This window comes from Zalophus californianus, chromosome 16 (assembly GCF_009762305.2).
Source record: "Zalophus californianus isolate mZalCal1 chromosome 16, mZalCal1.pri.v2, whole genome shotgun sequence".
NCBI classification, from domain to species: domain Eukaryota; kingdom Metazoa; phylum Chordata; class Mammalia; order Carnivora; family Otariidae; genus Zalophus; species Zalophus californianus.
In genome coordinates this window covers 30,609,335-30,681,423 of record NC_045610.1, presented here as the reverse complement: position 1 = coordinate 30,681,423, position 72,089 = coordinate 30,609,335, and the positions used below count along the sequence as shown (strand labels likewise).

The 72,089-nt window shown below is 40.9% G+C and overlaps 2 pseudogenes; one reads left to right on the top strand and one right to left on the bottom strand.

The window, feature by feature from the left end:
- The first annotated feature begins 13,554 nt into the window (after positions 1 to 13,554).
- On the top strand, positions 13,555 to 15,499 carry LOC113939077 (annotated as a pseudogene).
- Positions 15,500 to 50,813: 35,314 nt separating this feature from the next.
- LOC113908264 lies at positions 50,814 to 51,748 on the bottom strand (annotated as a pseudogene).
- Between the last annotated feature and the right edge of the window lie 20,341 nt (positions 51,749 to 72,089).

Sequence of the window (72,089 nt, the reverse complement as noted above, 5' to 3'; positions counted from 1 at the left end):
AGGACCAGGGCGAAAATGGCGGCCTCCCAGTCTCAGCCCGGAGGAGCCGAGAACTCGGGGCCCCACTCCTCAGTGCGCCCCCAGAGAAAAGCAGTCACTCCCGTGTCCCCGGTCTCTGGCCGCACTCCGTGCTCACCCGGCCTGTGATCGAGCGTTGCTATCTCTGGCACCCGACCCCGCTCGGAGTCTCCAAACCCAGCAGATCCCTGCAGTGTGTTCCCGCACCGCTCCTCCCCGGGAAGGAAGGGGAGTCTCCCCGGATCTGCTGCTTGTTGGGTCCCTACTGGGGGAGCCGTGCCCCGACTGGGCCGCAGATCACAGTTTGTGGCAACCCAGAGCTGAGAGCCCGTGACTCTGCTCCGTCTCTGCAGCCGGCTTTCCTGCTCTGATACCTGGGAGCTCTGCCGCACTCAGGCACCCCCGGTCTCTCTGTGATCCCAAGGGTCCTGAGACCACACTGTCCCGGGAGGATTCCACCCCCTGCTTAGCCACTGCAGCGACGTCCCTCCGCCGAGCCAGCTTTTAAAAGGTCCGATTTTGTGCTCCGCGGCTCTAGCACTTGCCAGAAGCGGCCGGCGGAGGCTCCTCCCCCGCCGTCTATCCTCCCGAATATCGCCTCGGATTCACTTCTCCGCACGTCCTACCTTCCAGTAAGTGGTCGCTTCTCTGTTTAGAGAGTTGTTGCTACTCTCCTGTTCGATCTCCTGTTGAGTTCGTAGGTGTTCAGAATGGTTTGATCCCTATTCAGCTGAATTCCTGAGACCAGACAAAATCTAGGTCTCCTACTCCTCCACCATCTTGCTCCGCCCCCCCCGTTGGGAGATTTTTGATGACTGCTTCAATTTCCTTAGTGGTTATAGGTCTGTTCAGGTTTTCTATTTCTTCCTGGTTCAGTTTTGGTAGTTGATACATCTCTAGGAATGCACCCATTTCTTCCAGGTTATCTAATTTGCTGGCATAGAGTTGCTCATAATATGTTCTTATCATTGTTTGTATTTCTTTGGTGTTGGTGGTGATCTCTCCTCTTTCATTCATGATTTTGTTGATTTGGGTTATTTCTCTTTTCTTTTTGATCAGTCTGGCCAGGGGTTTATCAATCTTGTTAATTCTTTCAAAGAACCAGCTCCTAGTTTCGTTGATCTGTTCTACTGTTCTTTTGGCTTCTAGTTCATTGATTTCTGCTCTGATCTTTATGATTTCTCTTCTCCTGCTGGGTTTAGGCTTTATTTGCTGTTCTTTCTCTAGCTCCTTTAGGTGTAGGGTTAGGTTGTGTATTTGAGACCTTTCTTGTTCCTTGAGAAAGGCTTGTATTGCTATATACTCTCCTCTCAGGACGGCCTTTGCTGTAGCCGAAAGATTTTGAACAGTTGTGTTTTCATTTTCATTGGTTTCCATGAATGTTTTTAATTCTTCTTTAATTTTCTGGTTGACCCATTCATTCTTTAGTAGGATGCTCTTTAGCCTCCATGTATTTGAGTTCTTTCGGACTTTCCTCTTGTGATTGAGTTCTAGTTTCAAAGCACTGTGGTCTGAAAATATGCAGGGAATGATCCCAATCTTTTGGTACTGGTTGAGACCTGATTTGTGACCTAGGATGTGATCCATTCTGGATAATGTTCCACGGGCACTAGAGAAGAATGTGTATTCCGTTGCTTTGGGATGGAATGTTCTGAATATTTCTGTGAAGTCCATTTGGTCCAGTGTGTCATTTAAAGTCTTTATTTCCTTGTTGATCTTTTGCTTAGATGATCTGTCCATTTCAGTCAGGGGGGTGTTAAATTCCCCCACTATTATAGTATTGTTGTCAATGTGTTTCTTTGTTTTTGTTATTAATTGCCTTATATAATTGGCTGCTCCCGTGTTAGGGGCATAGATATTTACAATTGTTAGACCTTCGTGTTGGATAGACCCTTTAAGTAGGATAAAGTGTCCTTCCTCATCTCTTATGACAGTCTTTGCTTTAAAATCTAATTTTAATGGGTGGCAATTCTTATATCAGACAAACTAGATTTTAAAAGAAAGACTGGAATAAGAGATGAGGAAGGACACTATATCCTACTTAAAGGGTCTATCCAACAAGAATATCTAACAATTGTAAATATCTATGCCCCGAACATGGGAGCAGCCATTTATATAAGGCAATTAATAACAAAAGCAAAGAAACACATTGACAACAATACAATAATAGTGGGGGACTTTAACATCCCCCTGACTGAAATGGACAGGTCATCTAAGCAAAAGATCAACAAGGAAACAGAGACTTTAAATGACACACTGGACCAAATGGACTTCACAGAAATATTCAGAACATTCCATCCCAAAGCAACAGAATACACATTCTTCTCTAGTGCCCATGGAACATTCTCCAGAATGGATCACATCCTAGGTCACAAATCAGGTCTCAACCGGTACCAAAAGATTGGGATCATTCCCGGCATATTTTCAGACCACAGTGCTTTGAAACTAGAACTCAATCACAAGAGGAAAGTCGGAAAGAACTCAAATACATGAGGCTAAAAAGCATCCTACTAAAGAATGAATGGGTCAACCAGAAAATTAAAGAAGAATTAAAAACATTCATGGAAACCAATGAAAATGAAAACACAACTGTTCAAAATCTTTCGGCTACCGCAAAGGCCGTCCTGAGAGGAAAGGATATAGCAATACAAGTCTTTCTCATGGAACAAGAAAGGTCTCAAATACACAACCTAACCCTATACCTAAAGGAGCTAGAGAAAGAACAGCAAATAAAGCCTAAACCCAGCAGGAGAAGAGAAATCATAAAGATCAGAGCAGAAACCAATGAACTAGAAGCAAAAAGAACAGTAGAACAGATCAACGAAACTAGGAGCTGGTTCTTTGAAAGAATTCACAAGATTGATAAACCCCTGGCCAGACTGATCAAAAAGAAAAGAGAAATGACCCAAATCAACAAAATCATGAATGAAAGAGGAGAGATCACAAGCAACACCAAAGAAATACAAACAATTATAAGAACATATTATGAGCAACTCTATGCCAGCAAATTAGATAACCTGGAAGAAATGGGTGCATTCCTAGAGATGTATCAACTACCAAAATTGAACCAGGAAGAAATAGAAAACCTGAACAGACCTATAACCACTAAGGAAATTGAAGCAGTCATCAAAAATCTCCCAACAAACAAAAGCCCAGGGCCAGATGGCTTCCCAGGGGAATTCTATCAGACATTTAAAGAAGTATTAATACCTATTCTCCTGAAGCTGTTCCAAAAAATAGAAATGGATGGAAAACTTCCAAACTCACTTTATGAGGCCACCATTACCTTCATCCCCAAACCAGACAAAGACCCCATCCAAAAGGAGAATTACAGACCAATATCCTTGATGAACATGGATGCAAAAATTCTCACCAAAATACTAGCCAATAGGATCCAACTGTACATTAAAAGGATTATTCACCATGATCAAGTGGGATTTATCCCTGGGCTGCAAGGTTGGTTCAACATCCGCAAATCAATCAACGTGATACAATACATTAACAAAAGAAAGAACAAGAATCATATGATCCTCTCAATAGATGCAGAAAAAGCATTTGACAAAGTACAGCATCCTTTCTTGATCAAAACTCTTCAGAGTATAGGGATAGAGTGTACATACCTCAATATCATAAAAGTCATCTATGAAAAACCTACAGCGAATATCATTCTCAATGGGGAAAAGCTGAGAGCTTTTCCCCTAAGGTCAGGAACGCGGTAGGGATGTCCCTTCTCACCACTGCTGTTCAACAGAGTGTTAGAAGTCTTAGCCACAGCAATCAGACAACAAAAAGAAATCAAAGGCATCCAAATCGGCAAAGAAGAAGTCAAACTCTCACTCTTTGCAGATGATATGATACTGTATGTGGAAAACCCAAAAGACTCCACCCCCAAACTGCTAGAACTCATACAGGAATTCAGTTAGGTAGCAGGCTATAATATCAATGCACAGAAATCAGTGGCATTCCTATACACCAACAAGACAGAAGAGAGACAAATCAAGGAGTCGATCCCATTTACAATTGCACCCAAAACATAAGCTACCTAGGAATAAATATAACCAAAGAGGCAAAGGGGATCTGTACTCAGAAAACTATAAAATACTCAGGAAAGAAATTGAAGAAGACACAAAGAAATGGAGAAACATTCCATGCTCATGGTTTGGAAGAACCAACATTGTGAAGATGTCAATGCTACCTAGAGCAATCTACACATTCAATGCAATCCCCATCAAAATACCATCCACTTTTTTCAAAGAAATGGAACAAATAATCCTAAAATTTGTATGGAACCAGAAGAGACCCCGAATAGCCAGAGGAATCTTGAAAAAGAAAAGCAAAGCTGGCGGCATCACAATTCCAGACTTCCAGCTGTATTACAAAGCTGTCATCCTCATGGCAGTATGGTACTGGCACAAAAACAGACACATAGATCAATGGAACAGAATCGAGAGCCCAGAAATGGACCCTCAACTCTATGGTCAACTCATCTTTGACAAAGCAGGAAAGAATGTCCAATGGCAAAAAGACAGTCTCTTCAACACACAGCGTTGGGAAAATTGGACAGCCACATGCAGAAGAATCAAACTGGACCCTTTCCTTACACCACACACAAAAATAGACTCCAAATGGTTGAAAGACCTAAACGTGAGACAGGAGTCCATCCAAATCCCAAAGGAGAACACAGGTAGCAACCTCTTCGAGCTCAGCCTCAACAATTTCTTCCTAGAAACATCGCCAAAGGCAAGGGAAGCCAGGGCAAAAATGAACTATTGGGATTTCATCAAGATAAAAAGCTTTTGCGCAGCAAAAGAAACAGTGCACAAAACCAAAAGAGAACTGACAGAATGGGAGAAAATATTTGCAAATGACATATCATATAAAGGGCTAGTATCCAAAATCTATAAAGAACTTAATCAAACTCAACACCCAAAAACAAATAATCCAATCAAGAAATGGGCAGAAGACATGAACAGACATTTTTCCAAAGAAGACATCCAAATGGCCAACAGACACATGAAAAAGTGCTCAACATCACTGGGCATCAGGGAAATCCAAATCAAAACCTCAATGAGATACCACCTCACACCCGTCAGAATGGCTAGAATGAACAAGGTAGGAAACGACAGATGTTGGCAGGGATGCGGAGAAAGGGGAACCCTCCTACACTGTTGGTGGGAATGTAAGCTGGTGCAACCACTCTGGAAAACAGTATGGAGGTTCCTCAAACAGTTGAAAATAGAGCTACCCTAGGATCCAGCAATTGCACTCCTGGGTATTTACCCCAAAGATACATATGTAGGGATCCAAAGGGGTATGTGCACCCCAATGTTTATAGCAGCAATGTCCACAATAGCCAAACTGTGGAAAGAGCCAAGATGTCCATCAACTGATGAATGGATAAAGAAGAGGTGGTATATATACACAATGGAATATTATGCATCCATCAAAAGGAATGAGATCTTGCCATTTGCAATGACATGGATGGAACTGGAGGATGGTATGTTGAGTGAAATAAGTCAATCAGGGAAAGCCATGTATCATATGACCTCACTGAGATGAGGATTTTTTAACCTCAGGAAACAAACTGAGGGTTGCTGGAGTGGTGGGGTGGTGGGAGGGATGGGGTGGCTGGGTGACAGACATTGGGAAGGGTATGTGCTTTGGTGAGTGCTGTGAATTTTGCAAGACTGTTGAATCACAGATCAGTACTTCTGAAACAAATAATGGAATATATGTTAAGAAAAAGAAAAGAAGAAGAAGATAGCAGGAGGGGAAGAATGAAGGGGAGTAAGTCGGAGGGGGCGAAGAACCATGAGAGACGATGGACTGTGAAAAACAAACTGTAGTTTCTAGAGGGGAGGGGGTTGGGGGATGGGTTAGCCTGGTGATGGGTATTAAAGAGGACATATTCTGCGTGGAGCACTGGGTGTTATGCACAAACAATGAATCATGGAACACTACATCAAAAACTAATGATGTATGGTGATTAGCATAACAATAACAAATTAAAAAAATAAAGGATAAAAAAACTCTTAGAAAAAAAAAAAAACTAGTTTCTCGAGGGGCACCTGGCTGGCTCAGTCGGTAGAGCATGCAACTCTTGATCTTAGGATTGTGAATTCGAGCCCACATTGAATGTAGAGATTACTCAAAAAAATTTGTTTTAAATCTTATAAAAAAAACTAATTTCTTGAGATAGATTCTTAGTTAATTGATTTTCACCTTTTAGTCTTTTCTAATACATGTATTTAATGCTATGCATTTCCCTCTTATATAAATTTATTTTCATCACATACATTCTTATGTCATATTTTCATTAGTATTCATTTCAAAATACTTTCAAATACCCATTGTGATTTGTACTATGATCTACTGATTATTTAGAAATGAATTGTTTAATTTACAAACATGGTGATTTTGTTACATATTGGTAACTTAATTTGATATTCAGAGAACATACTCCAAAAGATTATTCCAATCTTTTGAAAGTTTTTGAGACTTACTTGATAAACCAGCATGTGGCAATTTTTGTCAAATCTCCAGTGTCATTTTGGCTTTGTGGATATTGTATGTAAGTCTTGCCAATTTTAGCTTTGTATATGTTGAGGCTAAATAATTAGGTACATATAGATCAAGGACTTATATCTTCCTGTTGAATTGAACCGTTTATCATTAAGAAATGCCATCTTTGGGGCTCCTGGTGGCTCAGTCTGCCTTCGGCTCAGGTCATGGTCCCAGGGTCCTGGGATCGAGCCCCGCATCAGGCTCCCTGCTCGGAGGGAAGCCTGCTTCTCCCTCTCCCACTCCCCCTGCTTGTGTTCCCTCTCTCGCTGTGTCTCTCTCTGTCAAATAAATAAATAAAATCTTAAAAAAAAAAAAAAGAAATGCCATCTTTATCTCTAATAGTTCTTCAGTCTATTAAGGCCCTGCTAATACAATCACAGTAGCTTTCTTTGAATTAATGTTTGTATGGTTTATCTCTTCCTATTCCTGTAATTTCAATATGAGCATGTTCTTACTTGTCTTCTGTAAATAGCATATATTTGTACTATTTTGTTTACCTACTGGAAAAGTCTTTTAATTGGACTATTTAATCCAATTGATGTAATTATTAATGATTTGGATCTGTTTTTACCATCAAAGCTTTTATTTCAGTTTATCCCACTTTTTAGGACTTTTTTTTTTTTTAAGATTTTGTTTATTTATTTGAGAGAGAGAGACATAGCAAGAGAGGGAACACAGACAGGGGGAGTGTGAAAGGGAGAAGCAGGTTGCCCACTGAGCAGGGAGCCCGATGCGGGGCTCGATCCCAGGACCCCGGGATCATGACCTGAGCCGAAGGCAGAAGCTTAACGACTAAGCCACCCAGGGGCCCCTTAAAAAAAAAAAAAGAAATGCCATCTTTATCTCTAATAGTTCTTCAGTCTATTAAGGCGCTGCTAATACAATCACAGTAGCTTTCTTTCAGTTAATGTTTGCATGGTTTATCTCTTCCTATTCTTGTATTTTTAATATGAGCATGTTCTTACTTGTCTTCTGTAAATAGCATATATTTGTACTATTTTGTTTACCTACCGGAACAGTCTATCTTTTAATTGGACTATTTAATCCAATTGATGTAATTATTAATGATTTGGATCTGTTTTTACCATCAAAGCTTTTATTTCATTTTATCCCAATTTTTAAATTTGTTTTTAGTCCCTTCTTTTTCTTTGAATTACTATCACTGCATAACCCCATTTTGACAAGATGTTAGCCTATTCTTATATGATTATTCTCTATCTCCTGCTCTCCTGTTATATTGATAATACCCAGACCAATTATTCAAATATTTTGGTTTCAGAAATTCTTTATACTCTGAAAAAATATTTGGAACTCCGAAGACTTTTTGTTTATGGAAGTAATATCTATTAAAATCTTTCATTTTAAAAATTAAAACTGAGAACTTTTTAAAAAAAAGATTTTATTTATTTATTAGAGAGCGAGAGAACAAGCAGGGTAGTGGGAGAGGGAGAAGCAGGCTCCCCACTGAGCAGGGAGCCTGATGCGGAACTCGATCCCAGGACCCCGGGATCATGCCCTGAGCTGAAGGCAGTCGCTTAATCAACTGAGCCACCCAGGTGCCCAAAACTGAGAACTTTTAATATATTTATTAATTCACTGAAAAATATAATAGCAAACCCATTACATGATAACATAAAGAACATATTTTTATGAAAAATACCTGCATTTTGCAAATGAAATAGTAGCATTGTTTCACATTTTAGCTGATCTCTTTTTGTCTGCCTTAGAGAAGATAGCTAGATTCTCTTATTTGCTACAACATTAATTAAAAAAAAATTTATAAGTCATATAGCCTCTGGAAAACTCCTGTATACACCCATGAGAGGGAGTGACAAGGCAAATAACATTTTAGTAGTATGATGGAAATTGTTTTGCCCTTGTGGATCCCCTGAAAGAATCTCAGGGATTTTCAGGGGTCCATAAGCCATATTTTGAGACCAGTGATCTTAAGACTTTAACAACGCATCCAAATCATGGGGAGGCTGGTTAACTCACAGATTGCTGGGCTCCATACCCAGAGTTTCTGATTCAGCATGTCTAGGATGGGGTCTGATAATTCGTATTTCTAACAAATTCTCAGGTGATGCTGCTGCTGCTGGTCTACTTTGAGAATCACCGATCTGGACTTTTAATTCTATATTATTATGGATATAATTTCTCTTTGTCTTTACTTGTAACTACTTTTAAAACAACATCAAAGTCTACTAAGATATTTCATCACTGTCACCTCACATACATCTTACACTATCTCCTGGAATTTCTTCTTCTCTAATTGAAGTACTTAATATAACACTGACTTCAGTATGAGTGTTTTTGTGACAGTCAGAGGGTTTTGATGCTTGAGAATATTTTTAGCATTACTTCACATTTAAATAACAATTTGAGTGAATATCAGTTTCTTGGTTTTATGGTTCTAGATATTTTTTTCCCAATACATTGAAAACATTAATATTTTTCATTCATTTTTTTTTATGGCTGTTTCTCATGTTCTATTGAAACATCTGAAATAACTTAATCCATGCTTGTTAATGCAGGATCTGTCCTTTTTCTCTAGGAGTGTTCACAATTTCCTCCTTGCTTTTGATGCTCACATGTTCTTATTAGATATCTAATGTGGGGTTTCTCCTTGTATTTCCTCTTTGGGAGTCTCTGGCCCTTTCAGTCTGAAGCCTTCTCCTTCTTCATGTTTCTCTTCTCTTTCATTCAGGGAAACTCATCTTCATTATTTCTTCAAATATTTCCTCTTCATTATTGCTCCCTCTTTCAGGGATTTCTGTTATCCCAAAGTTATCACTTCCACTTCTATTCCTTCTACCCCATCACTTCTTAGATTTTTAAAAGTATTTTATGTGGGTTTCTTTTTCTTTTTTTTTTTTTTTTTTTTGGTTTTATTCTTCCCTCTGGGAATTTTTTCTCAGTGCAGTCTTTCCATTGCTAACCCATTCCTTTAGCTAATTCTTTCTGCTGTCTCTTTCATATATATTCTTTACTTCAACTACTTGCCCTTTTCTAAATTTTTTTATTGTTATGTTAATCACCATACATTACATCATTAGTTTTTGATGTATTGACTTTTTATATCTAATATTTCTTCATGGTCCTTTTTAATGTTTTCTTCTGATTTTGCATCATTTTGAATAATTTCTATTATTTCTTTTAAATTTTTCCTTAGGCAAACAAATTTTTGGTGCCAATATGTTGCTTTTGGTGGAATATATAACCTACTATTTTCATTTGAAATAGGCATGCTCCTCAAATGTCTTATTATTTTGGCTTGTGAGGTCCTTTTCCCCTGAGATATTCACTGTTTTGTCAGGCAACCATAGACCTTGGTTTGCAACAGCCCTAATTAGCTCAGGTTAGGGAACTAAGCCCTGTGAAAGAGAAGGCTGGGCATGGAAAACCAACCAGTCACTTCTGGCCTTTAGGTGAGGGCCTCATTCTTTGCCTACCAGAAGGAAGCATCCTTAGATTGTATAACTAATCAGCCCTGGCAGTTTGGAAGGGAAGAAGTGGAGAACTCCTGCTCAAAGTTTGTCTCCACTTAACTACTTCTTAGCACCTCGAAAGCACATGTCTTGGGAGCTGCCTCATTTGTGTTGCCTAGAACACCTGGATGGGAGCTGAGAGCCATGTGTGATGGCAGAAATTGTTTGCTCAAGACAATAACATAGGAGAGCAAGAGCAGAACACCAGGAGTTCCTATCTTATTGTACCCTCCCAAAGCGTGCAGTTATGCTTCCTATTAAAGGCCAGAGCCTTATCTATACACCAGTTCAAAATATATAACTCCAGGTCTCCCAGAAATTTTTTGGCATTTTTCTCTTTTAGTTCTTTGGGGAAGGCAGTCAGCCTTCATGCTTGGTTCAGTGTCTTGGAGAATCTTGATCCTAATCCATTTCTAATTTTTCCAAAAGTGTGATCTTGGACAAGTTACTTTATTTCTCCTTAGTTTTCTTATCCATGAAATGGGACTAATATATAATATCAATAGCAATGTAAAAATTAAAAATAATATATACACATATATTATATATTTTATATATTAATATACAATACATGTATATATATATACATATTACATGTTTTAATATATTAAAAGTGGTTAATATTATTGTTGGCATGAAGTAGACACTGCTCTATAGTTGCTATTATAATTGTTGTGGTTGTTACATGTGGTTGTTATAATTGAGGGCTAGAGCCTGACTTTCTATTCTGCAATGGAATGTTCTGGACAATGAAGTGCAATACTGCTGTACCTGTAAGAGTTGTTTTTATTGTGTTTAAAATACATTACTGACATTATATTTACTTTTCCTGTGGGGTCATATATGTACAGTTATTCAGAGGATTTGGGGCCTGGCCTCCAAGAAAGGGAAATATGGCCCACAGAAGTCTCGCTGAGCAGAAGTAACCGACCCAGGGGGAGGGGATGGATGACCATTGTGGATAATGGGAATAGCCATATCCATGATCTAGCACTTACTTTACTTTTTGCATATTGCAGTTTTCTTCTGTTAGAGCCCAATGCCTTCAATAATGTGATATTACACATGGCAGAGTGGTCTTGCTCATGCTTGGGTAATTAAGGGATTGAAATTAAGGAATAGAAATTAAGGGATAGAAACAGTTCTTGAGGCTAGAAGTTTGAAATCAAGGAGTCAGAAAGGCCATGCTCCTTCTAGAGAAGGACCCTTCCTTGCCTATTCCTAGCTTCAGTGGCCCCTGACATTCATTGGATTGTGGCCATATCACTCCAATCTCTGCCTACCTGCCTTCATGTGGTCTTCTCTCTGTCTCTGTGACTCTCTTCTTATAAGGATTGTTGTCATTAGGGATAGAATGGATGCATACATCCCATTCTTGGGATGATGAGTCTTGAGAAGCTGATCACGAAATATTAAGAAGAGTCTTCTACAAAAACCTGATCCAGTCTCAGATGGTTGACTGAGGTGAAAAGGGACAAACAGGTTGGACCTGTGGGACACCCCAATATGCCACAGGGATTCTCAGAAATATCTGAGGCAAGGAATCTTGTAAAACAGTAGGCTTCCTACAACAGCAGGATAGGGGATAGACAAGTTATGGTTTGCCATTAAAGGCAATTGTGACTCTATAGGATGGAGAGCCATAACTGTGGCATTGCACTGTTAGTTCTGAATGCTATCTGTTAATATTACCACACTCCAACACTTGGTATGCACACTAATGACAGATGTCTTTTGCCTCATCTCCAGCTTGGATGGCTCCTGGGGGCAGATCTCTTGATCTTAAGCCACTTGATTTATTAGCCTCCTGCCATGGGCACTTGGCTACCCTTCATTCAGCAGCACTGACTTTTGAAGTGGACTCAGTGACATCATAGTCAGCCACACCTACTGTAAGTTCTCATCAACATGCATCCTTAATTTCTCTCTTCTCAGGATGGATATGGGATGGGAAGCAAAGAAAATATATATGCTGATTTCTTAAACTCACACATATTTATTCTTAAAATATATCTTTCTTTTCTCCCTTGGGGGCCAATGAAACCTGCTTGAACTTTCATTTCCACAACTAAAATGATGTGGCTCATTTCTTATCCTCATCCGAGGAATAGCCAATTGCTGGTAGGTCAGTGAACTCCCAGAGGGGATAAAATGGAAGCTGATGCTATTTTAAAAATGCCAGGAAATCTTCCACTATGCCTAAATATGGGTACAGGAGACCTAGGTTCTTTAACTGCATCTCCCAACTTCAGTAACTACTTTGAGAAGCTTCTTGGATGAAGGATATCTGAATAATTCTCATGGAGTCAAGGATATCTGAACAACTCAGAGGGGCTTTGACTGCCTCCTGGGCCACTTGCATAAACTTCACTCTGTGGAGCTCATAAATTCCAAGGCTGGACAAGGCTGGACAAAGCAAGGTCCCTCCTTCCTTGGGGACAGAGTCTGTTTCCTTCTACCCTGAGCAGTAACACTCACAGCCTTTGTTATGGCCTCCTTAGAACTCTGTACATAGCAACCAGGGCAGAAGGTGAGCTGGTCTCTTCCTATTAAATATGATGCCACCAAGCTGTTACTGTCAGTTACTGCCATTAAAATGAGAGCTGTTGGTTAGCCCTTAGTGGAAAGAAACAATCTTCTCTCTACTCTTGTTTCTCAGTCAGAACAGACTTTTCATTCTATCCCAAAATGTGCATACTGACCCAAAGAGGGTTACTCTGAGAATTTCCCAGGCATCATCTACCCAGGAGGCTCAGCATTATGAGCTTAAGGCAGAGCCAGGATCTCAGTGGAGATCAGTGGCTTGGCTTTGAGCCTTCACTGTTCCCACCCTCCCTAGCCACCCCCTAAGCTCTCCCAATGGTTGGGCCCTGAGCTAAGGACAGTTTTCTTCTTTCAAAGATGTAAAATCCATTAGGAACTACTCTCCCTCCCCAACCTAAGTCGGGGAGTTGTCATGGTGGAAAGAGAGATGTGTGTGCTCGTGCGTGCGCATGTGTGTGTGTGTGTGTGTGTGTGTGTGTGAGCATGCACACCTGTTCCCACATGTGCCTGTGCATGGGGTTCTTACATGTGTATTTAATGGGCATATGTGAATTTTTGTGTGCATGTTTATATCGTGTGTAGTGTGTTGACAGAGAACTTCAATCTTCTTTCCTCTCATTTCCCCATCCACAGCTGGTGCAATTTTTTTTTATGGCCAGGTAACCTCTTATAATTTATTTGCTTTATTTTTTCTGTCTTCATGTGTATGTATGCAGCAAAAAAAAAATGATCAGAATTTTGACAAAGAGTATTGTTTGCAGATATGAACAGTTCCTCTTGGTTTGGTGGAGGTCTTTTTCCTAGAACCCAGTGTTCGGGGCCCATGTAGAGTAGAAGCACACTCTCCCCTTTTTATGTCATAGCCTCGTCCCTCCTCCCCACCTACCCATCCTTGATTAGGAGGCTGTGTACTAGGCCAAGGTGGCTGCGAGCTGGGAGGATGGTGGAGACCAGGTCTGGGAGGCCGCAGGCCACGATCCAAGCTGCATTGGCTGAAAGCTCCCAGCAGAAGATTTCTGCTAAAAGAATTCACACACATCCAAAAGTCAGGAAGGAATGTCTGCCTGTTGACCCAACTACTGCTGAATCACAAACCACTAGGAAACAAAGTCCAGTCTCTAGAACTCCTAAAACCAGAAAGAGGAAGAGCAGAACTACAGTCTCATTATCCAAAATGAACAAACCATCTACTGATGGAGAGACCTCTGATGCAGAATCAAATTGTTCTTCTGTGTCTGAGCTCCAGGATCCCGTTTTAAGGGTGACTAGGAGATGGCAGATCTTAGTTGCATGCACTCCAGTGTCCAGTGTTTGGAAAAGGCTGAAAATAACTCCAATAAATCAGTCTCATATTGAAGAAGACAACGACAATGACTCTGAAGCTGAATCTCATGTCTCAGGTATTTCTAGAATTGTGCTGCACAATAATAACTACAAGGACCAGAAGAAGTAAGGCTAAACCTGTAAGAGATCCAAGCCAAGAATTACATTCAGAAGGTATTTCTGATGCTGAGTCATCATACTCAGACATTTCTTCATTTTCCAGAGTTGCAACTATGAGAACAAGAAGTATGCAGAAGTTACACACACAAACTGAGGAGAAAGATATTAACATTGTACCAGAAAATGAAAAGCAGATCATAAATGTGCCTATGAATTCAGAGGATTCAGATACCAGACAAACAACTTGTTTACTGGTAAGATCTCTTCCTCAGATAAATAAGCCAAATTTCTATAATGAAATTCATAATGACTCCGATGATGATTCCTTCCACAGAAATTCAGAAAAAAAAAAAACGAACAGTGCAAAAATGCCAACGTTTTAATGAGAGCAGAAAAAGGCCAATGTTGCACCTTGCAAAGAAATAACAAAGCAGAATAGTAGGAATTTAGATGAAGAAACCAAGGGAATAGTAGATGAGGAAAAAGAAATAAATAAGAAAAATTCTCAGCTGGAGAGCCTTTCTGAACCTCAGGACACTGGCATTCAGCAGTTAGTTTCTCAAAAGCGTTCAACCCCCCAAAATAATGAGACTACATCAGAGCCCTCACATCTGAACTGTGAGACTATAATGAAATCATTAGCTCAATCATTTGCAGTGATAGAAGTGGACAGATGGAATGAAGAGAGAAAGGGCACCATAAAAACAAGTGACTTGACAGAATTTGGTGATAGTGGTAGTGATGACGAAGAGTGCACTGTTACAGGTATCAGTGAAGATAGGGATGAAGGAAGGGATGTAGATTTTGAGTGTGAAACCAAACTATTCAAGTCTGAGCTCCACACATCCCTGGACAAAGGTGATTCTGTTTTATTAGTTCTCAGCAGTGATGAAAGCCAGCAGTCTGAAAATAATGAGAATGAAGAGGACACTCTGTGTTTTGTTGAAAAGAATAGTCAAAGGGAATCATTAAATGGAGAATGATAAAATATGTCATGTGACAATGCATTGTTTGTAATTGACACAACTCCTGGGTTGAGTACTGATAAACATTTTTACTTGGATGAGGGAGACAAGGCAAGTGAGGTTGCCATTGAGGAGGAAGAAGAGGTGGAAGAGGATGAAAGAAGTGAAGAACCATCAGACCATGACAGAAACAAAGATAGTGAGTTTAGTGATGAAGACGACTTACTAAATAGCACAAAGTCTAAACTTCTGAAGTTGACAAGCAGCAGCACAGACCCTTGTATGAGTATCAAGCAGTTGGGTGGTTTGTATATTAATTTCAATGCAGACAAACTACAGTCAAACAAGAGAACCCTAACACAGATCAAGGAGAAAAAGAAAAAGAAAAACGAGCTTTTGCAGAAAGGGGGCTGTGTACTTTGGGTGAGAAAGAATGACCTGAGGCAGCTTGTTAGCCAACTCTTGACATCTTTTTAAAGTAAGCTGAGTGCCTGTGTTTGTTCCAAAGCTTTTTGTTTAACAACATGTTCTGAAAACATCTCTTGGATTCAATGTCTCATGATCCTTCTTCAGGGACTCACTGATACAATCATATTAACCCTATCTCTGCCTCCTTCATATGTCTGGAAGTATAACATGAGATTGGGAGTCAGACAGGCTCAAATATTGAATTGGGTTACTGCTCATGTAACCTTGAGTTAATTAATGAATTCTTACTTCATCCAGAAAAAAGGGATAATAACAATAGTGATCTATTTGGGCTATTGTACAAATTAAACGACACTCACCTTGTGAAAGTCTTAATGCGATACTTCACAAACAGTAAGTGCTCTGTTAGCTATTTTTATTTCCCCTGCCTGCTCCCAGCTATTGCTGAAGCCAACTTTCTCACACCTATCACTCCTTCTTGCTTCCCTTCTCTGTTGATTTCCTAGTGCTGCCATAGCATAGGACCACAAAGTGGGTAGTTTAACACAACAGAAACTCTCTTTCACAGTTTTGAGGCTAGAAGTTTGAAATCAAGGAGTCAGAAAGGCCATGCTCCTTCTGGAGAAGGACCCTTCCTTGCCTATTCCTAGCTTCTGGGGGCCCCCGACATTCATTGGCTTGTGGCCACATCACTCCAGTCTCTGCCTATCTCTGTCTTCAAGTGGCCTTCTCTCTATCTCTGTGACCTCTCTTCTTGTTGTAAGGATTATTATCGTTAGATTTAGGGCCCACCCAAAGTTCATTATGATGTCATCTTGGGATCCTTAACTAATAACATCTGCAAAAACCCTATTTCCAAATGAGGTAACATTCTGAGGTTCTGGGTGGACTTGAATTTGTGGGAGTGGGGGAGGAACATGAGAAAACATACTATATATACCATCCTAGGCTCCTCTCTCTCTTTTTTTCAAATCATCTCAAGATTTGTAACTATCAAATTCCCTTCCCTTATTCTATTTGTATTTTGCTCCCTTTTCTCCATACTCCCTGCTGTGGTCTATTGCAGCTTTCACTTGTGGACTCTTCTACCCTGTGAATTGATCTTGCTTCTCTAGCCTCACTCATATCCATTCTCCACATTGCTTCGAGGGTGGTCTTGTACAAGTACAGACAGATCTGATTCTTTCTTCTCAAAAACCTTTAAAAGCTCCCAGTGTCATTAGGATAAAATGCAACATCTTAGCATTCAAGGCTCTTCACAAGCTGGTCACAAACTGTTTTCCTAATATTGCACTGCACTCTGTACTAATCACTTTCAGCTGTCCAAGCCCACACTAACCTAGGTCTAAGGAGCAACCTTACTGTTGCTGCAGCCTTGACAGATTTATTCCAGGGTGCAGTCTCGGAGATCAGGCTCATTTAAGTAGAAGGTTTGTTGGGGAGTTCCTCAGAGCAGGTGTTAACTTGGGGCATGGGTGTGAGGAGGGAAGTTGGAGGCTAGTTCTAGAGAACGAAGTTTGAAGGGTGAGTTTGGTTCCACAGAGATGGGAGCTTTGGAGCCAAGGAAGTCAGGATCAACTTTGGAAAGGGAGGACAGTTGGTGACATAATGCCTGAACTGAATGAGTGTGATGCATTCATTCACCTGTTAGGGGCCAGCCAGGGGCCTAGGCTGGGCTGGCTTAACATCACCATGGCAGGATGGAAAGTGCATTCTGTGGTCAGTCTCTGCACATCTTTCTGGTCATCAGGGAGGGATGCATGGACCACAGAGCCCAGTGACCTAATCCTTGTGACTCTCTGTTCTCTTTCTTCCTTGTTTATTCTGTGGGATCTAAGGCACTGACAACCCCAGGTCATAACTTGTATTTGTGGATGTTTGCTGTTGTGATTTCTTAAAACAGCTGGGCAAATGGAAGAACTGAGCTTTCACTGTTTTTGAGACTATCAGGCCCTGTTTGTTTTGACTTTTGTTCTTTTGCACATTTAGTTTCTAAGTTAGTTTGGACCTAGGATGAGCATGAATCAGGAGACTGAGCTTGACTTGATGGTGCCTAAGGAGTTCCCTCTCTGACACTTTATGTCTCTGAATCCAGCAGATTAGCTGAATGAAATGGCATTTTCTCTCCGTTCTTGATTTGGCCAGTAAGCTCAATGCATGACCGCTGCTGAGTAGCTGACATCCCGTAATCCTCTGGCATTAGCTGCAGCATAAAGAAGCAGTGAGGGACTTAAGCTGCTTCAGAAGTGATTTACAAGGCTAACGAGATACAACCACTTCTCAAACCCATGTTGCAATTTATTACAAAAACTTCTTTCTTCCTCCTCCTCCTCCTCCTCCTCCTCTTCTTCTTCTTCTTCTTCTTCTTCTTCTTCTTCTTCTTCTTCTTCTTCCTCCTCTTCCTCTTCTTCTTCTTCTCCTCCTCCTCCTCCTCCTCCTCCCTCTTCCTCCTCTTTCTTCTAATGCTTTCCTTGACCATAAGTCATTACAGGGAATTAACAGAGGGTTTCATGTTGGGTTAGGCCTTGGGAATGACTATTTCTGGCGTAGTCAGTTCAGGCTGCTAGAATGAAAATACTGTGGATGGTGGCTTAAACAACATTTATTTCTCACAGTTCTGAAGGTTGGGAAGTACAAGATCAAGGTGTCAGCAAATCAGGTGTGTGTGGAGGACCTCCTCCCTGGCTTATAGATGGCCACCTTCTTGCTGTGTTCTCACACTGCTGAGAGAGATTATCTCTTTTGTGTCTCTTCTAATAGGGGCACTAATCCCATTCATGAAGGCTCCACCCTTATGACCTAATCATCTCCCAAAAGCCCTACCTCCAATTACCTATCACATTGGGGATTAAGCTTTGACATGTGATTTGGGGGGATACAAATATTCAGCTCATAGCAGGGTCTAGCATCTTTATTTAACAGAGGGGAGAACTGAGGTGCAGCACTGATAGGACTCTTGCAAGATTCCCTAAGACAATGAGCAACAGGTTGTCTGGTTTCCAGTGCAGGGCTTTTTCCTCTTTTTTTTTTTCTTTTAAGATTTTATTTATTTATTTGAGAGAGAGAGGGAGTGAGAGAACATGAGCAGGGTGGGGAGGGGCAGAGGGAGAGAGAGAAGCAGACTCCCCAATGAGCAGGGAGCCCGATGCAGGACTCGACCCCAGGACCCTGGGATCATGACCTGAGCCGAAGGCAGATGCTTAACTGACTGAGCCACCCAGGCGCCCAAGGGCTTTTCCCTCTTATATCACGATCATGATTCTTTCTGCTTATTTAAATGACATGATTTTATCTCAGTCCTGCTTTGACTATTTTTTTCTTTTCTTTCACTTAAAAATAGAAGACAGTTTGTAAGAACACAGAAGAGCAAGGATTCTGGGAAGATAACCACCTAATTGTAGCTCTCTTTTCCTTGACCCCCAACTCCTTCTTCTCTCGGGCTAGATGGGAGGGATATGAGGCTGAGTTGAGGAGGGAAGACTAGACAGAGGGCTTTCTTCCTCAAGAAGCAGAGTTAGAGCTGGAAAGGAGACTGCCCTGTGATAAGGAAAAGACAGTCTGGAGAATCCTGAGAAAATTCTGGTTCTGAGATATATGGTCCTGGAGGAAAGGGTGACAGCAGCCTTGAAGGTATCTGGTTTCTCTGGTCCCTATGAGGCCAAGCAGGAGCTAGATCTGGGGGCTGCATCCTCTCTGACCCTGAGGTGGCAGAATATGAAAACCTATTTTAGCTAGAATGTGGAGGCACCCTCTGGGTGCCTTCACAGGTGACTGACAATCTCCTGGGAGTAGAAAATATTTCCCCCACACTATTGTGTGGCTGACACCAGTTAGAAGACTCCAACAACCAGACCTGAACATAAATGAGCAGACAAAATGGAAAGAAAACTCAGTGACGTGGTCCTGGCAGCTAGAAGAGGAAAGAAGTCAGAACCTATAGAGCCCCATCCGTGAATATGACTTGTTAGAGTGTAACAAGTGACCGTCTAAACCCAAACAAAGACATTGAAAGAGACTCAAGTGCACCACAAACATGGAGCCAAACCACATGATTTCCCAGTTCAATATCTCAGCAGACTGACTGAAGGAGAGAATAGTCACTGGAGGCAAGTGGAAGATGTATCTCAAAGCCCAGAGCAAAGATAAAGGTAGATGCTATGGGGAGAAAGAAGTTTGGGGAGAGGCATCCCAAAGATGTGACATGTGAAGAACAGAAGTTCAAAAAAGAATTGGGAAAATAATTAATTAAAAAATAGTAGGGAGAGAAGGTATCCTGAGTTGAAGACAGATCTGAATCTAAAGGAGTTCATCAAGTTCAAGGCAGGATTGATGACAAGTAACATTCACAGGCATTATTCTAGTAAAATTTCTGAATTCCTACGACAATGTGAATATATTACAATCTTCCAGGAAGAAAGAACAAGTTACCTACAATGGAAAAATTGTGAGAAAAATATTGGGCTTCTCATCTATAACATTAAAAGATAATGAAACAGCATTTGCAGGCTATGTAGGAATACTGTATAAACTGATATGAACTTTATTGCTTGCTAAGGCACAATACAAATATTTGCTGATATTCAAGTCCAGGAGGTAGCATTCATCAATTCCCCTCATATTCCACTGGTTAAAACTCAGACATGTGGCTCCAACTATGCAAGGGGATGGGACAGCCTGGGGATCATGAGCAGGCTGGCTTATGCCATAAAACAAGACAATACAAAAGAGAGAATAGAGGTGAAGGCCTTGTAATTCTTTCCTTACTTGGGATTTTCTGACTTTTACCTAATTCTTGTGATAAAATAAATTGGATCCATGATTCTATCTATTAAATCTATGGTGCCTCATTCTGTGTGGAGCACTGGATGTTATGCACAAACAATGAATCATGGAACACTACATCAAAAACTAATGATGTAATGTATGGTGATTAACATAACAATAAAAAATTAAAAAAATCTATGGTGCCTTTCATGCATTCAGTAGATAGTCCTTCTGAGTTTACTCTGCCAGGACCTGATATGCAGCAGAGAGTAAGGCCAAGAAAAATCCTGGCCTTCATGGATCTAGTGGGTGTCCTGATGCATATAACAATTATGAAGAATTGGAGGCCAGCATCCAGTATTGTACAGCAGTCTTGGAACCAGACAGATCCCAATTTAAATTAAAATCCTGGCCATGACAGAGTCACTTTGAGGACCTTGAGAGAGTTATTTAACCTCTTCAAAGTACAATTTCCTCATATATAAAGTGGGTATTGTAATATCCCACAGTGTTGTCTTTATGATAATTAAATAATCAATCAATAATGCAAGGAGCACAAACATCCTAGATCTTAGAAGCCTGACACTCCAAGAAAATAAGGTCTCATATATTTATTAGGAAAAATAGCTTCTTAAAATTAAAAAAATCATGATCACTATTAAGATCTATATAGTAGTACAGAAGTGTATAAGGTGAGAGCTAGAAGTGCTCACCCTTTGCTTCTAGACCTACCCTCCTTAGGTAATCATATTTCCCCATTCCTGCTTATCCTTTCAGAGATTTTCTATGTGTCAGCAAGCGTCTGCACATCCATGTGTATACTTTAAGAATTACAGATGGACTTATGCTACTCAGTGTTGTGTACCTTGCTTGCTCTGTCACATAATATACCTTGGACATTTTCCCACGTCACTGTATATAGACCTCTCTTACTCTTTTTAATAGCTCAGTAATGCTTCATGGGACGTGTGTATATCATGGTCTACATGTTCTCTACTGATGGACATTTGACTTATTTTCCAACTTTTGCTGTTGGCTGCAGTGCTGCTGCAAATGCCTGTATATACGTGTATTTAGACACAGAAGAGGGTGTACCTGTTGGGTGAATTTCTAGAAATTAAGTAATGGACACAAAGGATTGTACATTTTATATTTTGATAAAGCTTGCCCAGTTACCTTCCACATGGTTGGTACCAATTTCTATTCCTATCAAGCATTTTATGAGAGTGCTTCCCACCCCGTGCCATAGTCATCACTAAATTACTTTTGAGATGAAAATGGTATCCCGTTGTTGGTCAGTATGCATTTCATTAATGACTAGTGAGGTTGGGCATCTTTTCCTGTTTGTCACCATTTTAGTGTCTCTTTTTTCCCCTCGGATCTGTCCTTTGCCATCTTTAATATTTTCTCTCGTTTGTTTGTTTATTTTAGAGAGGGAGAGAGAGAGAATGTGCACAAGTGGAGGGGGGGGCAGAGGGAGAGGGAGAGAATCTCAAGCAGACTCTATAAGGAGCCAAAGCCCCTGTGGGGCTCAATCCCACAACCCCAAGATCTCTACCTTAGCTGAAACCAAGAGCTAGTCGCTCAATTGACTGAGCCACCCAGGCACCCCTGTATTTTCTCTTTTTAATAAATGCTTCCAAAGAGTTCTCATTATAAGGATATTATCATTTTGGTATCAAATGCATTATAAATATTTTCCAATGTGCTATTATTTTAAATTTTTGTTCACAGTATTTTTGCTATTCCAGAGGCATATTTACTATTCTTTTAAATGTGTGGTCTCTGGGTTTTATACTATATTATTATTTTATTTTATTTTAAAGATTTTATTTATTTATTTGACAGACAGAGACACAGCGAGAGAAGGAACACAGCAGAGGGAAGGGGAAACGGAGAAGCAGGCCTGCTGCGGAGCAGGGAGGCTGATTTGGGGCTCGATCCCAGGACCCTAGGATCACGACCTGAGCCAAAGGCAGACGCTTAGCGATTGAGCCAGCCAGGTGCCCCTAGAATTTATTTTTGAAAAAGGATCAGGGTAGGTGTCTAGATTTATTTTTTTCTGAATAAGTTGGTAGTTATACTAATATCATATGATGAATATTTGATGTATTTTTCCACTATACTCATTTATATATGTTTCTCACTAGATATCCCTAGGTGTTTTGGTATTTTTGGTGTCTCTGTACTAGTCCATTGATTTATCTGTCTTTTCATCATTAACATTAGTTTAATGTAGCTTTATAATTTAAAAATAACATCTGGGGCTCCTGGGTGGCTCAGTTGCCACTGCCTTCGGCTCAGGTCATGATCCTGGAGTCCCGGGATCGTGTCCCATGTCGGGCTCCCTGCTCAGCAGGGAGTCTGCTTCTCCCTCTGACCCTCTTCCCTCCCGTGCTCTCTATCTCTCATTCTCTCTCTCTCAAATAAATAAATAAAATCTTTAAAAATAAAAAAATAAAAAAATAAAAATAACATCTGACTAATGCTAGCTCATTGTTCTTTCAGAATCTCCCTGACTATTCCCACATTTTTATGTCTTGAGATAAATCATTTTTGTGAACTGATTGGATTTGATCAGATTACAATGAATTTATAGATTACATTAGGGAAATTGATTTCTTTTTAACATGGGGTCTTCCAGTCCTCTTTGTTCCTTAGACGAACTCTAACATTTTTAAATAAATGTCCTGGACGTTTCTTATTAAGTGTTCCTATTTTAATCTTTAATTTACTAGATTTTAAAAAGTGCATTATGTTTTCTAATGAATTTTTTGTTATCAATCACTTACTCTACCACTTACTCTTACCTACTACTTCTTCTTATTTTTAAAAAATATTTTCAATCAATTCTCCCAAACTTCCCAAGTATAAATCACATTATTTATAAATAATGATAATTTTTCCTTCTCTAATCTTTTTTTTAACTTCTATTTTTTGTGTCAGACTACATTGAAAAGTATTTCCAGGGGTGCCTAGGTGGCTCAGTTGTTTAAATGTCTGACTCTTGGTTTCAGCTCAAGTCAGGATCTCAGAGTCCTGGGATTAAGCTCTGTGCTGGGCTCCGCACTGGGCACGATGTCTACTTGAGATTTTCTCCCTCTCCCTTTGCCCCTCCTCCTGCTCGTGCAAGTGTGCGTGCTTTCTCTCTCTCTCTCTCACGCAAATAAATAAAATCTTCAGAAAAAAATAAAATCTTTTTAAAAAAGTATTTCCAGAAAGAAGTAACATAAAGTAGTGATAATTTTTGTGAATATTTTGCCTATATTAATGTTAAATATGTTAATATTTTGTTTTTTTGTGATAATTTGCTTTCTTTTTCTATTAACAGGATTATTTGTGACAATTTTCCATTAAGCAGGTAGCATATGGGGTGCCTGGGTGGCTCAGTCATTAAGCATCTGCCTTCTGCTCAGGTCAGGATCCCAGGGTCCTGGGATCGAGCCCCGCATCGGGCTCCCTGCTCAGCGGGGAACCTGCTTCTCCCTCTCACGCTCCCCCTGCTTGTGTTCCCTCTCTCGCTGTGTCTCTCTCTGTAAATAAATAAAATCTTTAAAAAAAAAAAGAAAAAAGCAGGTAGCATAGTTTGAGATACTATTTTTTTTTTCATTTTAAAGAAGTATCTATTATGACTTTTCAGCATCTATAGAAATGAGTGTATGCTTTCTGGCCCTTTCACTTATTAATGGGTGATTTGTAAGAACATATTTCATTTTTTTTATTTTTAAAAAAATTTTTAATTTTTTCCATTCTTTTGTTTTTTAATTTTTTATTTTTATGTTAATCACCATACATTACATCATTAGTTTTTGATGTAGTGTTCCATGATTCATTGTCTGTGCATAACACCCAGTGCTCCACGCAGAATGTGCCCTCTTTAATACCCATCACCAGGCTAACCCATCCCCCCAACCCCCTCCCCTCTAGAACCCTCAGTTTGTTTTTCAGAGTCCATCGTCTCTCATGGTTTGTCTCCCCCTCCGATTTACTCCCCTTCATTCTTCCCCTCCTGCTATCTTCTTCTTTTTTTTTTTCTTAATATATGTTGCATTATTTGTTTCAGAAGTACAGATTTGTGATCCAACAGTCTTGCACAATTCCAGGGCTCACCATAGAACATACCCTCCCCAATGTCTATCACCCAGCCACCCCATCCCTCCGACCCCCACCACTCCAACAACACTAAGTTTGTTTCCTGAGATTAAGAATTCCTCATATCAGTGAGGTCATATGATACATGTCTTTCTCTGATTGACTTATTTCACTCAGCATAACACCCTCCAGTTCCATCCACGTCGTTGCAAATGGCAAGATCTCATTCCTTTTGATGGCTGCATAATATTCCATTGTGTATATATACCACATCTTCTTTAGCCATTCATCTGTCGATGGACATCTTGGCTCTTTCCACAGTTTGGCTATTGTGGACATTGCTGCTATAAACATGGGGGTGCACGTACCCCTTCAGATCCCTACATTTGTATCTCAGGGGTAAATACCCAGTAGTGCAATTGCTGGATCGTATGGTAGCTCTATTTTCAACTGTTTGAGGAACCTCCATACTGTTTTCCAGAGGGATTGCACCAGCTTGCCTTCCCACCAACAGTGTAGGAGGGTTCCCCTTTCTCCGCATCCCCGCCAACATCTGTCGTTTCCTCATTTGTTAATTGTAGCCATTCTGACTGGTGTGAGGTGGTATCTCATTGAGGTGTTGATTTGGATTCCCCTGATGCCGAGCGATGTTGAGCACTTTTTCATGTGTCTGTTGGCCAATTGGATGTCTTCTTTGGAAAAATGTCTGTTCATGTCTTCTACCCATTTCTTCATTGGATTATTTGTTTTTGGGTGTTGAGTTTCATAAGTTCTTTATAGATTTTGGATACTAGCCCTTTATCTGATATGTCATTTGCAAATATTTTTTCCCATTCTGTCAGTTGTCTTTTGGTTTTGTGGACTGTTTCTTTTGCTGTGCAAAAGCTTTTTATCTTGATGAAATCCCAATAGTTCATTTTTGCCCTGGCTTCCCCTGCCTTTGGCGATGTTTCTAGGAAGAAATTGTTGAGGCTGAGGTCGAAGAGGTTGCTGCCTGTGTTCTCCTTTAGGATTTTCATGGACGCCTGTCTCACATTTAGGTCTTTCAACCATTTGGAGTCTATTTTTGTGTGTGGTGTAAGGAAATGGTCCAGTTTTATTCTTTTGCATGTGGCTTTCCAATTGTCCCAACACCATTTGTTGAAGAGACTGTCTTTTTGCCATTGGACATTCTTTCCTGCTTTGTCAAAGATGAGTTGACCATAGAGTTGAGGGTCCATTTTTGGGCTCTCTATTCTGTTCCATTGATCTATGTGTCTGTTTTTGTGCCAGTACCATACTGTCTTGATGATGACAGCTTTGTAATAGAGCTGGAAGTCCGGAATTGTGATGCCGCCAGCTTTGCTTTTCTTTCTCAACATTCCTCTGGCTATTCGGGGTCTCTTCTGGTTCCCTACAAATTTTAGGATTATTTGTTCCATTTCTTTGAAAAAAGTGGTTGGTATTTTGATGGGGATTGCACTGAATGTGTAGATTGCTCTAGGTAGCATTGACATCTTCACAGTGTTCTTCGAGTCCATGAGCATGGAACATTTTTCCATTTCTTTGTGTCTTCCTCAATTTCTTTCATGAGTATTTTATAGTTTTCTGAGTAGAGATCCTTTGCCTCTTTGGTTAAATTTATTCCTAGGTATCTTATGGTTTTGGGTGCCATTGTAAATGGGATCAACTCCTTAATTTGTCTCTCCTGTCTTGTTGTTGCTGTATAGGAATGCCACTGATTTCTGTGCATTGATTTTATATCCTGCCACTTAACTGAATTCCTGTATGAGTTCTAGCAGTTTTGGGGTGGAGTCTTCTGGGTTTTTGACATAAAGTGTCATATCATCTGCAAAGAGTGAGAGTTTGACTTCCTCTTTGCCGATTTGGATGCCTTTGATTTTTTTTGTTGTCTGATTGCTGTGGCTAGGACTTCTAATACTATGTTGAATAGCAGTAGTGATAGTGGACATCCCTGCCGCGTTCCTGACCTTTATTATTTCTCTTCTCCTGCTGGGTTTAGGCTTTATTTGATGTTTTTTCTCTAGCTCCTTTAGGTGTAGGGTTAGGTTGTGTATTTAAGACCTTTCTTGTTTTTTGAGAAAGGCTTGTATTGCTATATTCTTTCCTCTTAGGACTGCCTTTGCTGTATCCCAAAGATTTTGAACAGTTGTGTTTTCATTTTCATTGGTTTCCATGAATTTTTTAAATTCTTTTTTAATTTCCTGGTTGACCCATTCATTCTTTAGTAGGATGCTCTTTAGCCTCCATGTATTTGAGTTCTTTCCGACTTTCCTCTTGTGACTGATTTCTAGTTTCAAAGCATTGTGGTCTGAAAATATGCAGGGAATAATCCCAATCTTTTGGTAGCAGTTGAGATCTGATTTGTGACCTAGGATGTGATCAATTCTGGAGAATGTTCCATGGGCACTAGAGAAGAATGTGTATTACATTGCTTTGGGATGGAATGTTCTGAATATGTCTGTGAAGTCCATTTGGTCCAGTGTTTCATTTAAAGTCTTTATTTCCTTGTTGATCTTTTGCTTAGATGATCTGTCCATTTCAGTCAGGGGGGTGTTAAAGTCCCCCACTATTATTGTATTGCTGTCAATGTGTTTCTTCACTTTTGTTATTAATTGCCTTATGTAATTGGGTGCTCCCATGTTCGGGGCATAGATATTTACAATTGTTAGATCTTCTTGTTGGATAGACCCTTTAAGTAGGATAGAGTGTCCTTCCTCATCTTTTATTACAGTCTTTGTTTTAAAATCTAACTTGTCTGATCTAAGGATTGCCACCCCAACTTTCTTTTGGTGTCCATTAGCATGGTAAATGGTTTTCCACCCCTTCACTTTCAATGTGGGGGTGTCTTTGTGTCTAAAATGAGTCTCTTGCAGACAGCATATGTATGGGTCTTGTTTTTTAATCCAATCTGATAACCTGTGTCTTTGGATTGCTGATTTAGCCCATTTACATTCAGGGTAACTTTTGAAAGATATGAATTTAGTGCCATTGTATTGCCCTACGTAAGGTGACTGTTACTGTATATTGTCGGTGTTCCTTTCTGGTCTGTGCTGCGCTTAGGCTCTCTCTTTGCTTAGGGGACCCCTTTCAATATTTCTTGGAGGGCTGGTTTCGTGTTTACAAATTCCTTTAGTTTTTGTTTGTCCTGGAACCTTTTTTTCTCTCCTTCTATTTTCAATGACAGCCTAGCTGGATATAGTATTCTTGGCTGCATATTTTTCTCATTTAGTGCTCTAAAGATATCATGCCAGTCCTTTCTGGCCTGCCAGGTCTCTGTGGATAGGTCTGTTACCAATCTAATGTTTCTACCTTTATAGGTTACATTATCTCTTCTCCCAAGCTGCTTTGAAGATTTTCTCTTTGTCTCTGAGACTCGTAAGTTTTACTATTAGATGTTGGGGTGTTGACCTATTTTTATTGATTTTGAGAGGGGTTCTCTGTTCCTCCTGGATTTTGATGCCTGTTTCCTTCCCCACATTAGGGAAGGTCTCCGCTATAATTTGATCCAATATACCTTCTGCCCCTCTCTCTTTCTTCTTCTTCTGGGATCCCAATTATTCTAATGTTGTTTCGTCTTATCGTATCACTTATCTCTCGAATTCTGCCCTCGTGATCCTGTAGTTGTTTCTCTCTCTTTTTCTCAGCTTCTTTATTTTCCATCATTTGGTCTTCTATATCGCTGATTCTCTCTTCTGCCTCATTTATCCTAGCAGTTAATGCCCCCATTTTTTATTGCACCTCATTAGTAGCCTTTTTGATTTTGACTTGGTTAGATTTTAGTTCTTTTATTTCTCCAGGAAGGGTGTCTCTAATAACTTCCATGCTTATTTCAAGCCCAGGTAGTATCTTTAAAGTCATGATTCTGAACTCTAGGTCCGACATCGTACTAATGTCCGTATTGAGTAGGTCCCTGGCAGAGGGTACTACCTCTTGTTGGTTTTGCTGAGGTGATTTTTTTCGTCTTGTCATTTTGTCCAGAGAATAGATGAATGAGACAACAAAATGCTAACAGGTTAACTGCGTCCCCAGGAAAAATACTCTAAACAAATCCAAAAAGACCTGAAACCAGGGGAAAAGAAAGGGAAAGAAAGAAAAAAGAAAGAGGAAAAAAAGAAAAAGAAAAGGATAAAAACAAACAAAAACAGAACAAAACAAAAAAAAAGCAGAATATGATCAAATATGATCAGGGTAGTGCACAGATCAGTGCCACACACTAGATTTTGGGTGTATTTTGGTCTGTTAGAAGATTGTGCCTTCTAAAATTGTAAGGAAAGGAAGAGTTATATATGTATAAATTAAGGGTTGATACAATGAATGGATGGAAGATGACTGTAAAGATGAAAAGTATAAAAGATTTTATAAAAGGAATTGATAAGAAGTTGTTTTAAAAAAGAAAGAAGATTAAAAAAAAAGGGAGAGAATGTGATCAGGCAGGAGACTAGAACAAAGCCATACACTAGAGATATAGGGTATATTTTGATCTGTTAGAAGAAACTGTATCTCAAAATTTTAAAGAGAGAACAACTTATATATATATGCCAAAAATAAGGGTAACTACTATGAAAGGATAGAATATGACTCTACAAATGAAAAATTAAAAAAAATTTTTTTAAAAGGGATTGATAAGATGTTGGTTGAAAAAGGGGAAAAAGAAAAATTAAAAAAAAAACATTTAAAAGAAATTAACTTTGGAAACACTAATGAATCATGGTAAAAAAGCCATGAATTCTATGTGCAGTATTCCCCTAGCGCTGGAGTTCTCCCGTTCTCCTTGATCGGTAAACTTGGTCTTGGCTTGCTGGCTGTTCGTGCTGCTCTTCTGGGGGAGGGGCCTGTTGCCATGGTTCCCAAATGTCTTTGCCGGAGGCGGAATTGCCCCGCCCTTGTCGGTCTGGGCTAAGCAATCTGCTGGGGTTTGCTCTCTGGAGCTTTTGTTCCCTGCAAGCTCTTGGTACAGCTTTGGAGGACGAGAGTGAAAATGGTGGCCTCCCAATCTCCCCGGAGGAGCGGAGAACTCGGGGCCCCGCTCCTCAGTGCGCCCCCAGAGAAAAGCAGTCAGTCACTCCCATCTCCCCAGTCTCTGGCCGCACTCCGTGCTCACCTGGCCTGTGACCGAGCATTTCTATCTTTGGCACCCGTCTCGGTGTGGCATCTCCAAACCCAGCAGATCCCTGCGGTGCGCTCCCACGCCGCTCCTCCCGGGGAGGAAGGGGAGTCTCCCCAGCTCTGCTGCTTGTTGGGTCCCTGCTGGAGGAGCAGTGGCCCAACTGTGCCGCGGATCACAGTTTATGGCAACCCGGAGCTGAGACCCCGCACCTTGGCTCCGTCTCTGCAGCCGGCTTCCCTGCTCCGATACCTGGGAGCTCTGCCACACTCAGGCACCCCCGGTCTTTCTGTGACCCCTAGGGTCCTGAGACCACACTGTCCTGCGAGGGTTCCACCCCCCACTTAGCCAATGGAGCGACGTCCCTCAGCGGAGCCGACTTCTAAAAGTTCTGATTTTGTGCTCCTCGGCTCTATCACTTGCCAGAAGCGGCCGACGGAGGCCCCCTCCCCCGCCGTCTATCCTCCTGAATATCGCCTCAGATTCACTTCTCTGCACGTCCTACCTTCCAGTAAATGCTGGCTTTTCTGTTCAGAGTTGTTGCTGTTCTTTTCTTCGATCTCCTGTTGAGTTCGTAGGTGTTCAGAATGGTTTGATCCCCATTCAGCTAATTCCTGAGACCAGACGAAATCCAGGTCTCCTACTCCTCCGCCATCTTGCTCCGCCTCCCACTTAGGATTTTTTTGTTATTCTTTCACTCCTCTGTAGAAAGCATTTTGTCAAATGCCTAATTAATTAATGTGTTTATTTGTTAACATATACACTTATTAATTTTGATTAATTTCGTTCTAAATACAATTTCATTTAGGTCATACAGATTTTTTGTTTTTTTGTATTTGTATTTTTAAAATGTATCAAACTTATGCATTTATATTATTTATAGGTTCAAATAGTGTCAAATAGTAATGCAGAGCTTTATTATTGACCCAGGAACTCCCTGGTCTTGGATTTTAGTTGCAGGTAGATATGGAAATAGTAAGATCAACTCTAATCCTTACATTCATTTATGCTTTAATCCACGTATTGCCTATTTGATCTGCCATATGCTATGGAGTTGTCTGAAGAAGGGGCACCAGGGGATCCTCAGGGGACCTTTGTTTGAGGAAGGAGCTCTAATCCTGCCTCAGCCATGATGATTCCTTTTATTTCTTTTATATATAGTGCTTTATTTGGAGAGTTTATAAGAAGACAAATTTCAACAGCGTATAGTGTTTTAACTTACACACATGTACAGTGTTTATATGGCAACCCACTTGTGAAAGCTCAATACATTATTGGACCCCAAGAAGCCACTGATAACAAAATACATTATTATTTAATGTGACATTAAGAAAAAAGAGATATGGCTCATTAGATTATGACACATAATCTTATTTTTAGAGAGAGACATAGAGGTGCTAAAATATGAAAAAGTATCATTGTAGACTAAATATGGCATATGCTTTTTATTTTTTTAAGATTTTATCTATTTATTTGTCAGAGATAGAGACAGAGACAGAACACAAGCAGGGGGAGGAGCAGGTGGGGGGAGAAGCAGGCTCCCTGCTGAACACGGAGCCCGACGCTGGGCTCGATCCCAGGACCCTGGATCATGACCTGAGCTGAAGGCTGACATTTAACCGACTGAGCCACGCAGGCGTCCCGGCATATGCTTTTTAGATGTGAATTAGAATTAAAGTCTTAGGTTGGCTTGACAATTTCGTGACTTTGTTCAAAGATTAAGTGACCAATGAAATCTGAATTGAGGAGGAGTTTCAGCAGAAGACCATTTGCTAACTGGGCCTCTGAATTCAGCTTAAAAAGTAACATATCACACTTTCCTTCTCTCTGTTCCCATTCCAGATAATCCAGACACCATCAGCTCTGTTCAGTCTCCTTGGCAAGACTGCACGTCCCTGAGCCAGAGTCTGCTGCTTAGTCAGGAGGGGGATATGTCCTATGTTCAGGGTTTGGAAATATCTTCTTGGACATTTTTAAGCCACTAAGTGCTCAGATGAGCTCCCGCTGTTTTGCGCTCCCTCCCCGGACCATGTGTAGCACAGCTGGAGCCTCTTCTGCAGCAGTCCCACAGTCTGGAGGATGATGTGTCATCGGCCTCCCTCTTAATCTTGGCATGCATCTGCTGCTTTCTTGACAGTAGTCCAGAGCTTCTCAAATGTTTCCATACGGTGGCTCTGATGACTCCAGAGCATGAGAGTATCAAACCTGGAAGCCTGGAGGTCCAGTCCAAAGCAGCTGGCTCGAAATCTGAAAATGTTTTATGACTCCCTTCCTCTGAAACATTTTTACAAATTAAGTATTTAATTTTGTGGTTTTTGACAATGAATATAGTATTTTTCCCAAAATCTTTAAATAATATGACCCCAGGAAAACATGCCATATGTGTACCTTTTTGCTTTGTGTAACCCACACACCACTGAACTGTGAGATTATGCATCCTCCGCTTGGAGAAGCATGGGTGAAGGAACCAGGGGGAATCTGAGTTCAGGTCCTGGTTTTGTCATTTAGGAAATAGGTGATCTTGGAAAGTTAATTAAACTCTCCAATTTTCAGTTTCTCCATCTGTAAAAGGGGGATTAAAGACACCAAACTCACACGATTCCCTTGGAGACAACTGTGTTTTTAGATTGCCTGTCGTAGTCCTGTGGATGTGGTGAGTGTTCAACTTGCTTTTCACTCTGTTTCCTCCTTTTCTGAAGAAATTAATCTTCCCACCTCTCCAGCCTCAAGCCTAGAGAGAGGACCAGATGGTCCATCTAGTTCATGCCCCTGCCTCTGCCAAGTCTGCAATTTCCAAGCACCCTAAAAGGAGAGCTGTCTCACCTTATCCTAAAATTCCTCAGACAAGCAAACTGCAATCAATTGGCAACTCATTTCAGCTCACAGAATTGTTCTTTTGCTAATTCATCTATTCACAATACACATACATTGGACCTATCTACACATTTGACATAATTCCCCTCCTTAAGATGCTCATAATGTAGTAAGGAAAATCTGAAAATAAGTAATTGCAAAGCCAAGTAATTAGTGCTATGATAAAAATATTCATAGACTTATAAAACGCATAGGATGGGGATCTTTTAGGAGCTGGGAGCAGATGGATGGCACAGGATTGTTGGAAATGCTTCCCAAAGGAGGGGACACCTGAACTAAGATCTGAGAAGCAAAGGTGAGAAGGGGTTTTGAAGGTCCATTTCAGGCAAAAAGTCTCAGAGATAGCATGATTCAGGAAAGTGAAAGTTGTTCAATGAGACACAGCGTAGCTATCATGAGGAATGATAAAGAGAGTGAGGTGGTAGAAACGATAAAGAGAGTGAGGTGGTAGAAAACACACATATTCAACTTTGCTCTTGTGAAAATGGACTATATAAATCTGAAGACAGGTAGAAGGGAAAGATTACTGTAGTAATCCAGGTGAGCTATGTTGAAAGTCTAACCTAATGGCTGAGGCAGAATTAGAAGATGTCAGGATTAAGAGTCTTGAAGGAGGTAGAAACTTGGTATAAAATAGTATAACTTTCTGGGTCCCATAGAATTTGTCTCTATCATTCTTAATTTCCATTTCCCACATGGTGTTCAGGGCACTTGGTATCATATCACTCTAGAGTGGTTGCTAAAAGTGGAGGTAATAGAAACATTGGTTGAGAAATTTAATATTTTAAATCTGACGATGGTAAGAAACAATCACATTATTTGTTTTTTTAGTGTATAAAGAATATGGTATCTATTGAACTAACAATAAAAATAAATATTTCCAATCATTTTATTTTTTCAATTGCTAATTAATTCTATGAAGTCAATATGATATCTTCACAAAGATGGGAGAAATATGCATAATAACCATAATAATGTGTGTTAAAATTCATTATAAACTATTGAGTGCTTTTACATATATTTGCTCATTTGATTCTCCTAATGGCCCTAGGAGATAAATATTTATCCTCATTTTACAGGCAAGGAAACTGAGGCACAGATTTACTTGAGGCCACTCAATTGCTAAGGCAGGAATTGGTCTCAGATTGCGTGATTCCAAAGCCATGCTACCTCCCTCTGTGATGCAAGTAGTGGGATCACGTTTCCTTCTCTTCTTGGGAAGCATTTTGGGATTCTGGGTTATAGCAGAAACCTGTAGGAGGAGACGAGAATGCATCTTAGTTTACGTAACTCTCTCCCTGACCTCCTGTAGACAAATCACTTGGCATGCTATTGGAGGGGTGGGGGTTTATTTAGTTTTTCTGGATGTTTCTTTAAGGATGTTAAGAGGAACAGGCCAATAGTAATCTCAAACAGGATATCCTTTAGGGAAAACACTCCACACTAAATACAAACAAGAGATTTCAGACTGAAGAATCGCAGACACCGAAGAATCCCTTTAATTTAGTTTTTTGTGTGTGTGCGTGAGTGCATGCATGCGTGTGTGTGTGTGTGTGTGTGTGTGTGTAGCTAGTTAGTTTCAGAGTATCTCTTAGACTTTTTAGTGGACCACCTGCTAGGAATATGTGTGAGTCCTTTGGTACCCTGCAAACTTTGGCAAATGTTTTTCAGGATTCTTCCTCCTACATATGTTTGTGCACATGTTTTTTTCTGTATAGTTCTTTATGTGCTGATATCTTTCTTTTCTTTTCTTTCTTTCTTTCTTTCTTTCTTTCTTTCTTTCTTTCTTTCTTTCTTTCTTTCTTTCTTTCTTTCTTTTCTTGCTTGCTTTCTTTTCTTTTTCTTTCTTTCTTTCTTTCTTTCTTTCTTTCTTTCTTTCTTTCTTTCTTTCTTTCTTTCTTTCTTTCTTTCTTTCTTTCTTTCTTTCTTCTTTCTTTCTTTCTTTCTTTTTCTTTCTTTCCTCTTCTCTCTCTCTCTTTCTTTCTGCCAACAGCCTTGCTCCTAGAGTAGTTAAGTCCATTAAGACACTTAAAAACAAGCATCAGTGAGCTCATTCACCCCAAGTTCAGCCAGGACCACCCACAGTGAATCATGTGGACCAGTATTATTTTCACTGGGGACAAATCTTCAGATTTTGCTGTCCCCTGGCTTTAGTATTTGGTCTCCACCATCTCTTGGGTCACCAAAAGAGGAGTCTACTTGTGTAGTCTTCTGACTGAAGTTCAATCAATGATTAGTGTCCCTGGAAGAGGAGGGAGTGACAAATCAGTCCTCTAAACCTCTGTTGCATTTGTGTTTGAACATCCCTTTCCTGCCTACCAAGTGTTCTTCTGAATACCCCATTGTTATAGTCATACTCACCACCCTTTGGAGGGATTTAATGGCTAAATCAGACCTTTTTTTTCATGGCACGTCTCAAGGCGGACCCCAACCCTTATCTCAGCAACTGATCTTTCCCACTGCAAATCTGGTGCCAGTGTGTCCCAGAACCCTCTCGGCTCCTGAGAGAGCACTTCAGAGTAAACAAATTGAAATACCAAGAGGATATTTACAGCTCCTGACCAAGCTCCCAATTTCCTTGGCTGGCCCTGTAGACAATGTACTCTTGCATTAGCCTTCAATTGTACTGTCAGAAATTGATACAGGACCAAGATTGAGAAAATATTATGCTAAGCCAGTCAATAGGCAAACAAAACATTGTCTACCATTTCTTTAGAGGATCTTGGGCTAAATGTTTGTTTGCTTTCCAGTGATATCTCAGTCACCACAAATTCTGGGTACTCTCTTGCTTAAACTTCCTGATCTATTTCCCAGGGACACAAGGGAACCTGGCTTTGGAGCAGGGAGTGTGCCATGGCACCTAACAGCTTATGCTTTCCTGGTGTTAAGGGACAAATCTCTCCTCAGCAGACTTCTGCCCACTCAGCCCCACTATGCAAACTCATAAAACTCACATTAAAGCAATTCTGAATGGAAGCATCTCTATGCCCATCTAAAGCAAGTATCCCAAGCCCCATTATGGGCTAATATGTCAACCAACTGATGCTTACAAATTGAAGCCTCTAGATTTGTTTTGAGTCTCTGGAGAGAAAGGCAATCAACTGTAGAATGTTCTTAAATTCACTTTTTGTGCTCTAATTCTTTTTCAAGAATCTAACCATGTATTAAGAATCTAACCCAATATTTTGGAATCTGTGATCTGCAATAAGGTCTTTTTAAATTCTGTGTTTCCTCTCCTTCATACAGTTATGTTGATTTCCCCTAACTTCATACACCTGCCTCTGTTCCTTTGCATTTGTTTATTGAACCTAGAATCCCATTCTTTTCTCTGCCTTGCAAAAGTCTACTCATCTATTCAGATTTGATTTAAAGGTCTCATGTTCAATCTATCTATTAGGAGGTGAAATACACAGCTCGGAGCCCCCTCCCCTCTGTCTACATTTCCTTATCATTTCTACCATTTGCTCTTTCTACCACCACCTGTATGGTGTCAAGTGCTGTCCCCTAGAGCTGGGACTACGGTGAGGCAAGTGAGGTATCAAGGACACAAAATGTTAGGAGGCACTCACTTTCTGGGCTGTGCACTTAAATTATGAGCCCTATATACCTCACTGTCTCCCCTGGTCTGGCTCCTGCTCTCCCTGCACAAATCCTCTCTCAGGAAAGACTGGTGCATGTCAAATAGGCTTAAGTGTAACTGTGTTGTCTTATATTTAAATAATTGCTTAGGCTGTTTTCTCTTGATTTTTCAATTCAAGATACTAGCTAACACTTTCTTACCATGGCAGAAGATGATTCAGCTCTCTTAAATGGCCACCCACCCCCTCTCCTGACACATGCTTTCCTTCCCCCATCCTTAGAGTATAATCCCATCACACTTTCACAAGGTTGAGTTAATAACCTGTGTTTACATTAGTATGACCATGTCAACATTATCATAGCTGAGTCTGCAGAATACAGTGTTTGCATTTCTTTTCTCCATAACTTTTTGTTTTTCTTAGAATTGATTGTTTCTTTCACACTTCATTTTTGCATAATTCTTCATTTACTTTATCACTCACGAAAGCCTAAACCATTTCCAGAACTACAAACTCCTTTCAATATGGTCAAAACACCAGGGAACTTACTGATACCATCTCCCTCTATCCCCCTGGAGTCCTCCATTCTCCAAGCTGGGTTGGGTTGCTCAGCTGGTACAAGGGGATTGTCCTTCACCTTCCTCTTGGGAATTCCTTCACTTTGCTATGTGGAATCCCTAAGTCCTGGAGCCCAGGATGTGGTTATTCTTGGCTTTCTCTCATTTAGCAGAATAAATCTTTGACAACTTGCATGTAAAAAAAAAAAAAATATGTCTTTATTTGGCCTCACACCTGATTCATAATTTGACTGAGAATAGAATTCTGGGTTTAAAACATTTTTCCCCCCAGTGGCTTTGAAGCGTAGCTTCATTGTCTTCTAACTTCCTACTGTGAAGAGCAGTGATTCCTGATATTTTTATGTGCTTTGCCTTTACCCCCTTTTCCTTGTCTTTGGAAATCTTTAGGATTTTCTCTTTATCCCTAGTGTTGTGAAATTTTATGATGATGCACCTCGGAATAGGTATTTTTTAATGCATTTTGTTGGTCACTCAGTATTTTGTTTCTTTTAGTTTAGATCTAGAGACTCAGGAGCGCCTGCGTGGCTCAGTCGTTTGGCATCTGCCTTCGGCTCAGGTCATGGTCCCAGGGTCCTGGGATCGAGCCCCGCATCGGGCTCCCTGCTCAGCGGAAAGCCTGCTTCTCCCTGTGCCTCTCCCTCTTTATCTGCTTGTGTTCCCTCTCTCGCTGTGTGTCTCTCTCTGTCAAATAAACAAATAAAATCTTAAAAAACAAATAAATCTAGAGACTCAGTTCTGGGAATTTCCCTTGTATTATTATTTTGAAAGTTTCTTTCCTTTTATTATTTTCTTTTTTTCTTCATCTCTCTTTTTAAAATTCTTATTGGTCAAATGTTGGCCCTTGTTCCAGTTATCTGTTGATATATAATAAACCATCGAAAAACCAAGCAGCTTAAAACAACAGTAATCATTTATTTTGCTTGCAAATCTGTAATTTGGGCAGGACTTGGTGGAGGATAGCTTCATCTCTGCTTTATGTGGCATCACAGGACATCTCTAATGAGACTACCGTAACTACCTGCCAAGATGGCTCAATCACAGGGCCAGCAAGTTGGTGGTGGTTGATGTGTGGTTGTTGGTATCTTTCCACATGGCACTCCCCACAGGGCTGCTTGAGCTTCCTCAGAGCATGTGGCTGGGTTCTGGAGTAGTATTACAGGAAGGCTGGAAAGAAGTTGCAAGGCTTCTTGTGACCTAGGCTTGGAAGTCCCAGAACATCATGTCTACCACATTCTATTGGTCAAGCAAGTCACCAAGACCAGCTCTATTTAAGAGGAGGGGATTTAGACTCTACCTTTCAATGGGAGAATAGTAAAGAATTTTAGCCATCTTTAATTTGCTATTACTCTAATTTTCATGTATTTCTTTTATTTTTCCATTTTTGACTTTTTCTCCTAGATTTTTGAAGATAGCCTTAACTTTACATTCCAGCCCTTCAGTTGACCTTTAGCAAAAATAATTTTTATTTTTAATCATATTGGTCTATTTCCATGGACACTTCTCTAAATTCACCCATTCTTGTTCTGTGGATAATGATATTTTTTTATCTTCTTATCTTTTATCCTATATTATTGTTTGTTTCAATTTTCTTTTCTGTGCAAGTTCCCCCTTTCCCCTATTCTTCATCAGTTTATTGGTCTTGATCTCTGCCTTTCATGTTAGGGACTTTCCTTAAACATCTGGCATTTTTTAACTAAGTAAAGCACTTAGACACTGACAGGGAACTCTGGGTGCAGAGAGAGTGTGTTGAACACTAAGCATCATTATAGGGTGATCAGGACCGAGCCAGCTTTTTCATCAGATGAAATAACAGTATCTGTAGGTGTTTTTTTCTGGGGCCAGCCCACTTCTATGGAGAAGAAATATTCAAATCCTTCCCAGGGAGTATAAGACCACCTGACAGAGGTCTGGGAACCACGCAGTAGAAGGTAGCTAAGGGTCTTACCATTCAGAATATAAACATTTTAATGGCCTTGTTTTCAGTATGATAAGTCACCCTGCTTCTGTCTGTGCCTGGTGTCCCCAGTTCAAAGCCTTCGTGATTCACTTCCAAGAGATCAAGTCTCCCATGTACAGTCTGAGTTGGGGTGGTCAGGGTGGGGAGGACTCCCCTATTTGCTCAGAAGGAAGGAGTTGGGGAACCGATTGCTCCTTCCATATACAGACCATCAACCTATCCTGTTTTTAGTCTTATTCCTCAACTCTGCTCTCAGAGGTATCTGGTATCTCAAATTCCTGAGGCTCTTTGGAACTCCATGACCCTGAATCTGCTTGTTCCATTTTGACTTCCCTCAGTGGTCTTTGGTTTCAGTATTTCCTCTCCAGTAAGTCTGTAACCATGCAATTATCCTTTTTAACCTTCAGAAATATTAATGTTTTAAATCTATTATCTTCTTATCTATTTTCTTTGTCTTTGTGAATTTCCATTTTTTCCCCCTTTACTATCATTTCATTAGAGTTTTGAGTGGAGTGAAAATATGCATTGAGTATGCCATGTTTAACCAGAAATCCACCTGAATTTTTCTTCCCATTGGGGAACAGTTAAATGTTTCTTTTAAGATAAGAACAAATTCCTTCCAGATGACCCAGAGGAAATCCACAGGATCGACCAAAGACTCTCTCATTTCTGACCTGCAAGACCAAAGCATGCTTACTGGGGCTAATCCAGACAGTGAGGGAGTAGCTAGCCTCCAGGCTGCCACTGAGCCCTTACAGGCTCATATCACATAGAGACAGGCAGAGCCAACTACAGTTGTGCCTGCCTCCACATTCAGGGACCAAAGAAAAGCCACATTTGTTGGATTTGTCAGTCACTAGGCTAGGCCCTTAATGTGATATATATCTCATTTAATTCTTATAACAAACTTAGGAGATATGCATTATTATCACTTCCATTTTAGAGGCAAAGCATCTGAACCACAGAGTTTTAACATCTTTCCAAGACCACACAGATGATACATGGCAGAGTGAATCCAGATCTGCTTTTGAGAATGTCTTCCTACTCCACTTTGTCTCCTAATTATATATGACCTATGTGATTACACTTTTTTGCCTGGAGACCATCGCATCTGGACCAGGGGTTTTTGGCTCTGGCCTGAGTACTGATAGGAGGAGAGACTCTAATCAAACCTGGTTGTCTCTTTAAGGGAAGATTTCATTGTTTAAAAAAAATATCTACAATAGAAATCTTTTATCACATGGTTCGGTGTGTATCATGCCTTAGAAAGGTCTAACAGGTAAACTTAATCTCATCAGGCTTCTATTAAATGTTGGCATTAGCTATAGATCTTGGGCAGATGACTTCACCTCACATCCTTGGATGGAGGTAACAACACTTCAACACAGAGATAACAAACAGAAGACACCCTGCACTATGGCACATGCACAGTATATTTCAGAAAACGGCAAATATACAACAGCCCTATGGTCCGGCTATCTGGGCTGAAAAACATATCTACCTTAAATGAACTCCTGGAGGAAAGATCCAAGCCTCTCCTGTATACCATATAACTCAGTACTCTGTGGCTCTGACCACCGGTCTTTGGGTACAGAAGGAAATGAGTAATGGGAACCAGTGTGCAGAATTGTTTTAACCCATACAGACATGGTCTTCTTTATAATCTACTCAGTTCTAAGGAGATGTACCTTCTCTCCTCTCCAGAGTTCTCTCCCTGTAGGGATTATGCCACGTACTGGTTTTCAGTATCTGCTTAAGATCTGGCTGCTGATGAGTCAGGGGAGAGGGAAGGGACTCCAGGGTCTGAGATATCACAGGGTTCCTGGGGCTGGAGTGAAGGAAGAGTTAAGAAGATTCTTGGCCTATGTCTGGTTAGAGGTGGAGGCTGGATGCCTCCTCATGTGAGGATGAGAAAAGTTTTGGCAGCCCAGCTTCCAGTCTGTGTAGAGCAGTGAGACTTAGAGCAGAACTTCTCAGTCTTCAGCATGCATATGAGTCTCCTGGGGGATGCGGTCGCATTAAAAGCAGATTCTGATTTTTAAGGTCTGTAGTGCGACCTAAGACTCAGCCATTCTAATAAGCTTCCAGGGGCTGCATGCTGCTGGTCCTTGGACCACACTCTGAGCAGAGAGGGTTCAGGAAAGGTCAGAAGATGTGGCCTGAATTTCTTAGGGTGTCACTTATGTCTATAATCCTCATACTCCTTATCTTTAAAATGGGGAAACAGCACCAAAGCAGAAATGTTTAAAGGTGTATATTGCTTTAAATATTTGTAAAGGTATTTAGGAAACTTTAATGCATTTTAAATTTAAGTGGCCATTCCTATTGTACTTGTTTAATAAACAACTTATTCTGAATGCAACAAACTCAACATATGGCTTATAATACAGTTCAGATTTCTAAGTTAGTTTTACAGGAACATGTGAATATAAAATGGGTTAATTTCATTTTGTTTAGAGCAAGAGCACTCTCTATCTTTTCCTATTTGAGAAATTTATAAAATTATTGTGGTCTGTGAGGGCTTGTTCCTCTTAATTAAAAATTCTTCTGATTTGACATAATGGAAGTTATTTAATCAGAATCCCTTGAAATTGACATTGGCAAAACCTATATCCACCTCTAATAGGACTCAAATGGCTTCAATTTATGGTGACTTGAAGATGGAGATGAAGAAAAGCTATGAGCAGGATTTAAGAAACACCTACAATGATTACCAAATGTTACAAGATAGAAAACAAACAAGAATAAAACAAAAAAATACACCCTTCATTGAAAAGAGATAATGCCTTTTTTTTTTTTAAGATTTTATTTATTTACTTGACAGAGAGAGACACAGCGAGAGAGGGAACACAAGCAGGGGGAGTGGGAGAGGGAGAAGCAGGCTTCCCGCGGAGCAGGGAGCCCGATGCGGGGACTCGATCCCAGGACCCTGGGATCATGACCTGAGCCGAAGGCAGACGCTTAACGACCGAGCCACCCAGGCGCCCCGAAGATAATGATTTTTTAAGAAGAGCTTTGTATATTCTGAAGCACTATAAATGTCTTTTTATAGACATTTCAAGATAATTAATAAAATTCAGAGAAATATCTAGGGTCAGAACTCCGTATGTTATTGATATTGGTCAATTAGCATAATTCTTTCCACTTGGAACTTTCAGTTAATGTAATGTAATAGTAACAATAGTAATATTATAGAGTAACTTACAGCTAATTCAATTTATATACCCCACTTCTTACTGAAAGCAGTTGTAGGACTTCTTGCTAAAATACCTCTCCTCTAACTTTCTGGGAAGGCTTCAGAAAGTGGGGAGTCTTTCCATTGCAGGCCCTCCTATCCCATGGGTGAAAAAAGTATTGGTCCTCTTATACCAGAGGCTTTGGCTACAAGGCTCTGGATTGCTTTGGACATCTAATTACTCTTGTACCTGTAAACGCAGCTTTGTTTAGTTTTTCCAGCTTCCCAGCTTCTCAGAATAATAAAGTCAAAGATGAGGGTGACTTTGCATCTAGGGGAACAAGTTGTGACAATCTAGCAGTCCTCCTTCTCACTGTCTTGGAGAGAGGTAAAGACTTTTTGTGCTTTGCTGAAACTAAATTGATGCAGACCATGTGGTACATTAAGGTTCGAGGGCTATGAGCTGCAATCAGCTGGGACCAGTCAAGAAGCCCCAGGCCAGTGGTTCTCAAAGTGTGGTCCCTGGATGAACAACATCAGCATCACCCAGGATCTTGTTAGAAATGCAAATTTTCAAGCCCTAACCCAGGTCTGCTGGATCAGGAATGCTGGAGGGGGCACGCAGTACTGTCCAGTTTAACTTGCCCCTTGCCCCTGCCAGGTGCTCCTGATGCGCAATAAAACCAGAGAATCACTACCCTGCTACTCCAGTCCAAAGTCTTCCAGTAGAACCAGAGCCATCTTGGCAACTTCTTTCCTCAGTACAACCCAAAGTCAAGAGAAAAAGAGAACGAGGTTAAGGGAAGTGGGAGTGTAGCCTGATGTTTCAGCCTCTGTTCAGATAGATAAGGGAATTGCAATACTCGGCACGGAAGCATCACATTTTATACTTCGATAAACTCATTTCTAGTAGTGGTCTGGGGCTGGGGAGGAAGGCCTGATTTTTAGCATTTGCTGATTTTCATGGTGTAAATGCTCCCACCACGTCTGATTTTGAGCTAACAGTGGGTGTGTTACTGAATACAAGGCTAGGAAGAGATGCTGCCAGTTGTCTCTCATAGGCTGGTTTGAGTCACTGTCACTCCTTATACCAAAGGAAAAAGAAACCCTTTCTCTCTAGCTCTCTCATCTACTGTCTGAAAGTCTCACCTTTGCTTAGCCAAACATACTCTCAGGAGAAAGTAAGAAAGTTTTTTTAAGTGCATGTAGACTATTTTTACTTGTTATGTACTACTAGTATACTCTTTGTTTGGACCTTTTTTATGGACTTTCTTTTCCCTAGAGAATGAAGTATGCTATAGTGTATAGTGGGGTGGGAAAGGGGCAATCTGGACTTGGTGTTAACTCATGTAGAGTCTAGCCTAGATTCTGCTATTAATTAGCCGTGATTCCTTGATCAAATCACTTCTACTTTCTGGCCTCAGTCTTCTCATCAGTAAAATGAAGGGCTGGCTGAATTATGATTAAAGAATGTTCTATATCACCATGAACTCAAAAGCCTCTTTTTTACTGATGATCAGTGGGATTTGGTTATGCACCTTGAAAGACAGGTCCAACCTGATGATGATGGAATTCCTTTGCTGAACCTAAATAGCTGCCTTGTAGGCTAAAACTCTCATAAGCCAATCCCTTGGGAAAAAGGGACTCAAGTCTTTGCCACAGTCTTCAAATTGAAACAGTAGAGTAATTGAAAGTGCACTGGGTTTGGAACATGGCAGATCTGGTTTTCAATTTGGTCCCAGCCACTTACTACCGTGTGACTAAGGAAAATCACTCAGCCTCTGGGAACCTTAGTTCCCTTATTTATAGGATGGGGTAATAATACCTGCTTTAGGCTTGTGTGGCTATTAGATGAATAGTGTGCAAAGATATAGGAAGCTTCCAGTAAACAATAAAAGTTACCATTTGTTAAAGCATGATTAATATCAACTAAAGCAAATTAGAAAAGAGAAATTGAAAATAATAAGAGACTCAGAGCCTTGTAGTTTAGAAAAGACTCAAGATAGGCATGTTATGGGTCATCAAGTGTTTGAAGGAATTAATATTATTTTATTTGGGCACCTGGGGAAGAATTAGGAGCTGTAGGTAGACTTCCAAAAAGACCAGTTTGTGCTCTATATCATGGAGAATGGTCTCTCAATCATGGCTATTTGGAGGTAAAATGGGCTGCATTCAAAGGTTATGAGTACCCAGTCACTGTGCACACTTATTCTTAGGTCAGTGCTTCTCCAACTTTAATGTACCTGTGAACCTCCTGGGGAGTCTTGTTATAATGCACAGTATAATTCAGCTGGTCTGGGGTAGGGCCTTAGATTCTGCATTTCTAAGAAGCACCCAGGTGATGTTGATGCTGCTGATGGATCCATTGATAGAGAGGGATGGTTGATCGTACTTAGAGTAGCAAAGTCTCACATGTATTCTTCACAGGGGAGATATCTTCTCCAAGGGGGTGAACATTGGTTGGGGAGAGGGGGCAAAATAAATCTTACTTTTTGCATGTGTAAAGTATGGGTACACGTATAGTACTTAAACAGATATACAGTATTTCTGTGGTTTTAGAATTTCGTGGGGAAAAGTGATTAGGAGAAAATGTCTAATGGAGCTCCTGGGAGGAGAAGGGCTAAGAAAAAAGTTTGAGGATCACTGTGTTGTGCAGATGAATTAGCAGAGCCAGCCAGGGTTGGTGGGGGGGGTGGGGGAGGGCGGTGCATGGTGGGGTGGGTAGGTAAAAATGCTCTCTCTCCACTGAGCCATACACTTCCCAACCACAAACAGTACAGAGAACACCTAGATTATGGGGTTGCAAGGGTTCTTTTTTTTTTTTAAAGATTTTATTTTATTTATTTGAGAGAGAGAGAGTGAAAGAGAGAGCACAAGAGGGGGTAGGGTCAGAGGGAGAAGCAGACTCCCCGCCGAGCAGGGAACCCAATGCGGAACTCGATCCTGGGACTCTGGGATCATGACCTTAGCCAAAGGCAGTCGCTTAACCAACTGAGCCACCCAGGCGCCCGGGATTGCAAGGGTTCTATGATTAAAAACCTAATATAAACCATGATTAAAAACTTAATGGGAAGACAGTGGTTTTTAGTGCCTCCCTACCTGCGTTCTGTGTTATGAAGAACCCCACCCAATAATCAGTGAAGATGCCAACAATTCCACAAGACTGATGGATTTATCAGGATTATACATGATTTATCACAAGGCCTCGGGGGCCCAGACATCCTCTGTGGTTTCCAGACTCAAAAGAAGCACAAATGTACAAATAAGGACTGAAACCTCCAGAGCTACTATCTCAGCAAACAATGAACCATTGGAGGCTTTTTACCTTGCACCTGCTGGGGGAGTCAGGAAATGGCTGTTCTAGTACAGATGAGGCACTCAGGGACTCTTTCTGCTCTCTTCCACCCTGCTGGCCCTGGTGGGGTATGTGGAATCTGAGATTTACTCACAGTTCCCACCCTGAGCAAAGGAAACCAACCTGACGCTTTTCATCAGTCCTGACACTGACCACTTGGGCAAGTTTTCTGAGCCTCTGTCTCCTCATCTGCAAAACAATAATACCTAATTGTAGGATTGTCTGTAAGGGTTAAATGAGATAACAAGGCACTTAGCCATATGTTAATTGCTGCTGTTTTATTGCTGGTCTTGCTGCCATTGCCAAAGTGACGGGTACCTTCCACAAATATCTGTTGACCTCCTGGCAGCTAGGAGTGGTCCCTTTACTACTATCTCTCTCTCTCGTATTTACGTAGTCCTTCTCTAAAGTTTGCATGGGTTTCCTTAGAATGGAGCCATAGACCACACAGTCATGAAGGGGAATCACCTTGAACATCCCTGAACTCCAATTTCATCCCGGCATTTCTGGAGCTGCAGATGCACATTTCAGCTGCCTGTCTGGTCACGCTTGCTTGATTGATCTACAAAGTTGGTCATGACTCATTTGAGCAATTCTTCTCTTGATCAGAGCATGATCTATTTTCTCATTTCCTTCCTTTGGCACATTCATGATTTCCTATGAAGACTGAGGAGTCACTTACCTTCTGTCTTCTCTGGCATTTTCTTGCCTAATGCACGTGTGTCCTGTTATTCTAACCAGACATGGCAGCAGGATACATATAAACTGCTTCCAGTGAGTATATCCTGGGGTTGGCGAAGTTTTCTTAAAGAGCCAGATGGTATTTTAGACTTGCCGCCCATGCAGCTAGCAAACTCTGTGTAATAGTATAAGAGCAGCTATAGGCAATGGGCACTATTGTGCTCCAATAAAATTTTATTTTCAAAAATCATATGGTGGGCTGTACTTGGCATGTAAGTCATAGTTTGCCAACTCTTGTTATATACTATCATCTGATTTTCAATTTTCTTTTTTTCCCCTAATTTTCAATTTCTAAAAAAATTTTCCTTTTTAAAGTCCATTCTTGGGTCACCTGGGTGGCTCAGTCGTTTGAGCGTCTGACTCTTGGTTTTGCTTCAGGTCATGATCTCATGGTCCTGGGATTGAGCCCCTGCATCGTCAGGCTCCATGCTCAGTGGGGAGTCTGCTTGAGATTCTCTCCCTCTGCTCCTCCTCTTTCTCTCTCTCAAATAAATAAATAAAATCTTAAAAAAGTAAAGTCCATTCTTAACCCTCCCTTATTTTGTCAAGTTGGTCACGTCTCCATTTTTCCCATGTCCCCAAAAATCAAATAGTTTCCTTGGGAGTCTCATGGTGCTTACAATAAGGTCATAGGTCATGACAACTACACATTGGCTCCCTTCTCCTGGTGATTTATTTATTTTTTTAAAGATTTTATTTATTTATTTGTCAGGGAGAGAGAGAGAAAAAAAAAAAGAGTGAGTGAGCACAAGCAGGGGGAGCGGCAGACAGAGGGAGAAGCAGGCTCCCCGCTGAGCAAGAAGCCCAGTGCAGGACTCGATCCCAGGACCCTGGGATCATGACCTGAGCTGAAGGCAGATGCTTAACCAACTGAGCCATCCAGGCGTCCCTCTTCTCCTGGTTAATAAGTTGGTTGTATTCTTCAACGTGGTAGATGAACAACTGCCCAAACCAGCATCACTCTATCCTTGCCCCAGTCACAGGGATTCAATTTTGGCATAAACTGTGTTCCTCCATTGGTATTCAGATTAGTGTAGAAACATCGGTGCATGAATCTTTAGGCAGACTTCTGAGATTCAAGATCCAGTTGTGGTACTTACTAGCCATGTGACCTTGGCAAATTATTGAATACCTGAGCCTCAGTCCTGCCATGAAATGAGATTGTTAAAAACTAGGGTTGTTGAGCAATAAAATGAGGTAATACATGTGAAGTCTCCAGTATTTAGTACGCACTCAATTTATATTAACTACTTCTGTGCAGAAATGTTCAGGCATATAGATGACTTGGTGGGACAGGCTTTCTCAAGAGGTCTGTTTTTATGAATTAATTCAGGGGGGAAAGGTTTGTGTGGGATCCTGGGGGCAGAGAATGGTGGAGTGGGGAAGGAGTGGACAGTATAGAGCCTTCTGGCCCTCAGAATGTGGCCCATGGACCCTGCTCTGGTTTATTCACTTTGTTTTTTATTTCTTCCCCAAATCTTATAATTAACTTTATTCAAAAGTTTTCAAAATTTTACTCCTGATAAGAGTCCATGCAGAAGTTCAAATCTGCCAGATACTCACATTGGCTGTAGGTGAACTCAATCTTACATTTAGTAGGCAAAGCCCAGGGTCAACTGTGAGGACTTGACATGCATTCTTGAGTCTTTACCACAGTCCTCTTCACTGCGATTCAACAAATACGCCTGACTTTGTGAAGCTTACATTCTAGCAGGAAACAGACAATAGGTACACAAGTGAATAAATAATCTAGTTTGTCTTAAACCTCTTTAACAGTGACCATGAGCACTGAGCTTACTCACTTTAAAAACATTTAGTTTTCATTATTAATTTCTGCAGCTGAGACCACAAAATAAAAGTCTAGAACAAAGAGAGTTGCTTTTAAGTAACACACAAAAAAAGATGGTTGTCTTTTTTTACCGTAGTCCCTTGCCTGGGGGTTGGGAAGAGGCTCTATGTTCATTTCAGCAATGCTGTCATCGATCAGAATACAGTGGGATGTAATTTTGGCAAATGCCCTCAGTGTAAGTTTGTGTCAGTCAAGAAAATTAGTCTCACTGGGTCTTATTTTTGAGAACTCTGTATTTCTTAGTTTGACCACCATCATGGTTTTACTATATGTCTATAAATTTGGCATTTCTCCCTTTAAAGGTGATCTCCAGACACCTATCTAATGAATACAATTTGGCAGAAGTGATGCTCTGTAACTCCTGAAGATAGGTCATAAAAAAGGATAGCTTCTGCCTGGCTTTGTCTGTACCTTAACTCACTCCTGGGAGAGCCAGATACTTGGTCCTAGGGGCAGTCCTAGGGAGAGGCCTGTGCAGGGAGGAACTGAGCCATCACCAATGTGCTACTCAGTGAATGAGTCCCTTTGGAAATGGATTCTCCAGTTCAGTCAAGCCTTTAAATGGCTCAGCCCCTGCTGACATCATGACCACAACCTCATGAGAGCTCCTGAGTCAGAACTAACCAGTTAAGCTGTTTGCAGATTCCTGGCCACCAGAATTTTGAGAGAAAGTTTCTTGATTGTTCCCACCCACCAAGTTTTTGAGTAATTTGTTATGCAGTTGTAGATAACCAAAACAGAACGGATACTTGGAAATAGGGTGTTACCAAAACAAAGAGCTAAAACATCAGAGTGGCAAATGGAAGCCGGAAGGAACTTACAAAGTGTTTGGGGGAAAGCCTCATGAGCTCTGAAGAGACTGTTAACAGAAGCCCGATGGTCCTCAAGGGCGCTGGCTGGAGGAAGGGAAAGAAAAATGAAGAAATGCTATTGGAGGCTGGAGGAAAGGGGTGCATGTTCTTTAGTGGCCGAAGGTTTAGCAACACTGTCACTTGTGTTAATGTGAAAAGTAGGGAACATAATTTATGAACTGGGGGATCCAGCTAAGGAGGTTACAGGCCGCATGTTGAAGGTGCTGCCTGGATTCTCTTTGCTGCTTTTGGTAAAAGGCTATAAAGAGCTATTATAATATTTATTAATTTCTTGAAAAATAATTGACATAGATCACAGTATAAGTTTAAGGCACACAGCATGATGGTTCAATTTTTATATATTGTGGTTACTACAGTGGGTTCAGCTAACATCTGTCTTCTCCTATAGATACGATAAAAAGGAGAGAAGGGAGAAAAGAAAAAATTTCCTCTTGTGATGAAAACTCTTAGGATTTACTCTCTTAAATTTCCTATATATATATATACAGCAGTGCTAATTATAGTCATCATGTTGTACATCACATCCCTACTACTTAATTATCTCAGAATTCAAGGTTTGCCCCTTTTGACCACCTTTCTCCATTCCCCCCTGCCCCTACACTCCACTTCTGGTAACCACAATTCTGATCTCTTTTTATGTACGTTTTGAGATTCCACATAAAAAGACAAAAAGCATTTCTTTTTGTCTGATCTATTTCACTTAGTGTAACACGTTTAAGTTCCATCCAAATTGTTGGAAATGGTAGAATTTCCTCATTTTTTTGTGGCTGAATAATATCCCATTGTGTATATATACCACAACTTCTTTATCCATTCATCCATCGATGGACACTTAGGTTGTTTCCATGTCTTGGTTATTGTAAATAATGCTCAAGCAACCTTTTGAAGAAGCTTTTGTGTGGAGGAACTGAGACCTGTCACTGACACCCAGCACCAATTTGCCAGCTGTGCAGGCAAGCCTCCTTGAAAGTGAACCCTCCAGTTTCATTTAAGCTTGGTAGTGACTGAAGCCTTGCCCAATCATAACATCACTGGAGTATAGTTTATATATCAGAAAAGTGAACCAGCTCAGGTGTATAGTTCATTGATTTTTAGTAACTTAGTGATGTAACCATCAACATTTATAAATTTAGGAGCGTTCTTATCTCCCCAAGAACATCCCTCATGATCATTTACAATTAATCCTCCTTCCTACTTCCAGTTCTGGACAACTATTAATCTACTTCCTGCCTCCAATTAATTTGCCTTTTCTGGACATTTCATAGAAATGGACTCTTAATATGTGGTACCTTGTGTCTGGTTTTTCATTTAGCATGTTTTTGAGGTTCATCCATGTTGTAGCGTGAATTCATAGTTTGTTCCTTTTCTTTGCTGAATAACATTCTGTTATATGGATGCATCACATTTTGTTTTATTAGTTGGTGGATGTTTGGGTCATTTCCAGTTTGGGGCTGTTATGAATACAGCTGCTATGAATATTCACATGCAAGTCTTTGTGCATACATATGTTTTCGGTTCTCTTGGTTATACAATTAGCTGTGGAATTAAGTATGATTACTCTGTGTTTATCTTTTTGAAGAACTGCCAAACTTTTCCACAGCGGCTGTACCATTTCACAATGCCACCAGCAAGATGTGTGTTCCTGTTCCTCCACGTATTTTAGTCGGTGTGAAATGGCATCCTATCATGGCTTTAGTTTGCATTTCTCTAATGACTAATGTTGAGCATCTTTTCCTGTGCGTATTGGCCATTTGTGTATCTTCTTTTGTGAAATGTCTGTTCATATCTTTTTTAAAAAAGATTTTATTTACTTGAGAGAGAGAGAGAGAGAGAGAGAGTGCGTGTGTGCGTGCACAAGCGGGGGGTGGGGAGGCGAAGAGGGAGAGGGAGAAACGGACTCCCCGCTGAGCAGGGAGCCTGACATGGGGTTCGATCCCAGGACCCCAAGATCATGACCTGAGCCCAAGACAGACGCTTCACTGACTGAGCCACCCAGGTGTCCCCACAGAAGGAAAATTGATCAACTGGTTAATTTTGTCTTCCCTGTACCTTAACCATTCAGTCTTTACCCACCTCTGTGTGATACATATTCTTCTGAATGTCTTATTACAAGTGTAGTTTCTTTCATCAATGGCTAATTTCATTTATGTTCAGAAAGCATTCCGTTCTGCACGCTAAAGGAAAGCCAAAAGGCAGCTCAGGTACCTGCTAAGCCAGCGTTCAGGGTGACCTGCCCAAGTGTTTTGAGGCTGTTGCCCTTCACCTAAAGAGCTTGGCCCAGCTACAGTATTCAAGCTGCCAAGAAAATAAGCCAGGACTCTTCAGTACTTTATGTGCTGGAGTCACATTTACAAATCTGGTTTGAAATGGGCTCTTAACAAAGGTGGCTCCTCCCTGGGCTCCTACTCTTCTGGCTCGGTTCAATGCAAGAGGGCCACCAGTAGCTTCTGGAAGTCCCCAGAGGTGTCTGAGTGAACCATGTCAGAGAGAGACTTCTGATACTTCTCTTAGAACTTTTATCCCCTGAAGGTCCACCTCAGCCCTGGTCACGATGATGTGAATGAGCGTCTCCTCATCGGTGCCTGCACCCTTCATAGACGGTCAGTGAGATAGCCTTCCTGGTCTCAGGTGCACCTCACGAGAGTTAAGTAGGCCTTCTGCAGATCTCCTGACGTTTCTGCTTCAATGACCTCTTCAGTGGCTTTGTCGATGAGGATTTGGTAGGCTTGAAAGGTGGCACATAATTGCTTGCGGCTTCTCTTGCCAGGACTTCACTGAAGGCGAGCTTGTCTGTGCCTCAGCGGCCTTCCCCTGCATCATAGAGATCTTTGGCATCCTGACCAGCTAGATCTTTGTCCAAGTCATCTCCTTCATCATAATTAGCCTGTAGCAGGGACACCAGGATTTTTTTTAGGTTTCCACTGGTATCAGCTTTGACATCTGATTCAAGGCTCCTGTCAAATAACCTTTGGTAGACTGCCTTAATGGCAATAATCTCCTTATTGGTTCTTGTGCATGGGACCTCGTTGAGCACTGCCTCATCTGTGTCCAGACCTTTCATGGCCTTCTGCAGCTGCCAGGCATCGTACTCGCTGGGGCGGTCCAGGAGGGCCAAGGCTGTCTTCTCAAAGTTCCCACTCAGTTCACTCTTGAACACCTCCTCCAGGTCCTTGCCATACATTGCCTTGTACTTTTGCTTGATTTGTTGCCTCTCATCCAATGTCCTGCTTGATAACATCTCAATGATGGCTGCTTCATCAGTTCCCATTCCTTTGCAGGCTTTGTTCAGCTTTTTGGCATCCTGATCTACATCAAAACCCTGATGACTTCTCGCTTTGGCATGACGATTGCCCATTTTTGTTTTTCTAAGACAGTTGTTCTGTATTTCATTCTGTTCATATCTTTTAATTAATTTTATTATTGGGTTGTTTGTCTTACTGAATTCTAAGTGTTCTTTTTAAATTCTTAATGCTCTTTTAAAATTCGTAAGTCCTTTATCAGATGAGTACTTTGCAAATATTTTCCCTCAGGCTGTTGCTTGGCTTTTCATTTTCATTGTCTTTCGAAGGCCAAAGTTTGGGCCATTTTGATGAAGTATAATTTATCCTTCTCCCCTGTTTGAGAATCATACTTTAAGTGTCACATCTATAAAAATCTTTGCTTAACTTGAGGTCTTGAGGATTTTCCCTACATTTTCCTCTAAATGTTTTGTTGTTTTAGCTCTTAAGTTCAAGTGTATGATCTATTTTGAGTTAATGTTTGTGTATTGTGTGAGGTGAGGGTCTGAGTTCAATTTTCTTAACATCATTTGCTGAATAAACCTGCCTTTTCCTCAGTGAATTGCCCTGCATCTTTGTTAAGGATCAATTGACTATAAATCTCAGTACTTATTTCTGGCATGGTACCACACTGATCCTGATAACTGTAGCTTTATACTATGCTTTGAAATTGGGACAGGAAGTTCCTACACCTTGCTTTTTTTTTTTTTTTCAAATTGTTTTGTCTAGTCTAGATGTTTTGCATTTTCACATAAATTTTAGGATCTGTCAAGCTGCTCAGTATTTTGACAGCGTCTCCTGGGAGACTCTGAGCCAGAACTACCCAGCCAATGACCCATCCCTGACCCACAGGGTTGATAATGATGAATGTTTGTTCTTAAGTCACAAATTTTTGGGTAGTTTGCTTCAGAGCAATAGATAACTAATAAACTAATAAAACCACCCAGTTTTATTTAGCATGCCTATGCATGAAATACGGCATCCCTAAACATCCTGTTTTTCTCAGAATTGAAGATTTGCTGCTATTGAGGAAAATGAAAGGTATGTCAGGTGGCAGAAGTAAGAGAACTAGGGATAGGAGGGAAGGGTAAGGCATGGAGTAGAGAGAGGTCCGGAGCAGCAGTGAGCAAAGTGTGGCCTGAGGGCCAAACAGCCCGGAGCCAGTTTAAGAATGCCTTTTATATTTTTATGTTAAAAAAAAAAAAGAAAGAAATGACTGTGTGATAAAGAATTTATGTGACCTTTTATGAAAAAGTTTGCTGACCCCTGGTTTAGAACACTGGAGATGGATCTGTAATGAAGATAAAGGTTTTGGTTGTTGTTGATGATGTTGTTTTTGTGAAGTACAATTAATATACTGTGTTATATTAATTTCCGGTGTACAATATAATGGTATCACCATACATCTGTCAGGATGGCAGGAATCAAAAAGACAAGAAATAACAAATGTTGGCAAGGATGTGCCCTGTTGGTGGGAATGCAATGCGTGGTACAGCCACTGCAGAAAACAGTATGGAGGTTCCTCAAAAAATTAAAAATAGAAATAGCATGTGATACAGTAATTCCACTACTGGGTACTTGCCCAAGGAAAACAAAAACACTAAACTGAAAAGATATATGTAAACCTATGTTTATTGAAGCATTACTTACAACAGCCAAGATATGGATCAACCCAAGTGTCCATCAGTAGATGCATGGATAAAGAAGATGTGGTATACATATACAGTATGGAATATTCTCAGCCATAAAAAAGAATGAGATTTTGCATTTGCTACAACATGGTTGGACATAGAGGGTTTATTGCTGCTCAGACAGAGAAAGACAGATACCATATGATTTCACTTATGTGGAAAACGAGAAACAAAACAAATGAACAAACAAAAGAAACAAAAAAACCCCCAGTCTCTTAAATACAGAGAACAAATGGAAGATAAAGGTTTTGGAGTCATGAGCATCTAGGTAATATTTGAAGTTATGGGAAGAGATGGTTTGATATTGGGATCTAGGGCTTGGTTCCCAGATATGTTATCACTGGGGAAGAGATAAGTTTTAGGCTTCCCCAGGCAAAGTACTGGAGATACAAGTGCTCATTTGGGTCTGTCCTTACCCAGCCCAGAGACAAGGGGGACTCATTACTGCCTATACTCCCTCCCCGTAGGCTGAGAGTCCTGCCACCACCCGGTCCCCTCCAGGCCTTGGCTCTCAGGTGTAGGAATGGGACTTGGGCTCTCATAGGGCAAGTTCCTCAAGGTGTAGAGGCCTGTACCTAACGAACCTGTGCCTAAGTAAAGACTTGTAGGTGATGTATCTTCCCAGCTGGCTATCAGCTCTGCCTCTGTTCCCCCTTCTCTTATAAGAAATAGGTATTAGGCATGCATCCTCTGAGGAGACTGGGAATGAGGTCCTGTCATCATTTTTTTTCTTTTTTAGATTTTATTTATTTATTTGAGAGAGAGCGAGCGCGTGCACGCACACGCACTAGCATGAACAGGGGGAGGGGCAGAGGGAGAAGGAGAGGGAGAATCTCAAGCAGACTGCCTGCTGAGTGCAGTCTGACCCAGGGCTCGATCCCAGGACCCTTAGATCATGGCCTGAGCAGAAACTAAGAGTCTGACACTCAACCAACTGAGCCACCCAGGTGTCCCAGAGGTCCTGTCATTCTTAAAGGTATTTGGATTTACCACTCCAGAGCCCAAGAGCAAGAGAGGACACGCATTTGGTTCTCTACCCACTCAAGTGGCTACCTGTTCTGCACCAGAATCACTCTAATAATTGAAAGAACCTAAATTGCCCCTGCCAATGTCTGTGGAAGTAACTATATAAGTCCTCCAGATCTGAAAAGCAAATGTGTTCCATTCTGTGAGATGTCTCATTCTATGGATTCAATTGCTATCCATCCCTCAAAGCACCATGCACTCAGCACTCTGAGTATGCACAGACCTCTCTGCTTTATGGTTTGCAAATCCCTGCAGCTGTAAAACAAATCAGTGTTTTCTCTTTCTGCTCTCAGTTTAATGGAGATCAGCTCTTCAATCTATGTTTAATTATGAGGGGAAGGGATGGAGTCCCACTTTGTTTAGCAAAAATAACAAATGGCAATAATACCAACTTCATTCATTGCTTGTGTTCCCAGGGAAATGGAAGGCAGGATTGTATACCTTTTCGCAGATTTCTCTGCTATGGTGGAAAACACTCCAGATTTGGGATACAAAGAACTGGATAAAAGTCCTAGCTTTGAGTGACCTCGAATAGTCATTTAACCTGATTGAGCCCCAGGTTACTTGTTATCATGGGCATCATGGTGAGGATTACATATGATGGAATTTCAAAAGGCACTTGTACCCTGTAAATTTCTACACCTAAGGAAAGGGATGTTTTTATTTTATTTTCAAAGGTGGAGAAATAGTTCAAATCTTTGTCCATTGTCAATGTAGAGTTTCTGTTTATCATAATTCATATCACAGATTACATAAATGAACAGAGAGTTCCAAGTTGAGGTTACTGTGTTTCTCAAGAGAATCCAATTACATCTAGTTAACAAACTCTTTTCATAAACAGATGTCTCTCTGGAACTGATGATAGATGGGGGGTGAACTTGCTATGCTATTGCCACTTAAAATGAGTGAATTTTATGACTCTTGGCTAAAGCAGAGGTGGATCAGCCCCAAAGAAATACTATAGTGTTCAGGGTCTTCTTCCCACATACTCTTTTTCCTCTGAAATTGGTTTGCCCTTTTTATTGGTTGTTTTTATTTTTGAAGAATTAGCCCCTTGGGAAGAAAATTCAATCTATACCAATGTTTTCAATAGAATAAATTTCAACCACCCCAGTTCAAATGCGGTCAGAAAGTGGGATTGACCTTGCTCATGAAACAAACATATTTGTTCCTTCATTTCATCATTCCCCTTAAGAAACTCACAGTCGCATTGGAAAGCTTTTAAATTGGCAGGACCCAATACCTATTGAATTTCTTTCATGGCACAAGGGGTAGGTAAGCCACCTATGGTCTTGGCTGGGATTCCAGGAGGCAGGTCTGGAGTAAGGAGAGGTAGAAAGATCTGGCATGTACTCTCATGGGTCCCTGCCATTTTTATCTGCAAACCTGAGGTTCCTTTTTTCACCTCATCCTGTTTGGACTGGTGTCTAAATTTAAGGTGATCTATTTGTTTCTGACTTGAGTCTCTCTTTGCACAGTGCATCTGAGAACTGCCTTTTTGGGGTCCTTATGCCACACCCATGGGCAAGAGATACTATTCCCCTTTTCTGGCCCATGTTTGTGAGTACTTTCAAAGACACTTATTGGTATTTATTTATTTATTTATTTATTTATTTAAATATTTTATTTATTTATTTGACAGAGAGAGACAGCGAGAGAGGGAACACAAGCAGGGGGAGTGGGAGAGGGAGAAGCAGGCTCCCCACCGAGCAGGGAGCCCGACGTGGGGCTTGATCCCAGGACCCCAGGATCATGACCTGAGCCGAAGGCAGACGCTCAACGACTGAGCCACCCAGGCGCCCCAGCCACTTCTTGGTATTTAAAAATTACTTCCTTTACACATAATAAGATCTAAAGCACCTGGTATAGAGTATGCCTTAAGTAAGGGGCAGTTTTCTTCCACTTTCTCTCCTTCAGTTACAGTATGAGACCATGGCACTGTTCACCAATGAGTCCATCCCTTTCCTCCGTTCCTTCCCAGGCTTTAGGTCCAGCCTTTAGCCTGCTGAAACATAGAGTCTGCCCTTATAAGTTAAAAATCTTGGGTTGGAACCCAGATCTATAGGCAATTAGCTCAGTGGTGTGAGGCTTAGACAATAAATGGGACGTAAAGGAGTTTCCTTGGAATCACTTGCACTGACTACCTTTCCTTTGCAGTTCTGCTATTGTTTCCAGACAGAATGGCTAAAGGTTATTTCTGATCCCTTGAGAACTCTATCAGGATTTGTATCAGTAATTAAAAGCATGCTGCGTGAGGTGGCTGAATGTATCCAACAGTACAAATTTAGGCAGGAAATGGTGAGTTACTCCCATTCACTCCCAAGCCACTATGGCACTTATTTGAACACTTTATCTTGGTCCAGCTGCCAGAAAACTTTTCATTCTCTTCCCTTACACACAGGGAGCCGCCTTTCCTTGGCTATCTGAACTCGGAAACATTTAACATTCTCCCAGGAAATAACTCCATTCAAAGCCATTGTTTTTAAGTGCTGGAGTGATTGACTTGAAAGTAACTTGCGTAAATCAGTGCTGTTGATTACTAAACACAATGGTAATTACTAGGGAGGATAATAAAAACACAACATAGTCGTATGAAAAATATGTCACAATTGAAAGTAGAACGTATAATGGCCTTTTAACTGCAGTATATGCTATTAAAAGAACAGGGTTGGCAAGAAGGTGGCTTGCATGCTTATGCTGATTTTGCTGTTCCCCCACATGGCAAGTATGGTTAAGTGAGCATACTTTTCCCCCTTCTGCACCTGGAGGCCTCAGGAATCCTTCTCAACTAGTACCTAAGGTGGCCATTGTCCACCGATTAGATTTGCACAAAGATGCAAATGATTTTCTATGCTAATGATGGAGTATGTGAGTTATTTGAGGATGGGATTCTTTTATTCACCTCTGTATTCCTAACACCTAGACTCAGTGCTTGACATATAATGATCACTCAATAAATAGTTATTAATTGGAACACCTGACAGTACTCAATTACTAATTAAGTGCTCTACTGAGTCAAGAAGAGCTTCCCAACTTCTGTGTCTGGGTCTCAAATAGGCTATAGGTATGTGGACATCCTACCTCCTTTAGTTCTTTCAGGCCTAAAATGGTCTGAGAGTAGTCAGAGACCCAAGGCAGTGGCTTCCAACTGTGGGCAGCCTCACCTAATTATCCCATTGTGCCTTCACATCGTTTCTGTGCTTGTCATGATGTGAAAAGGATTGAGGGAAAGGTTGGGAAGTACTAGGTTAGATAACCCTCTGTAGATAACATTAAGAAACCACACTAACACTAGGTTATCTAGAGAATAGCTCTTTATTTCTTTATGAAGTATTTGAATTTCTGAACATCTCAGATAATCCCAAACAGAAAAATTATGTCAATAAAGTGAGGAAGGAGTTATCACAATCAAATCCTCTTGTGTGTGTGTGTACCAAACAGCAACACAGGGAGTTCCTGCAGCTTGCAGAAGGGTCTCTCATCTCTCAGTGGGCGTAGCCAAATTCTACACATACTGATTAGACAGTATTAATGACCCTTTTCTATGCAGGGATATAAATACTCTTCCTGGAGGATAAATTCTATAAATCTCCAAAGAGAAATGAGACCTTTCTTCTATTTTCTGGTCATGCTCTCTGAATTCTTAATGTGGTAAAGAAATGTTTAGTACCAACATCAAAGATATAAGCTGACATCAGGACCATCTTTTTGAAATTGGGACTATCTCTGAAAATCTGGGACACATAGCTCCCATCTTCTAATGTAAATGTATGTGCCCAGCAGTGTTCTGAATGAGGTATTTGTAGAATGCGCGTAGCATCATGGGAGGAAGGCATGGGTGGGGTGCTCAGGTGTTTTAGTCATGGCAAGTTTCTAATGTGCAGTAGAGAAAGAATGGGCATGAAGACAGAGTTGGGTTTAAATCCTGACTCCAGTCTCCCTAGCTGTATGGTTTTGAGGACTAAGCCTCAATTTTCAGTCGTAAAAAACACCCAACAATGTGTACTATACAGGTTGCTGTGGGGGCTAATGAGATAATGTATACAAAGCACTAGAATACCTGGCACAATTAGAGTCTTGTATACTCTTGGGTCACCCCCATGAGACCACTAGACAGGACAGACAGAGGCTTGGCTGGGTAGCAAAATTAAGGCCCTCGAAGCCTGCCAGATGCACACTACTACAGTGTTAGTGACAGAAAGCATTGCTCCTAGGGCGTTAGGAGACTTGGATGAGGAGCTATGTGTGAGGCAGAATTCTCTATGTATAAGGCAAAATTCCTCCCCCTTGGTGTATACTCCTGTATCATCCCCTCCCCTCGAACATGAGTGGGAATTGTGAATATGATGGAATGGCATTCTTGTTTTTATGTTATATGGCACACTTAACTTTGAGAAGGGAGGATTATCGTTAATGGAACTGATCTAATCAGTAAGCCCTATAAAGAGACTGGGTTCTTCTTGAGGAAGGAAATCCAACATGTGGAGAGGGAGGTTTTTTGGTTGTTGTTGATGGCTTTGAAGATGGAGAGGGTCAAGTGGCAAGGACCTGAGAGTGACTTCTAGGACCTAAGAGCAGCCTTTAAGAGTTGAGAGTGAGCAGCCTTTAAGAGCTGACAGTGAGCAAGGAGCAAGGAACTGAATGCTGCCAACAACCACATGAGCTAGAGGACCATGAACTCCAGATGAGACATAGCCTAGTTGATACTTCCTTTGCAGCCTCTAAGACCCTGAGTGGAGAACAGAACTACGCTGTGCCCAGACTTCTGACCTATAAAAATTGTGAAAAAGTTAAAGGTTGTTCCATTAAGTCACTAAATCTGCGGTAATTTGTTATGCAGCAATAAAAAACTAATGATTTATTTTGAATTAATCCATTTGGGTCTTTTCTCCTTAGTCTCATTTAAGATTTTAAAAGATCTTATAGAATTATGTAATATGTCCCACTCTGCCAGGTATTATAGGTATCTTTTCATGCATGTCTTTCTAAATAGCTAGTAAGTTCATTGATGGTGGAATCTGGTTCTTATCACAGTTCTTCCTCAAATTGTCCGGTGTAGCACTCAGTAAACATTTGTTGGGTTGAATGTTTCTACAGTATTTGGCCTCCTACAAAGCATTCACAGTCTGATTTCATGTGATACTCACTGAGACTGCGATACTGAGGCAGGGTAGAGAAGGCAGCAGAAGTGAAAGAGGAAGAGACATTAACTCATGTTTAAAAGGAAAAAAATCCCCAAACCCTCTTAATGCCCAATACAGAGTAGTTTTGCTACATTAGAGCATTCTCCATGACAAGAATTAGGTTGCGAAGTATCTTATACTTTAAGCAGAGTTTTGCTACAAAGGACCTTGAGGGTTCTGATGGAGCCAAGCCAAAGGGAATAATGCCCAGACCTTTTAGTCCCATCTCATATTTTCCAGAGCTTTGAGAAGTTACATGCTTGTTTTCCATGCTCTATTTATGAAGAACAAGCTAATCAAGGAAAATGTTCCTTTGTCTTATAATAACCTCAAAATGAGAAACACATTGCCTTAAGGAATATTTCAAAGGCGAGAACTCACATGAATATCTTGGCAGCTTACTGTATTGTGAGCGTATTAGAAAATTAGGGGTCTTGGCATTTTTGAAGTTACCCCTGCTAGTACTCATGGCCACTTGAAGACTCAGAAGGACTCTGGGTTGGGTATCTTGTGTTTTTTGGTGCCAAGACTATATGGAACCTCCAAATGCCAGCATAATCACTACCTCATTAATTCATTCATTTAATAAACATTTGAGTGCCTGTTGTGTGTGAGTTACGGTACTAGGCACCAAAAGTATAGTGGTATACAAAAACAGACCTGGTTTTGGCTCTCTCTGAGCAAATCGTGTTCTGCAAAGCTGTCCTTCATTCCCAGGGAGAGTTTAGGAACTTCTCTCTGCTCTTATTTCTTATAATTAAGACACAGATTTTTATATCAATATATCATTGTATATAAGTTCTTTTGTGCTGGTATATACATTTCTCTAGGTCAGGGAATGTAGACTTTCTTCATTGTATACCTAGGACTATTGTGCCTGCACAAAGAATGTACCCTACATATAGCTTATTCAATAACTAAACAAGTAAATGAAGGAATGGCTTCCTTGGGGTAACCATATTTGGAGGTGATTGTCTTTGTGAAGTCTACCAGGATGGGAGTTTTAGAAAGCTCTTTTCGTTGCTTGGACCACAGTAGACATTCAGTATGTATTTGTCAAATTCATGTATTCTTCATAATCAAGGACATTTTATTTGTCCCAAATGTTATAGAAATCCTGAACCTACTTTGCACAGGGTCTCATTCCCAAAAGAGAAAACTCAACTACCCAAATCCTGAGCGGGCCAAAAGCAGATCCCCTAAATCACCCCCATTTTTGCTAGGAATCTGGAGATGTTACAACAGCTGTTTATTAAGTGCAGCCCAAATCCCAAATTAGCAAGGCTAAGTGGAAGCATCAGTCTGGCCCCTGAAAGCATCTTTAAAAAAATAAAATGTCAAAGCGACATTGACACTGCTGCTGGAGGCTTTAAATAACCACCAGTTCTGTTCATGGTGCTTAAGCCAAGCAGCCCCTGCGCAAGCCATGTCCCTGGCTCCCTGGGTAGCAGATAGCTAGTCAACACGCCCTGGGAACCCCTTTTAGACCCCAGGCTCGTTAGCAACAACACAACAAACAGTTGAAAGGGCTTCTGGGTGTAAGCGTCTGGCTGCTTCAAGAATTGTTGCTAAAATAAGGGGGAGCAGAGCTGCAGGTGTTCTCAGCCTTCAGAAAAACAAGCTACTAGTGCCGAGTCAAGGCCAGGCATGTTTGGCTGCTTCTAAGTGGAAGTCCTCAGGATGAGAGTCACAGACTAGTCTGCAGACAGAGCGATAAGGAAGCTGGATATATGTATCTGTTTTCTAAGTGGACATATAAACTAATTGAATTCCCTGACCCCAGAATTTGCCCTTCCAAGTCTTTTCTATATTGCTTCTGGTTATCTTTTTGAAATTTAGATTGGACTGTGCTATTTATGCTTAAAATTCCCATCTTAATTTCTGTGGCATAGAGAACAATGTCAAGTCCATTGCAAGCATCGAGCCCCCCTCTACCACCTGGCCACAAATTACTAACCAACCTTATTTTTGTCTTACCTTACCCACTAATGTCTATGGATACTGGGCTTCAGTCTCATGGTACTTCATTCCCTAAACATGCCGTGTGCCTTGTCCCCCAGGAGATATTTGGTAATATTTGGAGACATTTTTGTTTGTCTCCCTGGGAGCGGGGTGGTATTGGTGAGTAAATACTGGTATTTAGTGAGTAGAGGCCAGAAATACAGCTAACTATCCTACAATACACAGAACTGTTCCATATGGTAATGAAACCAAAATGCCCCAAATGTCAATAGTGCCGAGGTGGAGGAACCCTGGCATAAGCCATTAACTCTACCTAGAATACCCTTCCTTCTTCCTTTTTCCCTCCCTCTGTTCCTTCCCAATCTGGTGAAATGCTCACTATTGTTTTTTCAAGCACTGCTTAAGGTTTCCCTTCTCCGTAAAGCCCTCTCAACCCTGATCCTCCATCTCTCCTTCCTTTAGTTTCTCCACCCGATCCTGTAATATTGTTCCCTAACCTCTAATAAGCACTTTTAACATTTCACTTAATTTTTTTCAAAGCAGCGCATATGACAAAAGTCACTTTCCCCATAAGAACTTGAGCAGTTTTCCTGAACCTCCAACTCTATGCTTGGTAGAGATCCAGACCACACATCCCTGCCCCCAGGGTTTCCACACTGGGTCATAGGACCGCATCCTTGGCTTGTGGGTTGTCACCATCCTGCATGTGCTGGATGTGTGTGAGTTCTGCCCCATCTCAGCCCAGACAGAAAATGCAGGCCTTTCCTCTGTATTTGCAAAATCTACCCTTGCAAGAGGCAATTCGTGTGGAGTGGATGTTACTGGAAGAAGGAGTGGAGAGAATTTACATGGCAGCAGTGCAATCAATTTCAGAGAGAACATTAGACATCTCCATTCTATCAGCCTCAGCCACTTCACTCGCGGGATATTTCTACAGCTGCTTGCTGTCTTGTTCTCCAGGCATAGCGTCAGCTTCACTAGCGCCTTGCTCAGCCCCAGCTTCTCTCGTTTCCCCATCACCTTTGCCCTCTGGAATTAGCCCCAAGAAATGTAATTTATTTTCTCCATCTTATGTTTGCTCCTTCATCCTCCTTTTCTCCAACTCAAATCCGTGTCCACCTTTGCTCAAGCAAATTAATCAGGGTACTCAGAAGAAAGAAAGAAAAAGTAGGTTTCCAGATAACAAGCTTGGAAGGAAGGTTTGGCGAAAAAATAGCAATTCTTTTTTCTTTATTCTATTTTGCTATCTGATGCTCCATCTCAAAAACACATTCCTCAAGGACAGAGATTGATCCTCATTTATGTGTATTTCAGGGCCTAGGACAGGGCTGGGTGCATCGTTGGTGGTCAGAGAATATTGAAGAGCTATTCTTCCATTTTGGTGTTGATCCGGAGAGAGGATTAGCTGAGATCCCCTGTGGGGTGTCGAGGGCGGGGACTGTGTGGAGCCTGTTTGAAATTCACCTCACTAATGGTGAATACGGTGAAATGAAAAAATAAAGGGTGCTAAATAGGAACAACCTCCTTCTCTGCTCTCACAGCTCATGCATCTCTCCCTCACACTTGGTGAGCATCTCTAGAGGAGGTGCCAGCTCCGCCAGTATTTAATCCCCTCTGCGCCATCACAGAAGGGGAATACCAGCAACGGTAATGAGGCTTTTTTCTTCCCAGGTCATTCAGTGCCGGGACACATGATATGCACAGCTTTGTGAGTGGGAAAGTTTCTGACACAGGGAGGCTAGTTCTCCACTTCTGATACTCAACTTGGCAGAAACTAGTCTTTAGAAAGGCTGCTGTTGGGCCCCTGTCCTGGATTGTGGCACAGAGGCACTTAATTCTAGAGAGCCTACAGTTCCCTCTGGGAAGCTCCACACTCCCTGGGGCTGTGCAGAGTTTCACGCTCTAGGCGAGGGAGGTAGACTGTAGTAGAATTCAGGGTTCAGTGCTATTCAGCTTCCTCTACTATGTTAGGGTTTTAGGGCTGCTTTGAAATTATAACCACAGTATTTTTGTACTTTCAACGATCAAATGTTTTATAAATGAATTTTTTAACTTGAAGAATACAAAACTTTTGGGGGCACAATTGATTTGGAATTTCCTGTAACACTAGTAAGAATAAGAACACTGTTGAAATAGCATTCGGAGCACTTTCAATAAGAACATTGATAGGCTGTGCATATAAACATCATGAGATGAAACTTAATAGAATGGAAAGGAGGGGAATGGGAAGCCAGGGAACATAAGAAGACCTAATTTCGAATCCCAGTCCTGCCAACAGCTAGCTCTGAGGACTTCAATCATAATCTCAGTTTCCTCATCTCTCTGTGAAAACAGGATAACAGTAGTTGTCCTGCCAACAGTATAGATTTGCAAGGTGGATCTAAGGAAATAGAGAACTTGGAAAATCTTCGGGAAGTTAAAACAGTTTTGCAGAGAATAACAATAACATTGGAGTTATCTGGGCCAGAGTGGCTAGACCAGGTGATTGTCTTATAGCAGAGTTTTTTCAAAGAGTGAATCATGATCATTGCAAACTGACATTGTCCAGGCCTTTTGCCCAACAAGGGGCCCTATGTTGCTTGGAGACGCAGTCACTGACAATTTCTAAGTGGCTTAGACACAGTATGGGGAGGAGAAAGATGTGGCATGGGACGATGGTGGGGTGAAGATGCTGAGAACCCTGAGACTAGGAACCTCCCACGGATTTTCTCAGACCTCTGGCCGGTCACTGGAAACATTGTTTAGGGCCCTTCAGGGGTGTACTGTGGTAGTGGGACAGGGCCTGGGAATCCTGTATCCTAGAGACCTCCCTGAAGGAGACTCTGCTGTTCAGATCACCAAGCTAGCCACAGAAAACAAGCACTTCCAGCAGTCCAGGGCCAAAGACTACTTCTCATAAAGGGATTTCAGAGTGCTCTTGTTGGTAGAGGACCAACATTAACTTCCCAAAGACAGGCCCAGAAGGGTCTTCTTTTACTAATCCATCAGTTTCCCGTTACACTGAGGTGAAGATCCTGTCGATGAATGCCCATCCTGACCCTTCTGTATGGGGGTGGTATTTTCTCCTTGAAGTTGGTGGAAATCCCATCTGGAGGCTCAGTGGGCCATGTTGAGGTAGGAGAGAGTGGGAGTCTGGGGGTACTGCTGGTCTCTGAGGAGACCCACACAGTAAACATCCTTCTCAAGATGTGAAATATGCCCATTAGTGACTTTAAGGAGAGCAAAAGGGTTCAGGGGACAGGTGGTTTATGGTTGAGTGGAATAAACAGAGTCTTCTTCACAAGCCTTTGTATGAATCCTTGTTCTGAAAGGAAACAGAGGGTCCCCACAAGTGGGACAATGGAGGAAAATTTAATGAAATGACCATTTACAAGAGGGTTGGGGAGTTAAGGGAAATCCACAGGGGATGGGGAGACACGCAAGAACTAACGAGAGCTGGCAGCCATTACTGTCCCCGGCTCTGAGGTGGATGAGAGGAAAGAGCCGTGGTCTGATCTCAGAGAGAGGCACCGGAGGGACACTGAACAGGAACCAAGGCCTTGGGTGGGGGCGCACAATGACTACAATCCCCATCCAGCAAGGAGGGGGTGGGGCTGAGACTACTCTGATCTCATTATTTCCACACCCTTACCTCGGGCCAGGGCTCCCTATTCACTGAACCCAATGGGAAACCAGAGGATAAGGCAGATGTAGAGGCTGCCTGCAGCCCCTCAGAGGGTGGAGAGTCTTCTCAGACAGGAAAACAGAAGCTAACCAGCACACTTTTCTTGGCGAAAACACCCTATTTTCAAATAAAACATTCAAACAAAAACAAATATAACTTAGTGGAAAAAGCATAGAGACCCCAGTGAGGAGACCAGAGTTCTAATCCCAGCTCTGCTACTCACTTGCCAGCAAGTCTTGGGTAGGTCGTGCTGCCTCTCTCGGTGTTAGTCCCACTCTTTCCTCTTCCTTCGGGGCAGTGTGTGTGTTCAGTGAGTTTATCAGTACAGGGGTGTGGTGAACAGGAGAACACTGTGTGAGCTCTGGTCATCGGAGGGGCACGGTGAGCAGCCACTGGGTGTTGCAGTGTAGAAAGAGGGAGGATAGTGATGATGGGGCCACTCAGATTCCTCGGAAGCTGATGGGGACAGAATAGGAGCAGGAGCAGAATCCTGAGAATAAGCAAAGCCCTGAGACTCTTCCTCCTCCCATGTTCAGCAAGGCATTCGAGAATGTTCACTGACAGCTGCAGATGTGAGCACTGAAGCAAGAAGACAGGGAAGCTCTGTTTATCCCCGAGTACAAGGAACCCTATTTTCATTTAGTGATTGCTTGCTGTTCTTGCCTAGTTGCCAGAAAGCACATTGGTGATTAGGCATCTCAATGACCATTTGTCTCAAATTGACTCTGTCTTTGCTGCCCACTCTTTAGAATGTATGGTCCAGAGAGTATGGGGTGTGCTTACAAGTAAAGGTAGTATCAGAAGCGACAATATCTAAGAGATATTAGGGAAGTACAGACCTAAGGCAAGTCTCAAAATAATAGGATAGGAGAAGAGCATGAGGTAAGAGGAATGGATATAAGAAAGAAGTCGAAGGTAAAATGTGTAGAGTCCCTCCCAGGCAAGGCTAAGCCACGTATACAAAATATCTGGACATACAGGTGACTGCTGGGGTGGGGTCTAGATGCCTGGAGGCTGTTTCTTTTTCTGGTACTCAAAGCCACCAAGATTTGGAAGGGACACAGGACAAATTCTGACCTGCTATACTCAGAAAGTAGAAGTCCATGGGAAGAATAGTGGACAAAGCCAAAGGAGTTCAAATGTAAGAATGTTGAGCATCTTAGGGTCCTAGGCAACTTCAGTCACACTTTCCACTGGGCCTTATAAGAAGCACCTGAGATTTGGAAGACTGCCCCTGAGGCTTGGCATGCCCTTTATTTCAACCTGAGTCAGTGGTCATCCTGCAGATCTCAGTTCAGTTGTCCCTTCTTCAGAGAAACCTTTCATGACTTCCCTGACCAGGTCAAATCTTTCTTGCATTGCTCTGGGGATATCACTCCGGTAGGAATTACCCTGGTTCGATCTTACAATTATTTGACTGGTGCCTGCCTGCCCCATAGAGTATAAGCTCCACAAGGCCATGCCTGTTGCAAATCATTGCACTCTCTGATCTTAGTTCAGTTAAATGGACAATGCAGCCATGAAAAAAAAGTTCTTGTTTCTCAGATTCTTGTCCTCTTTCCTAGTACCCGGGATCTCTTGCTTGGCTTGGCCCCTTCATATTCATGATTTGGTTGCACATTTTGCTTGACTTTGATTTCAGTTTCTACCCTGGAGACGGTCTTGGCTCCAGGGTCTGTATCTTATTACCTAGTTAATAATAGACACAGGAACCACACAAGTAACGGAAGAACAAAATACTTGAAGTAACAAGTAAAAAGGGCCAGGACAATTGATAAAAATGAAGTGCTATAGAGTGCATGTTTGTGCACCCCCAAATTCATATGTTGAAGTCTTAATTCCCAATATGAAGATATTCAGAAATGGAGCCTTTGGGAGGCAATTAGGTGATGAGGGTGGAACCCTCATGAATGGAATTAGTACCCTTATAAAAGAGATCCAGAGAGCTTTCTTGCCCCTTGGGTGAGGAGATGACCCTCTATGAGCCAGGAAGAGAGTTCCCACCAGACACTGAATATGCAAGTGCCTTATCTTGGACTTTCCAGCCTTCAGAACTGTGAGAAATAGAGTTCTGTAATTTTAAGCCACCAAGTCTATGGTAGTTTTCTATACTACCCTGAACAGACTAAGACAGAGATTGAGGTCAAAATTCATTTTTATCGGCCTTTGTCTGGCTATGCAAGTAAGGCATGGAATCAAGGAAACCAGGAGAAAAGAAAAATTCAAAGAATGTCCTGAAATACTTAACACAATCAAGCCAATTTGAGTAAAAGCTCATCAATACAGACCTTTATAACTTTAGATCTCTATGATGTCTGTGGCTTTCTTACTGTTCTCCTGCCTCTTAAACTCCTTCTAGTTTGTTCTGAACAGTGCCTCCAAATTAATCTTTCAGAATACTGTTGGCTATGAAATTGCTTTCAATTCATACTCCTGCAGAACAAACACACAAATAAAAGCACTCACCTCTTTAATGAGTATTTGTGTTATGTTTCCCATCCTGGAAGACCAAGGCTTCAGAATTTAATCTGGAATTAAATGATACTAATGTTTTTTATGGCTAATATTTATTAAACACTTATTGGATCCTAAGTTTTGTACTGAATGCACTGTAATTTTCATGGTTAATCTTCACCGAACCCCTATGGGATTAAAAACTCTTATACACAATTTTTAGATGAGAACAAATAAGGTTTGAAAATGAGTAACTGCCTAAAGTCACACTGCTAGTCAGGGGTGGAGCTAGGATTTGAATTCGGGTCCATCTGATTCTGGGGCTTAAGCTTTCATGGAAGTGTGACAGAAGTATACAAACCTTTTTCACTGTTCCAAAGAAAATCTTGGAGCTGGTAATCTAAATACCCTGTGGCTACAGCTGTACCCTCTACAGCAAGAGAATAATCATCTTCTTCATCATTTGTCCATGATCGTTGTCATCATGGTAAATATTAATTTGTGCCAAACATCACAGGCAAAGCATTTTACTTTCATTTTCCTTGATCCCTGTTCCATAGAAAGAAGTGGATTTGGGTTTGCATCATTAGATTGCAAGCTCTGTGAGGATAGTGAGTTTGTCTACTGTTTTATCTCAGACTTTGGCCCAGGAAGGAGGTCAAGAAGGCATTATTGGTGAATGTAGTCTATTTTATTACAAAGTGTCTGTAGACTTTCTATGCCTTCAAAAGCTGAAAGTAGTAATAATAATGATGATAATAGTAAAATAAATAAATAATAATAATAGAAATAATAACTTTTTAGAAAGAGGGAAATTTTTGCTCATGAAGTCACTGGGACTGATGGTGGTCAAAAGGAGAAAAGAAACTTATGGCTGACAGTAGGGAATTGTTTGAATATGAATTGTATGAATATGAATAATGCTCAGGTTAGAATATAAACTATTTAGAAGTTAAAGGGTGATATGTGGAAAGGAAAATTAAAGTTAATATGTATAAAATTACAATGTATTAAACAGGTGTAAAAATGAAAAATTGATTTGACAATTTAGGGAAACTCAATGCAAACAAAAAGATTGTTTCTGGGAGCACATTTCAAGTGCATGTCAAAATAAGGAAATGAAGTTGGATTTACAATATTTTTAAAGACTTACACACTGAAGTCTTTTAATTTTCTCATAATAAAAAAATCAAGTAATACTAATTTGTATTTGCTTGTTGACAAGTCAGCCAGTAGAATTTTCATTGTGGCCAATTAAGGTTGTGATATGTAAAATGAAATCCGCTATAATCTCTGATCACACACTGATTCATTTTGATTTCTCAAAAGCAGGGATGTTTTGCAGAAGCCTACGAAATCTCATAAAATTCTTACGGGAAGAGGAAGAAAAGAAGTGTAAATATATCAAAGGTGGAACTTAAAAGCATGGCATCTGGCATCTCTTTTCTTGATATCATAAGTGAGGAATTTTTTTGGTGGTAAAAAGAAAGCTCCCAAGTGTGTAAAAAAACCCTGAAGTCTTTGAAGAACAAAACAGATATGCCTGATAACAGAGGAAAAGAAAGGGGAAGAAGGTGAAGAACTGTGAGTCTAAACGTTGAAAATAAAATTCAATGAAACCTATCTGTTGATAAGTTCAACACAATGAAGGAAGAAAGAGATCAAGCAAGACAAAGGCTCTGCCCTACAGACACATTCCAGAGTGTCCAGGAGGTGACAAGGAGAAGGGTGATGATCCTTGTAAAAAGAATGGATAAAAATTGTGCCAAGAAATAATCTACTGATAACTAAGAATCTTTCTTCTTTCTGGAACTTGTCTGAGACAACAGAGGTGGCACAGAGAAGGACAAGATGGAGTCACCAAAGGCTAAAGTTGATTAAGGGCAGAGCCCATAGTTCTAGACATGAAAACCATGAGCTGATTATCAGTGGAGAGACCCCTCCGTGGACCTGCTGGCCTTCTTGGGAGTGTTGTGCTTCAGAGCCCCCGTCAGAGCAGATTTCTGACTCCAGAATTCAATGGTCTGAGGGAGAAGGGCTTGACAAGCTTGATGTAATGAGGAAGATTAAGGGTGATATTGAAATGGAAAGGGAATATATATTGTACTGGTTTTCTATTGCTACTATAACAAATTATCACAAACTTAGTGTCTTGAAACAACACAAATTTATTATTCTAGTTCTTTTTTTTTTTAAGATTTTATGTATTTATTTGAAAGAGAGAGAGAGAGAGAGAGCACGAGCAGGAGGAGAGGGAGAAGCAGACTTCCCTGCTGAGCAGGGAGCCCGACACAGGGATCCCAGGACCCTGGGATCATGACCTGAGCCGAAGGCAATCGCTTAACTGACTGAGCCACCCTGGTGCCCCAATCCTAGTTCTGAGGTCAGAAGTCCCAAATGGGCTAAAATCAAGATGCTGGCAGGAATGCATTCCTTTCTAAGGAGAATGTTTCCTTCTCTTCTCCATCTTTTAGAGGCTGCCTGCATTCCTTGGCTTGTGGCCCACTTCCATCTTCAAAGCCAGCAATCTTTGATTCAGCCTTTCTCACATCACATCACCCTGACACAGACTCTTCTGTATCCCTCTTCCACTTAAAAGGACATTGGGTCCAGGATAGTCTCTATCTCAAGGTCAACTGATTAGCATAATTCCATCTGCAATCTTAATTTTCCTTTGCTATGTAACCTAACATATTTGCACTTTCTGGGGATTAGGACATGGACATATATGGGTGGGGGAGGGCATAATTCTGTCTATCCTCCTATTTGAATTTCCTGTCAGTTTTTTCTCTCCATTGTATGGAGAGAGAGGCTCGAATCTGGACACCTGAAATTCACACCAGATTTAATCCTGAGAGATTACATGCAAGTTTCTATCTGACATGCATTCTTCTGAGGAAAGGGTTTCTAACTCTAAAAGGAGTTTCTGATTCTCCAGAATATTACATGCTGATTTGGAGAATGAGTCAAGACCAGAAAGATCCTGGGACCCAATGATCTTTTAAAAAATTTCTTTCTTGTAGATTCTTTCTTTCAAAGCTAGTCAAAGAACAAAATGGATTATAGCACATAAATCCTTTGGTGTTAGTTTGCCATTATGACCTTTAGTCATCAAAATTGTTTAAGGATTTGATCATGCAATTTACATTAATAAGAGTAACTAATTTCCAGTAGTAATAAATATAATTTTTTTCCCAAAGGATGCAGTAAAAAATATGATATTGCAGAGGACTACCTATGACACTGCTTTAGGTTTAGACACCATCAGTAGAAAGTATTAACAGCATGAGTTATTTATCTATAACATGGTTTGGGTTAACACATTTTTCCTGCTATTCAAGCACTAAATTCTTAGAAGATGTATACTTTGCTATTTTTCTATCTACTGGTTAGGCACATAATGTTTACCAGTATGCCATGGTGAATATGCCTGTAGGAAATATTGCCAATGTCTATAATCTAAAAAGCAGGAAATTTTTTTAAAAATTAGAATGCAACACATTCTGTATAAAGGAGAACTCAATTCTCAATCTTATTATTTTATAAATATTTTCATGAAATGTAGGAAATCAGTTTCCTGGTTTCTTAGTTCCTAATCTGGGTAATTTAAGTAAAATAAACAGAGTCACAGTATTGCTCTAATATCATTTGTTCATACATTCATTTAATATCTACTGAGGCCTGCTATGTCCTGGACTGAGGGTAAGGCAGTGAACAAAACACAGAAGGGGAGAGAACCTGCTATAGGTAGGAGTTCAGAAATGTTATTTCCCGGGCACCTGGGTGGCTCAGTCATTTAGCATTTGCCTTCGGCTCAGGTCATGACCCCAGGGTCCTGGGATCAAGCCCCACATCGGTCTCCTTGCTCAGCAGGGAAGCCTGCTTCTCCCTTTCCCACTCCCCCTGCTTGTGTTCCCTCTCTCACTGTCTCTCTCTCTCTGTCAAAAAATAAAATAAAAATCTTAAAAAAAAAAAAGAAATGTTATTTCCCTTCCCTTGCTATTGGATGGAATGACCATGCCAAAAAAAATTATTATTCAGAGTTATTGTTAAACTTTATGTAATGGAATGTATTTGGAAACATTGATGCATAGCTCAGGGCTGATTTTTAGAGAAAGTATCCGTGAGTTTATGTCAAAGAGAAAAAGCACAAAGAAATGAAATCTTCTATGAGGATTGTAAAATTTATGACTTGTTTCTAAGCCAAGGGCAGGGACAACATTCCTAAATAAACACTGCTCTCATCTAGATGAAGAGAAGTAACAGAAAATGAAGCTAGCAAGCTTCCCATGACTTCACTGCCATCCATTATGTGACCTTCTGTAGCCAGGTCAGACACACCTTCACATTTCCTCCCCAGCAATCCAGAAATCCTACAACAAGTCACCTTTAGGAAATCATTATAGTATTGATAAAAATATTACTCTGAGGTTGGGGC